The sequence below is a fragment of the Callorhinchus milii genome, unplaced genomic scaffold (genome assembly GCF_018977255.1).
Source record: "Callorhinchus milii isolate IMCB2004 unplaced genomic scaffold, IMCB_Cmil_1.0 Scaffold4, whole genome shotgun sequence".
Taxonomy (NCBI): domain Eukaryota; kingdom Metazoa; phylum Chordata; class Chondrichthyes; order Chimaeriformes; family Callorhinchidae; genus Callorhinchus; species Callorhinchus milii.
The window spans coordinates 68,906,494-68,978,582 of record NW_024704745.1 but is presented as its reverse complement, the minus strand read 5'-3'; the positions used below and the strand labels follow the sequence as shown (position 1 = coordinate 68,978,582).

The window sequence follows — 72,089 nt, the reverse complement described above, 5'->3', positions numbered from 1 at the left end:
TCACAACAAATTGGTTAAGGAACATTTTAGACTAATTATCAATTGGTTTCAAGTATAAATACTCCTTCCCCAGTCCCAGATTTAAGCACAATTGTTTAGTCTGAAATAGTCTCTGAAAAAATTCCATAGCCATTTTGGATTACATTTAGTTTGATCCAAAGCTGGGTGCTGGCATTTGACTGTTATTTCAAGGGATGCTTGCCTCTTGAAACCACAATGAACTCTGCTTTTTCCACTTTACTTGGCAGAGCATGCCACACGCGAACAACTTTGAAAAAAAATCCTAAACTTTCCTTTCAGTCTTGTAACTATTTTATATCTATATCACTAGCTCCCCTAAGAATGGAAATAGTTTCTTCCCATTTACCTTGTCAAAACACGTCATAATTTTGTACACCTCTATCAGGTCCTGTCTCAGGCAATATATAGAAAGTTTGCTCTTCACAGTCCTCTCCACCCTCGGCAGCCGTACTTTCAATCACTACATCCCAAGACCCTGGAACTCTCTGTCTCAATCCCTCCACTTTGCCCCCTCCTTAGCCATCTTCAAATCACATGAGAAAACCTTTCTCTTTGACCGTGCCTGGGGTCACCTCCCTTTTCTCCCAGCTTGGCGTCAAGCTTCACCGCTGTTAAGCGTTCTGAGACACTACCCCACGTGCAGGGAGCTGCGTGATTGTGGGAAATGGCTGCGCGCAATTGTGCTGCCGCATTTGCTTACAATACACAGTCACTCCATTCCATAGCGATTCCTGCTTTGAGATGCCCCTCTGAAGTGATAAAGCACTATACTAAATGAAGGATTATTATTATTATTGTTGTTACGACCAAGGTTTTATATACAATTCAACATTACTTTCCTATTTTTATACTCTATTCCCCTGGACATAAAGCCAAGAACTCTAATTGAATTGTTTATGTTTGTTCATCTTTGCTACAATTTTTAGAGTCCTGTAAATCTGCATCCATCTACCCCGCTCAGATTCCTACCATCCAGGGTATTTATTCTTCCTACCAAAGTGAATCATTTCACATTTCCCTATATTAAATTTCATCTGCCACATATCCACTCATTCTGCAAGCCAATTGATATCTATGGTGCATCCTTTTGCAATCCTCGTGATAAACCTTCGAAAATAAATAAATAAATAAATAAATAAATAAATTATATTAATTATATAAAACCCACAAACACAATAGGTTGGAAGCTCCACTTGGGGTAAGGAATGATAGTAACACTCATTTAGCTTGAAGGAAATATCAAAGTCTACAGTAACCCAGGACTGAATGCTGGATTCCTGACCCAGGGAGCAGTGCCACCTAGCGGCTGTTTACACTGGCATAATTGTAAACATAGAATACTACAGTACATTTGGCCCATTAAGTCTGTGCTGGTTTTGCTCCACATTAGTTATCTGATCTAATCCTACTTCTTGCTCACTCACCAATCCCTTTAACGTTCCTCTTTCAACAGTTTGTTGCAGAGAATTATCTACCAAGCAGGATCTCTACTGTGAAGCATGGACATTAGTTACCCAATGATTTACTGAGGTAAATGCATTGATATTGTTAAACCAGAAACTCACTGGTGACTTTGTAAAAAATCCCTGAGGCGCCAGTAAGATTAAGCAGATCATGTACTCCAGGGTTGAACTGCTCTGCTCCAGTTTGCTGTGGCATTGCGGTGGAATCAAATGCGCTGACTAATATTATAGGTGTGATATAATCCTTGCATCTGATACTGTACCTTATTATGTCGTCAAGATGTCTCAAAGTGCTTCACATATTTATAGGCAAATATAAGCCAATTTGCACACAAAGAATCATGAAGTGAATGACCAATTTCAAAACTGAGTTCCGACATTTGTAGTTCATATAGAACCTATAACATCAAAACATCTCAATCTGATTTATAGATAATTGCTGCCAAGTGAAGTTGTATTTTTGTAGGCAAACATGGCAGCCAATTTTTCCACAGTAAAATCTCACTACCAGCCATGAATAATAATCAACTTGCCTGGGTCAGAACTTCAGGAGAAACTTCATTTTCTAATAACACTAATATCATTGTGGGTCTTAACATTCACCTGTGGAACAAGCAGGTGGGAAAGCAGCTTGTTCTCTCATCTGAAGAACATCCATTATGTCAAATCCTGAAGAGGTGCTCAATTTCACATCCTTTTGACCCAGAGGCAAGAATTCTAAAACCAAGCCAGACTGACAAAGAAAGAGAGAGAATTCTGAAAGGACTCTGTTTTTACCCACAGTAAAAACTCAGTTCCCAGTGAGCGTTCCTCAATTTCTCCATTAGCAGTTTTAGAAACAGAACATAGTGTTCAGTTTGTCCTTTGGATTCAGGTTTAGTCTATTCCTATTCTTGAAATTGGAAGAGTGACCTTTTTATCGATCTTAACGTTTTAAAATGCGTGAACTGTTTTGATATGAGAAACTGCCTGTGTTAAAAGACAGCAGGTTTTGATTTACAGGGACAGAGTCCTAGCTCCACTTAGTCCTCTGCACTTCAATGCATACTGCATTTTCATCCACGTGTTTACTTATTTAAAAAAAGCACAGCTGTGACAACCCCAAAATAAATTCCCACAGAACAGCAAACCTCTAGGTGGGAACGGGCAACGATAATTAAACAGTTTGGATATCTGACATTCAGATAAGCTACTATGTGTGGAAGAGGATTGAGGCTACATGGCCTGATTTTGATGTACAGTTATCTCAATCGGTACGGAGGTATATTAACCAGCATTAAGCACTGTGCATAGGCTCCCTAGTCTACAATCAGTACACTTTCAGTAAAAACTACAACCTAAATCCTCCAACTCCCAGAGCAAGTGTTTAATCAAGCACGATAGTGACTGGATCTAATAATAGTTCGACTGGAGTCCCTTGGGGGATACTGACAGCTTCCATTACCTCTGAGCTGTTTATTTCTAATCTAACACTTGGGCAGCTTTGGAAATACACTCCAAGATACTGGCTTATCATAATATTTCTGGACCATATGTGTAAGATAACCTAATGGTGACCAAGTATTTCAGCAAGTTATAGTTTGTTTAACATAGTGGTGTAAATTACCATCAACCTGAGGCATGGCAATACATTCTTTGTGATACACGCTGAAGCCAAACATGCCCAATGCTATTATATCTCTTCCAGCTCAACTGTTTAGGTATGTTTGACTTTTGAAACCTTTTCAAATTCATGTGTCCAGCTAACAAACCGAAGACCAAACATTTATTTTTAGATCTTGCTTTTTAATCTCGATTCTGTACTGAGGTCATGTTTAAACAGAATAGACCCGAGGCTCAAGCACCAGTCTAAAGACTGCAATACTCAAAGTTCCAATTCCGGGTTGAACTGTTATTTGCGTGAGGGCTTCCACCTCGAGGGCACGTTTTGCAGTTTTTGCTGATTCATCTGGAGAAGGAAAGAAAGCTGTGCTATGGGAGCACAGGTCAGTTCATCCATCTGGAAAAATTAGAAGCGCATGGCAGACCAGCTGGTGATAAAATAAAAAAAATCTTGCATTTGATATAGCGCCTTATCACATCTTCAAGACGTCTCAAAACGCTTCACAGAATATACTGTAAAGTGAATTGACTGTATATTTTGTGGGCAAAATATGGCAGCCGATTGCGCACAGCAATGACCCACAAACAATCATGGATTGAACGACCAATTTTTTAAAATTATTATCTCTGGAAAAGCAATCTGCCAATCGATTAACAACTGGGTTCCTACTTACTGCTAGGTAAGCAGAGGTGTGTGGAGTAAGGAAACTTGCCCAATCTTTCGCCCTGCCGGGAATGAACTCAGGTCCTCTCGCTTGCGAGCCGCATAGGGCTTTAGTCTACTCGTCTTGCCTTGTATGACACTGCAGCAGGACAAGAGGGCAGTTTCAGGATTGCAAGGACGGACACCAGGAAGTGTTTCACAGCCCTCTTATCCAGAGAGGAGCGTGTTACCAGCTAAGCCAGACAGCTCTGAGATAACTAATATGCCACCCAACACAATGCTTACAGCAGCAATTCTATTTCCTTTTTCAAAGTCTCGTTATCTGCTTTTACTGCTGATATCAACAATTACATTTGTATAGCGCCTTTCATCTGGGGAAGATGTCCAGTGCCAACCACTTCATAAACTTATAATCCCTGCCCTCTCCCTTGCCGCCTTCAAGGCCCGTCTTCGACCAGGCATTCAGTCATCTTCCCACCCTCACCCCCCTTGCTCTCCATCCCTCTTGATTTCAACCCCCAGCTTGGTGCAAACCCTTTCACTGTGGAGCACCTTGGGATGTCCTCCCGATTTGAAAGCCGTTATATAAATGCAATTTGTTGTTGCTGTTTTTGAAAGTTTACTTTGTGACTAACTTTAATTTGCAGACTGCTTAACTGTTCAATAATAATCTTTGCATTTGGTATCGCACCTTATCAGGTTGTTGAAAAATCTCAAAGGGCTTCATAGGATATAAGGTAAAGTGGTATGACTGTATTATATGAGCAAAATGTGAAATGTAGGATAAAAATAAAATCAAGTGAAAAGTTTTATAGCAGAGCATAGTTATATGAGTCCATTATAACTCAGGGTCATTTATAACGTGGATGTTCATTGTGGACTGAAATGCACATCAAAAATGCTGACTTCCAAGCCATCAGTCTGCTGACAAGATTATTCCTTCTGTGGTGCACTAGAAGTCAGACAATTTTTAACCTGAAAAGTTAATCTTTCAGAATCTTGCAACTCTCATGTTTTCTGCTTTCATTTCATATTTCCAGCATTTGTATTTTCCCATTTTATCACCACAATATTAAATCTGTTCTGGCCATCAGCCCTTTATTACAACACTGAATTGACAGAGAGATCTGTGCAAGTCTCAGCTTGTAACATTGCATCTCCTCTCGTGAGGTTGGTGATCAGTGCACTCTGTACCTTCCAGTCTTTGCACACGTGCACACATCAACTCCAGATGTTATGCTTGCCCATCCCATTACTCCCCCAACTGTATTTCCCTCGTAAAATATAAAGAACAAATACAACAACATTGTTGCATTGATATAGCACCTTTATCCGGGGGTGGCGTCTCGGCTTGCTTAAATCTATACTGATAAAGACGGTGTTTCTGTGGGTTTGTCTCGTGTATCCGTCAATCATGGAATAACCAATTGACGTAGAGACATGATTTATACCTCATCAGAAAGGTCTTGCATCTGGTAGTGTCATGGGCATACTTTTTTTTTTCGTGGGGGGGAAATCATTTATCGTTGATGAGCTAAAGTGAAAAATAAGCCCCAAAATATAAAGCGTGCATCGTATTCTTCAACTACATAGCGACAGAGGAAAGCACACACCGTTCAGAGAGATACATCTGTATTCTGTATGGCTCTTTATTCTGGTTGTCATGGGAGCTAGAGTCCTCCCACGTGGGACAGACAGAGAGAGAGACTGAGAGAGAGAGAGACAGAGCGAGAGACTGTGCGAGAAAATATATTAAAGGAGTCCTCCCACTGAGTCCTTCCAAAAGGAATCCTCCCACAGGAGTCCTCCCAGCTGAGTATGGATAAAGACGAAATGTCTGCCTGTGTGTCTTCTGCGTGTCAGTTTATATTCCAAATTGGAGCCTTTGGTTGCAAGTGTAGCTGCAACGGGTACAGCAATACTACATAAAGCAGACCTTCACTTCAGAGGTAACAATCTAACCATTTAATATATAATGTACTGTATAAAATCAAACAAACACAATTTTACTGTCTGTACCTATGAACGCATAGAACAGCAAAATCAGGCTTTTTCTGGACTCAGTCCAAAATGACAGTGCTGGAAATATAATGTACCCTTCGCTCCCCATTTTTTTTCAAAGAATATAAACACCATAAAATATGGATATAATGTAGACACTGTATGAAACTGATAAGAGCTCTTCTGTTATGACAGATTGTCTGTGCTTCCCTCCCATATAAAGAAACCACCCTCTCTGCAACTCAGCCAAAATCACTGTACAATGCAATGCTCTTCATATGGTTTTCAAAGACTTTCTTAAAGACCCTTATGAATTTCAAATACTTTTGGAACAATTGTTTGACTGTCAGGCATTAAAGATATTTTTGAAATTCCTTGGCAATAAGTGAATATACTCACCATCCAAACTTAAGACTGATTTGTTGCATTTTCACTTACCACTGCTGATAAATGAATTGCATAAATTGAACACAACCGTTAAACACTTAGATGAGCAAGAAATTAAGTACTTGACTTGTAGAAGTCACCAGTGGGAATTATGCTGGTTGCATCAATTATTAGTAAATATTAGTAAATAGTCTCAATTCTCCCCAAACCACACACATGAGGAAAAATGGGTTGGAGGCTGAATGCAATCTCTGTGAGTAAAAGATTCTGACAGAAGGTCAAAAAATGTGCAGTTATGTAATAAAACCACCAAGGAGAAAATTGCTTTCAGCCCCCAAGCCGAGAGCAACTGGCGGAGACCCACAGCAGCTGAAAGATCTCCATGAGACAGCAAAGACAACACAGCTGGTGTGTTTAGAGGGGAGAGGAAAGTGGATGTGGGAATCTTCACCACTTACTGTGGTAAGATCTTCCCTACATTTTTTATGCCTTAGGGAACTTAGTCAGAATGTTAGGATCTATTAATAGAACGGAAAACAGTAATAAATAAAAATAATGATACTTGCGTTTGATTTAGCTCCTTATGTCAAAATGTTTCAAAGCACATCGAGTTTTTCTGCAATGTGTAGTAACTATTTGCAAGTGAACATGGCAGCCAATTTGCACACAGCAATATCCCACAAACAGGCAGTGATCCAATTGTATCTGGGAGATTGCTGGCCAGGGCACTGGGAGAAACTCCATCCTCTTTTCAAATAGTACCATGACATCTTTACTGTCCACCTGAACAGGCAGGCGGGACCTTGGTTTTACGTCTCATCCAAAGGACGGCACCTCCAACATAGTAGCACTCCTCTAACACTGCACTGATGCCAGCCTATAGACTATGAGCTACAAAGGTAACACTACTGATAATATGAGCTAGTCAGTAAAAATATGTTCAATTGTACCTATGTGGTAATAAACATACTGCAATTATGTTGTGCCCTAACACACACTCTGGGGGTCCCCAAGTCTTGGGTCCTGCCAACCTGCAGCTAATACTTTCCGGAATTAGGTGAGCAGGATAATCTTAAACATGGTGATAGGATTCAGCATGTGTCAGACAAAAAAAATACTGTAATGATACATAGCTAGTGTGCATCTTGCTTCGGTCCATGGATAATCCAAAACTGTCGGGAGTCCAAAACCATACATCACAATATCAACATACTGTCCCAACCCACATACCACATCACACTGCCCAATCCACACACCCCCACAACACACTGACCCAACCCACACACCAGACTAGCCAGGACACTACAGCCGTGTGCTTCCCTGCACCAAGATCCACAAGCCCAACATCTCCAACCTCGCTCAACTCCAGTGGCTCCCATCCCAGCAGATCAAATTCAACAGCATCCTTGCACCACCCACCCTACCTCTGCAACCTCCTGTCCACCATCTGATCAATCCTCCCCACCATCAGTAGGCAAGCTTTCAGCCATCTCCCCCTGCATCCCTGATACACCCGCCTCCTGCCAGGGGGTGTTGCTGTGCTATCAGCAACGGTTTCTGAGTCCAGGAAATGGCTCAATGCTGTAACGAGAAGACGACGAGGTGTGTATCCTGGAGGATGAGAACAAATGGGCTTAAAGGACCTTCCTTATCCAAACACCTCTTGAGATATTGCGTATAAAGCAGGCTTCTGACAATGATCCTAAAGCAATTTGAGCTGAAGATGTTTTGTCAACGTCATTTTGTGCAGATGGCTAACCAGCACCTCTCACAGTGCTGCAGTACAAATCAATTCAGCCTGTAATCAAAAGTTTTGGGCACTTCATCGGATGTCTCTTTCCTAAGAAAAATAGCCAGCATTCGCTGCTGGGTAGTGGAGCTGTATAAAATCCTACATAAAAACTGGGCATTAATTTGTTGCATCTAATAGCTGCAACAGTATGCAATCCAATACAAAATTACATTTGTATAGTGCCTTTCACGTCGGGAGGACGTCCCAAGTAAATAACAATTCCTGAATGCGTGGTGACTGATTCTTTTGAACTCCATTTGCACAATGACTTCACAGAAGTCACAAGGTCTGATCCAGAGGCTCTAGGATTCACAATTTTCTAAATTGTTTGCAAAGTTTACCTAAAAATAACTGTCATTTCTCCCACAAAATACACAGTTAATTCACTTTAAAGTATATTCTGTGAAGCGCTTTGAGATGTCTAGCAGACGTGATAAGGCACTATATTAAATGCAAGGATTATTATTATCAGAAGAACTTTAGAAGAATTTGTTTTGATTTTCTATTATCTATTTTCCCCAATGACTAAGATGTGCAATACAAAGTAGGTCATATTGTTGTGCTTTACAGCTGGCTTCATGCTCACGCTAAGTTATCCAGTGAGATCACATACCAATAAGAGGCTCCTGAAATAGAATTGGAGGTGAAATGGCATTTACTTCACCTCCTCAAGGTCCTGGAGGACTTTAAGAAATGAAAACTCACATTTTCATATACCTTGTGAAACCATGTGGAAAAGTAAACAGGAAAGCTTATTAAAGCTTTGTTTGAGGCCATTTGATTTGATGTTTGGGAATTATTACTTGTTAGTGGATTGGCGGATCACTTTCCAGGGGTAATAATCCCTTCAAATAATAATAATAATGTAGTCACTCAATCCATGCCAGTGTATGGGATACTGCTGTGCACAACTGGCTGCCTTATTTCACCTACAAAATACACAGTCACTACACTTTACAGTTTATTCTGTGAAGTGCTTTGAGACGTCTCGAAGACATGATAAGGCGCTATATCAAATGCAAGGATTATTGTTATTGTTTTATTACAAATTTAGCATTCTATCCATTTATTAACATTCAAAACATATGTGCCCCCAAAAAAACGTACTAATAATATTTTATACTAAATGAGGGCAGTATTGTACCATTCAATGAACTACCAAAGGGCAAGACCTTTGAATGTGGAGTTCGGGGAGTAGAGTTCCATGTAAGGAAGTTCCAACACCAGAAGGAAATGCACCAAATACAGAACTGGAGATCATAACAGCATTGAAGACAAACAGCAGAACAAAGTATAGCACCTTCTCCTGGTTCACTTTTGTAATGTGAGTCCTATATTTACCAAAGACTTATTTTTAAATCTAAAATTCGCTATTCCCCTTGAAACCCTTGCCATCGATGTAATCCTTTAACTCCTTGTGTTTTACTTATACCCTACCCCTCTCAAGTCTCTGAGTTTTCACTTACAAAGCACACCCCGCCAATGCAATTTCCAATATATCCTGTAAAGTGTTTTGGGATGTCCTACGGATGTGAAAGGCTCTATACCCTCCGCTCAGCAGGCTCTGGCCTGCTTCATGTCCCCTGCCTCGCTCGCCCCACTATTGGCTGGTGGGTCCTCTACCACTCTGCCCACACCATCTGGAACTCCATCCCACAGTCACTCCACCTCACCTCTTCCCTTGCCTTCTTCAAGACCCATCTCAAGACCCATCCTCTTCGACCGTGCTTTTGATCTCCCTGCTTCCCCCACTGCCTTCCACCATCCCTGAACCCAACCCCCAGCTTGGGTCCAAAACTCTGTCTGTCCAGCGCCTTGGGACATCCTCCTGCCATGAAAGGCGCTATACAAATGTAATTTTGTTGTTGTTGTAAACCAAATTTACAGATTATTTATTTTCCTTTTGCTGATCTGTTGCTTACTTTACAATAGTTTTTAACTTATCTCAGCTGCTTCCCTTTTTATCTCACGGATGTTAGTCTGTCTCCTCCCCCAACCATTTTGATCATATTACTTTAATTACATCCTCCATGCTATTAACTGGTAGCACTTCGTAATTTTAGATGCAGTTCATAGGGATGTATTAACCACCTTTTGGTACTGTCATTGAGAGGTGAGAATTCAAGGCATCTTGAATTCCTTTCCTGTTGATCTTTTCCTCCAACAAAAATAATTTATTGAATGTTTAATCTTTGACATTCATAATGTATATTGTTTTAGTTGACAAAATATACATAAATTCTTACAACACAAGAGGTTTGCATGAAGCGAGCCCTTCAGCCCATTTGATCTCATCATTCCAAATAACCTACCCTACCATCCCCCTATCACAGCATCAAGCTGTTTTTTTTAATTGTCTCTTGGATCTGGACAACTAGAACTAATGGATTAATTACTTCTACTTCCTGAATAGAGTTCAGATTCCTTAGTTGCCAAACATTACTGACATATTGCCTCACAATTTTGTTTTAAATGGATTAGAAATGTTGAAGTCTTAATCGAGTTGGGTTGTTTGCAGAATAATAATAATAAGGTTTCACTCTCCTTGGGAATCAAAATCAGCTTCTCTCGCTTGTGAGGTAAGTGCTGTATAACCACTCTGCTTTCAGAATTTCTTCTTGGTCAGACACATACAGAAACTTATCACCATGTTTAGGACTACCTAACGAGACACAGAGTTCCGCATACGTATACCACCTACACATGGAAGTTTCTCATGGCTGGAATGCAGGACACGCTCTTCCTGGAAGGACGTACCTTGCTTGTCTAATTACAAAGAGTATTAGGCGACCCCAAAGTGCTTATAATAATAATAATCCTTGCATTTAATGTAGCACCTTATCACATCTTCGAGACGTCACAAACGCATCACAGAATATACTGTAAAGTGAAATGAATGTATATTTTGTGGGTGAAATGGGGCAGCCAATTGTGCTTAGCAGAGTCCCACAAACAGTCGTGGATTCAGTGACCAATTTTTTTTTTTTTTTTGAAGGGATTATTATCCCTGGAAAAGCAATCTGCCAATCGACTAACAATCGGGTTCCTACTTACTGCTAGTTAAACAGAAGCATGTGGAGTAAGGAAACTTGGCCAAAGTTTTGCCCCTCCGGGAATCGAACCCAAGTCCTCTTGCTTGAGATGCGAGTGCTCTAACTCCAGAGCTACAGGACTCCGCAATACCCATTGGGTACTTCTGGAATTCAACAGGAGCTCAATGGGAAGAATCCCTTCTTCCTGTCTAGCCCTCCAAGTGCTGCCAATGAGCCAGGCTGGATGGTGTGTTATCAGCAGTGCCCTAGATTTCTCCACACCCGCCTGGCTCAGCTGAACAACGACAACAAAATTACATTTGTAAAGCACCTTTCACATCGGGAGGATGTCCCAAGGCGCTGAACAGTCAGGGATCAGGGCCCAAGTGTGGGGGCAAGGGTTGGAATGAGGGAGGGCAGAGAACTAAGAGGAAGGCTGAAGGTACGGTCAAAAAGGAGGATCTTGAGTCATGCCTTGAAGGAGGTAAGAAAGGGAGCAAGGCAAAGGGATTGTGGGATGGACTTCCAGAGGGTGGGGGCAGAGAGGCTGAAAGTCTGGCTGCCAATGGTAGGGAGGGTCGGATGGGAGACGTGGAACAGACCGGAGGCTGCTGAACAGAGGGAGTGGACTGGTTGATAGGGGGTCAGCAGATCAGAGATGTAGGAGGAGGCCATGGAGGGCCTTGAAAGTGAGGACGAGGATTTTGAATTCTATCCTCTGAGGGATGGGGAGACAATAGAGCCGGGCGAGGGTGGGAGTGATGGGGTCACGGAGCTTGGTGTGGGAGAGGACATGAGCTGCAGAGTTCTGATCTGTAGCTTGCGGAGGGAAGAGCTGGGGAGGAGGGAGATTCCGTAGTCGAGCCATGAGGTGATGAATGCCCAGAGTTTAGTTCACCTTAAATAAATAAATAAATAATTGCAAAACAGGACCTGAAAAATACTGAAACTTATTGCATTTGAACAGAAATTATAATAATATAATAATCCTTGCATTTGATATAGCGCCTTATCATGTCTTTGAGATTGTCTCAAAGCACTTCACAAAATATACTGTAAAGTAAATTGACTGTATATTTTGTGGGCAAGTATATTTTGCATATAAATTGTCAAGGTCATCCTATTGGAAACGCTAAGACTGGTTTGAGAAACATAGTGACTCACACATCATAAAGCACTGAAATGAATAGATCGGGGGATATTTTCTTCAAGTGAAAATGATTTTTTTTCACATTTTTCACAAAAAAGAAGTGATTGCATCAGAAACTTGAGAGACCTGTTCTAACCTTGGAATTTAATCAGATTCTCATCAAGTGTTGCTGTACAATTCTTTCATTGCAGAATGTTCAGACGTTGTGTAAGATTCACCTTCAGGTGCTAATTGAGCAGTTTATCATATACTATTATCATATACTTTATCATATACTAAATGCTGAGTGTTATTTTAGTTGCTTCTGGGTTTAACAACCAGCCAATGCATTCTTGTGATTGGGAAAACTAGAAATAGGACTAAATAATTTCCCCAGGACAGTATCTATTACAAGATAAAGTAAATTAAATTGTCCTCATTCGGATGCCGTTTTCAAAACTGGTTTGTAAGGAGGATGGTAACAATGCACTCATGCATTTTATGTGTGCTCACCTTGCAACTCACAAGGATATCTTAGTACCTGCTATTCATCTAGTGAGGGCTCAAACCTGCACTTGTTAGAATGAACAACTCATGCCTATCCTCCTCGGTGGGAGGCAAGTAGGATCGCTTTGGGGCTGAGTTGGCTCCAAGGTGACACACCTGTTGCCCACAAAATACAGTCAATTCACTTTACAATCTACTATGTGAAGCGCTTTGAGACGTTTCAACAAAGTGATAAGGCGCTATATCACCAACTCCTCCCTCCATAGGCTGCAGATCATCCAGAACTCTGCAGACCGCGTCTTCTCCCGCACCAGGTTGCGTGACCCTACCACCCCCATCCTCGCACGGCTCCACTGGCTTCCCGTCACACAGAGGATACAGTTCAAGATCCTGGTCCTCACCATCAAAGCCCTCCACGGACTTGCTCCTTCTTACCTCTGCGACCTCCTAACCACCTACCAACCTGTCTGCTTCGTCTGCTCAGTGGACTCCGACCTGCTTCACGTCCATCGCTTTGCACACCCCACCATTGGTGGGCGGGCCTTCAGCCTATCTGCCCCTACTCTCTGGAACTCCATTCCACAGTCCCTCCGCCTCTCCCCCTCCCTTGCCCTCCTTCAAGACCCTCCTCTTCGACTGTGAGTTCATCTGCATCTTCAAAGCAGCTATAACATGATGGTGGCTCAATACTGACTGTTGCTTGTGTTAACATTGTACCGCAGGGTGGGGAAATGTATTCTTGGATGAATTCAGCCACCGAGGCAGATAATATTCACCAATGTTCCTCCATTGAGATGTCTCGAAGATGTGACAAGGCACTATATCAAACGTAGGGTTATTATTATTATTGTGCTTCTGCTAGTGGCAGGTGGAGTTATTCGCTTCTATCCAATTTCACAGATTCAAATTGGGTAAGAGAACCATACTTTATCTTTGCACTCAGAATAGAAAGTTTAATAATACATATTTAAGTTCAGTTATCAGATTTCCCTGTATAAAATGTTTGTGGCATGTATTCAGGGTAAAATAAAACCCTTTCAATAGGAAACAGTAGTACCTATTTATTGGTTGTTAAACAATAGTACTGTATTCCATAAAGATTATTCAGAAACTATTTTTATCGTACTTCTCTGTCACCAGCCTGTTGAAATTTCAGTAAGGCACCGACCTTGGGCTGTTTGCCTGATATAGTAGAGAACCATTAATGTAAATCAGCTCCAGTGTTTTTCCAGGATCCTTTTAAACTGAACCAAGGTGACACCAAACATCAGTGAGGGACTGTACTCCCGGGATGTCATTTTACATAAGAATATATCAGAAACAGAAATCTAGATGCGTTTATGTTTTATGCACTTGATGTTGACAATGAAAATGGATTCGTAATAATAAGTTGCTCATTGATCCCTGCCACTTTTCCCGTAATGTTAAAAAAGAGATAAAGAAAACCAACATGCTGAAAATTAGAAATAAAACTAGAACATGCTGGAAATGTATGAGAGTTTGATCAGAAGCTGAAAGAGAAAGTTTGGTTAGTTTTTGTGTCTTCATCACCTGAGACTTGAAAAGTTGGGAATACTGTATTTTCTTTGGAGCAGGGAACATTAGGGGAAATGTACATCTCCCCCTAATGTTCCCCACTTGAGTCCAAATCCCTGACTGTCCAGCACCTTGGCACATTCTCCCGATGTGAAAGGCACCATACAAATTTTGTATTGTATTATAATAAATAATAATCCTTGCAATTGATATAGCGCTTGTCACATCTTCTAGATGTCTCAAAACGTTTCACAGAATATACTGTAAAGTGAATTGACTGTATATTTGGGGGCAAAACGCAGCAGCCAATTGCGCACAACAGCGTCCCACAAACAGTCGTAGATTGATTGACCAAATTATTATTTTTTTTCTTGAGGGATTATTATCAGGCATTTGGAGTAAGGAAATTTGCCCAAGGTTTCGCTCTGCCGGGAATCAAATTATTAATGGTTTTGATGGAGAAAATCAAGAAAGTCAGTGATTAAGCGTGTGGAAAGAAGCAAAGAGAATGGAAATATAACCTAAAATGCTGAAATTCTCAATGGAGTAAAGGATCAAAGGGTTATGCAGTACAAATACATTATTTGTTAAAGATGGGAAGAGAGGATCCTACTTTTCTTTATTGTCATCGATATGGATGCTGTTCTCTTTGCTTGATGACGTTACCTTCTATGGAGGAATTAACTTTGAAACTGATAATGCAAACAGCAATTGATCACACTGTGTATATATAGGCAGAATTGGACAGTGAGAAGATGAATGGTGTGCTACCATCATCATTCTGAAGATCAAGTCAATAATTGTTGAGTAAGATGGATCATAATGTTAGCTAACATCCCTACTGTACAAGGGATACCCTTTATAAAGGCGTAACCTTTCAGTTTAATTCCTTGACTTGGTAATTACATCCGATCTATTCTGGAGGAAAGAAGTGACAGTGATGGCTCCAAAACAATCTGATAAAAGAATCGGTATCCTCAACAAAGCCACTCCAGTGTTTGGACAAAACCCATAAGACAGAGCTGTAAATTTGGGAGATATGATAATTTGGAATAAACACAATTATCAACAATATGTTAAATAAATAGTAATTAATCGTTTCACATCAGGAGGACATCTCAAAGCACATCACAGAATTCACCTCATAGTACAGTGGCTGTATTTTACAGACACACACATCTAATTTGTGCACACTAATGTCGCACAAACACACTTTTATTTGGGGATTGTTGACAAAGACACCAAGAAAAACTCCCTTCACTTTTAGAATAGTACAATGGGATCTTTAACATTCACCTGAACAGGCAGACAGGACTTTAGTTTCATGTCTCATCCAAAGGATACAATACAACAATCCAAGTTTACATATATATATAGCACTTTTCTGTGGTTTCTTTTCAGGAAGATGTCCCAAGGAGCTTGGCAGTCCTGACTTGGCACCCAAGCTAAGAGCTGAGCGGTCGAGTGAGAGGAAAGATAATGAAAAGCATGATCAAAGAGGAAAGTCTGAAACAGACCTTGAAAGAGATGAGCGAAGGGCAAGTAGGAGGGACTCCAGGATGGAATTCCATAGGCTGAAAACCAGACTACCGATGGTGGGGTCTGTAAAGGGGGACATGAAGCAACAACAACAACTTATAAAGCACCCTCCACACAGGGTAGAAGCTCAGAGCGTTTAACTTAGCAATTGACATGGACCCAGAGCAAAGGGAGTATCCAGATTGGTATGACTAGAGTAGGTCATAGTGGTAGGCTGAGGCAAGCTGGGAAATAGGGAGTTAATAGAGCCAAGTGAGGTTGGAGGTGACAGGTACACAGAGCCTAGTGGGAGGAAAGGACATGGGCTGCAGGGTTCTGGATCCTCTGCAACCTGTTTAGGAAAGAGTCAGGTTGTCCAAGATAATCATCACATTGATTTTTCCACCCTCTAATTTAAGAAAATGATAATTCCAATCCTCCGAGACACAGTAAATGTAATCATTATTGTTGACCTTTAGGGATATCAGTCAATCAGGACTCGAGGTTGAAAATTGATGAAAGTTTAATGTGAAAAATAAAAGATAGAAACACTAACCTATATTTATTCAAGACGCTACACCTTTTCTCTTTTGGATGACTTCATGCAATTGTCACAGAAATACTTTCTGCTTAGGTTCTATAGAATATCAGGAATGACACCGTCTATCTAAATTTGCACCAAAACCCTTGCAGGGAAAGAAAATAAGAATTTACACAAATTTATCAAACCTTATCAAAGAAAAACATTACCATTAAATGATGATGAAAAATGTCCTCCTCGACAATCATCCTCATTTTGGAATTGATGTCTTTCAAGTGAAAGTACTTGATCTTAGGAGGAAGGTGACTGCTGAGGACACAGAAATTGCTCTTCAATCAAGGAGGTTTTTTTTGTTAGTCTGGAAGCTTTCAAATTTGCAGAAACAAATAAAACAGACAGATTAAATGTGATAATTATCGACTGAATTCATAACCGATTCAGCTGCAAACACTCCCGACACTTTGGGTCAATGTAGGTTTTTGTAAAATATTTTGGCATAATAATAAATAATAATAATAATCCTTGCATTTGATATAGCGCTTTTCGTGTCTTCTAGACGTCTCAAAGCACTTCACAGAATATACCGTAAAGTGAGTTGACTGTATATTTGTGGGCAAAACGCGGCAGCCAATTGTGCACAGCAGTGCCCCACAAACAGTCATGGATTGAGTGACCAAATTGTTATTTTATTTATTTCCTTGAGGGATTATTATCAGGTGTGTGGAGTAAGGAAACTTGCCCAAGGTTTCGCCCTGCTGGGAATCGAACCCAAGTCTCTCGCTTGCGAGGCAAGTGCTCTATTCATTGAGCTGCAGGACTCCAAAATCATCTATGTTTGGCGTGAGCTGCCCACATAGACTGCTTTTTAGTGACCTAGAACAAATTGCATTTATATAGCATCTTTCATGTCAGGAGGACATCGCAGGGCAAAGGATTTGCAGTGGGAGCATCATCTGAAGATGCTTTTTCAGGTCATTAGCCGAGTTAAGCTGCTATTGTTCTATTTTATTTTTAGCTTAGGAAATCTGTGATCCTCCGCAATTGACATCACCGAGATATAAACAAGGAGTATAGCCTATGTTTATATAGCCCCCTTCAGTGGGGTGGCATCTCAGAGCGTTGAGACCTTTGGGCCAGAGGCTTCGGTCTGATGCCAGAAACCTAAAGATCTCACCATTGTTGTCTGCCTCTCCTTTTCTCAATGTCCATCCCTGCCATCGTGAAACACTCCAAGACGTTATGCTACATGATGGACATTATATAAATGCTGGTTAAGTCTTTGTTAAATTAAGCTTGAAAGAATCCCATCATAATTCAATGGATTTGAGGCCATTTGAATGGAGACCATAAGGATCATATGGCCTCATCCTGAATGTGGGTAAAGAGACATATTGCAAATTTGATAGCAGGGCAATTCATCACACTGCTGCTTGCCAAATTAAGTTGCAACAAAGCTGCAATGGTTAGGTTACATTTTTCATTGTCTAAGTTTCTTTCTGGACAAAGATTTTCCCCAATTCATCCTGCTCTGTGATTGGAAGCACTTTGTAATTATGCATAAAATTAGACCATGTTTACAGGTCATTCAATGGCAGACATTGTATGCTAGGCTAGCATTGTTTCATGACATTATTTCAACTACTGGGGTCTAACCTATGGCTCATGATCATTGGAGTACAGGGAAGCTATATGCAGAAGTCTGGCAATTCTATTGTAGATAGACTATGAGGATAGAAAAAGCACAATATTTCATAGGGTGCATTGAAATCAGGTATCATAGCTGGGACATGTTCCTCTGGAGACTGAGACTGACTGAATAGTGTGAACTAATAGGGCCAAATCAGCAATTATTTTCCACCACGGCCACTACTCTAGTAGTGATTCCAGCATGAGAGAATTCACACTATACGTGAAGAGCGCTCTATACATGTAAGTTGTTGTTGTAGTTGTAACTATCAGGGTCAATTTCTACACATTGGATACCTTCTAGTCACCCACATGAAGTGTACCTCAGTCAGCCTCAAATATTAGTACTATACTTAAGTGACAATTTCTTTGTTCTGCACTGCATCCACATGACGCTGTCAAAATTACAGTTCAATATCCAAGGTCAACAGATGACTCATTAATCTCATGGTCATCAGCGGTTTCCAATTTACATACCAGGGAAGAAGGTGTGGACTCTTCGATGTTTAGTGATATCAGATATGCCTTGACCTCATGCCTCATTAAGTTATTTTATATTCCAAGAACAAGATCATAACCTCTCATAACCAGGCACATAGTTCACTGAAAATGATGTAGACCTGTAGCTTAGTAGTTAAAGCACTTGCCTTGCATGCGAGAGACTTGGGTTAGGATTCCACAATTCACTTTACAGTATATTATGTGAATATCTGTTTTAAAAGTATGCAGCAACCTGCTACAACTGTTGCACCAAACTAGCTAAATTGAAAGAGTGTGATAGCAGATTTTGTTTTGAATTCAGCAGCAAACTCTATCCCAGAGTCCCTCCGACCTTCTCCTTCCCTTACCTCGTACAAGGTCCATCTCAAGACTTACCTCTTTGACCGTGCTTTCGGTCATCTTTCCCCTCCCCACCCCACTTGGCCCCCACCGCCAGCTTGGTGCCAAGCCAGAATTGTTAAACACCTTGGAATATCCTCCCAAAGTGAAAGATGCTATATCAATATAGTCCTAAAGTGGAGTCCTGTTGCTCAACGGTTGGAGCACTATAATAATAATAATAATAATCCTTGCATTTGATATAGCGCTTTTCACGTCAGGAGGACGTCCCAAAGCGCTTCACAGAACACACTGTAAAGTGAATTGACTGTATATTTGTGGGCGAACGCGGCAGCCAATTGCACACAGCAATGTCCCACAAACAGTCGTAGATTGAAAATGACCAATTTATTATTGTTTTGGAGGGATTATTATTAGGCTCTGTGTGGAGTAAGGAAACTTGCCCAAGGTTTCGCCCTGTGCCTGGAATTGCACTCAGGTCTCTCACTTGCAAACCGAGTGCTCTAACCACTGAGCTACAGGACTCCACAAAGCTTCACAAGCGAGAGACCTGGTTCAATTCCCAGCAGGACAAAATATTGGGTAAGTTTCCTTACTCCACACGTTTCTGTTTACCTAGCAGTAAGTAGGAACCCGGTTCTTAGTTAATTGGCGGATCGCTTTTCCGGGGGTAATAATTCCTTCAAAAGAAATAATAAATTGGTCACTTCAATCCACGATTTTTTGTGGGTCACTGCTGTGCACAATTAGCTGCAATGTTTTGCCCACAAAATATAGTCATTTCATTTTACAGTGTATCTTGTGAAGCGCTTTGAGATGTCTCAAAGATGTGATAAGGTGTTATATCAAATGCAAGTAATATTATTGCATGCAAATTTATATTGTAATTTTCCCTGCATCCTGGACAGAAGTGTCTGATCTTCATTTAACACTATTTCTTAGAAGCACAGTGTGGAGCAGACCACAAGGTCCAATGTAGCTGCTGCCCTGCAAAAAGACAAATGCACATCGAAGAAGGGAAAAAACTGCTAAATTTATAAATCTTGTGTGCACGTGTTTAAAAATGTTATTTTATACATTATGAAACTCATTTCCCATGAGATTAAATATATGTATAGTTCTGTACCAATGCTTGCTTTGGCTAAGCAAATACTTCTGAGCACCTGTTTTTCTAGTTATGTTTGTTAAGTATAAATAGAAGACACACAAGAAAGAAACAGCTGACTCTAATTGGAGACGTTCTCTGTATTCATTGCTATTCTCTCTCACTCACCAACTTCCTTCCCTAACACACTCACAGGGCCGAGCATTATTAAGTATCTTTTCTTATGGCACATTACTCTTTCTCGGATAATAGAATTATGAAAACTCTACTCCAGATGCTGACGTCTTACAATTTTAAACTGCATTTATCACCAAGCCATTCTCTCCTGCGTTCCCCCAAGAATGTTTCCAGCTATCCCCGTGCCTACAAGATTTATATCCTGTTTCATACTGTTCCAACATGTTCACCATCCTTTTCATATCTCCAAGATTCCAACTTAAGCAGTTTCCTCACTATCAGTGTCTATTAAGATTCCCTTCAGCCTCCTCACTTCTCCAATATCTCTCCCCTTCATGTGTATAATCTCATTCCCGTTTCCAACCTTTCCGACAGCATTATGCAGGAATCCATCAAGGTAAATAATCTGGTGTAACAGGGATGTTTAGCACTTGAACTAGTGATAGATATCTTCCCATTGAGGGTTAAATTACACTTCTAAATATGCTACATGCTCCTTCTGAATAAATTGTATCTTTAAATACAAATTATATTAAATAATAATAATAATCCTTGCATTTGATATAGCGCTTTTCACGTCGAGAGGACGTCCCAAAGCGCTTCACAGAACACACTGTAAAGTGAATTGACTGTATATTTTGTGGGTGAACGCGGCAGCCAATTGCGCACAGCAATGTCCCACAAACAGTTGTAGATTGAAAATGACCAATTTATTATTATTTTGTTTTTTTGGAGGGATTATTATTAGGCGTGTGGAGTAAGGAAACTTGCCCAAGGTTTCGCCCTGTCTGGAATTGAACTCAGGTCTCTCGCTTGCAAAGCGAGTGCTCTAACCACTGAGCTACAATACTTATGCTAATAAACATAAAACTGTGTAACAAAATCTTTTTGGGAGCATAATCACCTCCCATGCTGTTAAACTGTTTTAAGTTCATTGAAAAAATACTAATACAGAATAAGAGTAAACATTTTGTGTTGGGGTTGGGCATCTTATTTGAATTGATTGTTATAATTTCCAGCATTATAGTTTTCACATTAGTATGAAGCTATAGGTAAGAGTAAAAAGACAAATTTATTTTTGTAAAAGAAATTCAGTACAAAACACACCATGGATAAAATGTGTTGTGGCTTCGCTGCATAATTTTAATTTACCAACTACTGATGGAATTTTAAAAAATCCAGGTACAAATAATATCAGACACAGGATTTATTTGTGTTAGTTACATTTATATGTCTAAGACAATGTATACAGAAAATAAAATAAAATAAATCTTGACCTATTGGCAATACATCTGTTGACTACTTCATTAAAATATTATACATCATCACCAGTATAGTATAACATTTCTATACAGCAAATGATTCCATTAATATGATTTTCCCTCAATTAATACTGTTTTCAGGGGTAATACTTTAATTTTTAGCCCAGATTTGAGAACAAATAATGTCTTATCTGTTTAGATTTTTACCGAGTTGCTTTGTTTGAAATTATGATCTTCAAATATTTTACTTAGTGCTCTTAAAAATAACGTTGTATAATCACAGAGGTTCAAAGATGACATATTGAATGGAGATGTTGTTTCACTCTGTATGTTTACTCAGTCAAAAAATGTCATTCAAAAAGTCAATGAAACATTCTCACCAATACTAAAAGTGTTAATAAAACATGTTTATGGGCACTATAAACTTTCTATTCAATTTGCCTCTACATCGTATGTTCTTTGTAGTTGAAAAGTAACAATTCTTGCATGTTATAAAGTATAACAGCAATTGGTAACTACAACTCTAATTGTATCATGGAAGAACACTGTAACGCACTTGGGAGATGCACTGAAACAACTGCTTTGTTTCTTTCACTTTAACTGTTAAAACATTCACAACACCATCATCTAAAATGTGGTTTCTCTTTCCCTAGAATCAATTTAAATAATTTGGTGTATTATTTCAGATCTAACCAATATTACTTCATTTGATATTATTAGAACTGATGGAGCACAGATGTTAATCTGACCATTCGTTCTCCTCAAATTCTGAATCGTCATCTGAATCACTGTATTCCACAGCAATACGTCTGGACAGGATCGTTGCCACATCATTTCCAACTGGCTCTCGTTTAGCTTCCTGCTCGCGTTGCTCTTGAACCTTTTTTAGTTGGATACCTGGAATAACAAAGGTTTATTGTAAACCTATTTAGTTTTGTTTCAATATTATTTTATTAATCAAGAATTAATTGATTAATGGGGTACGGGGACAATTTCTCCCTCTAGTGGAGGGATCCAAAACAAGGGGAAACAGTCTTCAAATTAGAGCTAAGATGGTGAGATCAGAGGATGTTTTGTCATACAAAGGGTTGTGAGAATGTGAAATAAATGCATTGCTGCAGAAGACTGTAGGATCAATTGGGCTGCTTAAAAAGGATAAATAAATATGGGTATTAACGGATATGGTGAAAAGGCAGAAATATAGCAGATAAAAATCTGACATGATCTAATAAATGGTGTGGACAGAAGGCCCTTCTACTAAACATGTGTTGGACCTCAGGAAATATAGGACTGACTGATCTTCTAAATAATATCTCAGCATTCTAAAATAATTTGCAGCTCATTCTATTTTCCATGTCTGCAATAGCAATATATTCCAGCTTGGTTAATTGCAATGTGCTCTCATAAACCTTAGAGGTTATTACCACTTTTGATCGAACTGTGCAATAAGAACTGTAACAAGGAATTGTTAGGTATATCACTCTATCCTAATTAAATACAGTATCAGCCTAATAGATGAATAATATGATTCTTTATAGGGAGGCAAATGTTTCTAGAGTTGAACAACAATATGAAATAGTTTGACTGAACTGAATCACACATCTTGAGAAACTCAGTCTATTCTGATAAAGAGATTATGCCATAGAGACACGTGCTTATCTTGAGAGGTTAATCTTAGATATTTTGATGCAATTCATTCGAGCCTGCGGCTAAAACTAGATTAGTGGTTATTATATGCATCAAAATGGGGAAGTAATCTGTCAAGTGGGCAGGACAATAATACTTGCTAATATACTTATAGAGGGAGGAAAATGATGGAAGGTTATGGTAGAAAATCTGCTGCCGACAGGAATGCCAACTAATGGAGATTATAATTAGAAAGCATTACGCCAAACAACCTCTTTATAAGGATTTGGGGATATTTATTTAAATGCCTTTATTCATATTAGGGAGATATCCAGAGGGATGATGGTTATCTTGAAACAATTTATCTCCAGCACACGTAGATCACAGGAAATTTTTTAGCAAATTCAGGGCAGGGTACATTCTTCTTGTGCTAATATACAATGGTTCAGAACAAAATGTCTCCTCCCAAATTATCTAAATACAGGGTGACCAAAAAGTCATGGTACCATTACAATGTCTAATAAGAAATTATGTTTTTTTTAGATAATAGGGTAGTTATTACGATTTTTTGGTCACCCTGTACAAACAGTACAAAAAGGGGAACTAAAGCATACCTGGAATGGCAGTGTAATGGTAGTACTTGATTACTACTCACCCATACGGATTGCAGCAAGGAGGTCACTTCTGGCATCATTGAGAGGAGTCTCTGCTGGCTCATGCCGTTTGGTGTCAAACGTAGGCTGGGGGTGCATTGGGGAGGAAGCGAGGGAGGAAGGTGGTGCTGGTGGTGGTGGAGGTGGGAGCGGAGGAGGTCCAGGAGGACCAGGTGGAGCAGCAACTCCAGGTGGGGGTGGAGGAGAAGCAAAGGGAACTGCTATCAGGGATCCGGGATGAGAAGCTAGAGCAGCAGGCACTTGGACAGGGCTGACAAAAGCTGTTTGAGCTGAAGGAATAACTGGGCCAGGAGGCAGAGGAGGAGGACCAGCTGATGTGTAATATTCCATCATCTGAGGAGGTTGTATGCTGTGATAAACAGAGAAGCTTTAGTCAATCTCTTGTCTTTTCCATCTTTTTTTTTAATCTAATCACATCACACAATTCAGTAAACATCCATCAATAAAAATAAATCAGTGTTTCAAGCCAGCACCATGATGAAGTGCTAGATTATGATACCTCTTCCATATCAATAAACATCCAATCTTCTTATTTCAAGCATCGGCAGAACACAAAAAATAATATGCTAATAGAAGAACATGTATTTTTTAGGACCAATAACGTCAAAATGTCTCAAAGAACTTCATAGGAAATTATTGTCAAATGAAGGAACTTTTTTTGTAGGCAAAAGTAAGTCATTTTGCGCAATGTCTCACAAGTAACCACAAAGTGAATGACCAGTTAATCTGGAGGATTGGTGGCCAGGACAACAGGAGAAACTCCCTTCTCTTTTTGAATAGTGTCATGGGATCTTTATTATCCACTAGAACATGCAGATAGGGTCTTAGCTTAAGGATAGTTTCTCTGACAATGACCACTACCTCAAGAATGTATTGCAGTCACAGGGCCGAGTTGAGACTGATAATATTCCACTATTTAAACATGAATAGATATTAATCAGAACAATGTTAGAAATGTTTTGAATAGATTGTGGCAAAATGTCTTATTCTACGTAAAATTATTACTGTTGGTTATATTTTTAAAAATGCAACTTCATGACTTAAAATGACATCTTCAAGTCCCATGAATGTCTCTATTTTTCACTGCTGAAAATCTATTTTAAGTTGTGTAATGTAGATCAGCTCTACAGCAGTTAATACAATTAGACCAAAATTTCACATCTGATAACATGTTAAGCATCTCAACATTACTTTTTTGACAATGGAAGGCAGAGAACCAATCCAAGGAAAACAATAGAAGGTTATGCTTGAAGGCTTAGTTGAGGAAGGGCAGGAAAAGGCTCATGTGGAGCATAAACACCGGCATAGACCAGTTGGGCCAATTAGCCTGTTTCTGTGCTGCATATTCTAATGTATTCTAATGGAACAGAGTGAAACTGCAAAGAATACTCAAAGATGAGTCCCATGGTATATAGGCATCACAATTTTTCAACCTGTCACAAAGACTTCCCAACAGAGCCAATCATAGCATATTTTACTGAATTTCTTTGCTCACAAAACATGATGGATTTTCATCTGTGTTTAACCAAGTCATATAATTTAATATAACAATTTAGCAGAAACATGTAAATAGTCTTTAAAGACAACTGGTGTCTAAATCTTCAAAGGCTAATAATAAAAGTATCTGACACCAGATGTTATAGAACTAAACTATTGTTTAGTTATCACAGAAGAATTGACTTAATGTTCAACATTCCTTACTTATTGAGAAGTGGCATGATTGAGCCATTTATTTACCTGTAATCAATTGGTTGCGGTGGTGGAACACCATTTACAGTACTATCTGTGGATGGTGGTGGAGGTGGTGGAGGTTGCTGAGGTCTGTTCAGAGTACCCTGTCTGAACCCTGCTCCAGAAGATCTGTAATCATGTTCATGGACCTGATTAGCAGCTAACAAGTGCTGCTGGTTATCGCCAGATGTATAAGAGGCTGGCATTTGCTGGTGTTGGTGACCATGGCTTGGGGTAGCAGGGTGTGAGTAATCTGTGAGATCTGATCCATGAGATCTGGTGTCAAAATAGGGAAACACAATTAAAAGTGGAATATTGTGTCCTGTGGAAAGAGCCTTGTGTACATAACAGAGCTAGGTTTGAAAGCACAGTATTCAAACTGAAAACAGACAAAATATGTTTAAAGAGCTTCCTACAGTCAAGTGGCTGTTATAGTATTTATTTGGTTGATTTCCAAATGAAATACTGTAGAGTTCAAGAATCAGTTTCATGTAGTTAGTCCGAATAGAATCGCCACAACAATAGTTTGCTCAGCACATTTTCATTAAAATCATTGATCAGACTTTAAAAGTTATAATGCAATACAACAGTCATGAATTGAAAATATAGAATTGAAAATCACTTTTTGAAAAGCACTTTTATCTGCAAGGTGGCAAGAAATAAAAGAAAAAATCCTGAAAAAGAAAGATAGAGTTTGCAACATGAAGCCAGTGGACACAAGTGGATTTTGATTTGTGAACCTATCAGTTCGAATTTTCTCCACTACTGCCATAACTTATACAAAATATACAATTTAAAATTCATGGACCTATAAAGGTAAATGTAATTACTATTAGGCATGCAACATGGGTTTTAAAAGTTTTAATTATGTAAGGTGACAATTTAGGTTTCTTCCTATGTTACATATTTTCCCAAATATAGTATCATAATCCTATAAAATAACCAGAAGAAAATCTTTTTTTTTAAAAAATTGCAAATCCAAATAAAGTTAGGCTTCTATTTCTGAGTTATTTGAGTGGTGAATGCAATGTCCATTGACAGCATCCACAGATAACTCGACCTCTGTTTCTAATCTACATCAGTGACCTGGATATCACTAATAAATAAATGTAAGATTGCCAAATTTTGTTGACAAATTTTGACACTGATATATGTAAAGCAGTGAAATGTCTAAAGAGCTTATTTTATTTTTATTGCAAAAAAAATTGGGCAGTTGTGACCACAATTTAAAATTTATAATGGCTGAAATAACACAAAATATTGTTAGTGCACTTAAACATTAAATGAAGTTATTAATAATAACCATAATATTATGATTAAGTGTGTAATCAGGTCAAAAAGTTTCAAAGCACTTTACAGATTTTCTATGGTGACTGTTTATTATTTGGCAAATTTGGAACAATTTTCTATATAGGAAATTCGGTTCTACCTAGATGAGATTTATTTTCATGTAATAATAGTAAAGTATTGATAATATTAAGTTAAAAAAGCAATAAGCATATTTCAACTTCAATTTGAAAATCCTTCTCATCCACTGACTTTCCTTATCTTGTAATTGACATCAAATGCTCTGAGACGCTACCCTGCATAAGGGGCAATATATAAATACAAGTTGTTGTTGTAAAGAAGAATCCCTTTAAAATGCGAATTTTAAATAAGATACAACAAAGCTTCAAAAATAATGAAACCCAAATACTTCATACACAGGTTGAGGGATTACCAAGGCTCACACTGGGCATGTGAAAGTTTAGTCAACAATTAGTAATGAAAATTGACAGAAACATGCTAGCAGTTTTTATTGATTTGGAGTCTGGACTGATTCATCAACTGCTGTGAAAAGGCTTCATGGTACTTATAAAGAAGTTATAGGAAGAGAATTTAGAATAAAGACATTTGTCATTTTTAATTAGTTGAGCAGAGAGTTCATAAAATGGAAAGCATCAGAAGACCTAGAAAAGTTTTTGTTTGTCACATGAAAATGCTTCATTAGTATGTAGAGTCATGCAGTCAACAGCATGTTGCTGACCTGAGCGTTAAGCTCAATTAAAAGGCAATTAGGACACTGCTGCTCTCACGCAGCAAAAGCCATTGAGATGAGACCTGAAGCAGGATTGGCACCCAGGCAGTCAAGGCTTTGATAAAAAAAACTAACAAACCCTTCAAGCATTTTCTCCTCTTTCATGCCTTCGGCCTGCTCCAGTTTCTTTGCTTCTGTAATGAACTCTTTGCCCATTTTCATTCTCTCCCATTCTTCTTTTCTTGTTCTGACTTTCCTCACATTAACTTGATGGTTTCTGTTTGCATTCAATTTATGTTTCTCTCTCTGGAGGGGAAACCATACCAGTATAGGAAATAAACATAACAAAATGAGCAGTGGTTCCTTTCAGAAAGTCCTTTTGGAAAAGCCTCTTAGCTCAGTTTAGAAGGTCAGGTCAAAATAATGTGCGGGCAACAAATCTAGAAAAATGAAGGTTCCCATTATTTGTTCACAAAACTAATTAAGAAAGATTTTAACAGTGGTATAGCTGAAATTCAGAGATAAAGTGACTGTATAATAATATGACAAAGAGAAAAAATATTTAATCCTAGAAATTACTTTTTGAAAATGTTCCTAATCCTGCATGATAATAAATGATGTCTTCCAGTTGTGAACAAAACTCCATCAAATGTTGGGAATCTAAGCGGTTAATCTAAAATTATTTACTAGTTTCAATTAACATTGTTATGGGGGAAATAACACAAAATATTAATTTTAATGATCTGACTCCAGGCAGCATAAAACTCGCCTAAGAGTTTGGCATACTTCCAAACCCATTCTAACTATCCAGATATTTGGCAGCAATGAAGAGCACAAAAGAGAATACCCATATTATCAGGGGATACGAAAAACTTGACACTTGATCTCAGCCAATGTTGAACATTTTTGTTGCATTTTCTTGTATTCTTTGCTCAATGCAACTTCACAGTATTTTGCACGCAATTCTTGTACAATATCCTTTGAACAAATATCTACTAGAAGGCACAGCAGCAATTTTCCATTTCACAACTCACATTCTTATCCGATTTTATTTTCCTGTGTAAAGGACATAAATGATAATATACTTCTATGCAAATATAACATGCAACTTGAGTCTCACATGAACATTTCAACCAGTGTTTCGACAGGATCCTTTGCACAATGAAATCAAATGACACTGAAAGTATATTTAACAATTTTCACTCTACTGTATATTGGTGGACCGAATCCATATGAACAGCATTTTATTCCCATTAATAAAATGTTTACTCCCTGATGATTGAGTTTATTATACTATGCTTACATATTGAAATCTTTTGAGATGTTTTTCCATATTTACATCTCATGAGTTGACCTGTTGTCAATACAGTAGAACGCCGGATATCTACATGTTAATTACCTGTATGCCTTATTTATGTTTATTCGCATCGGGCTTTGAGATGTGGCTGTGCGATGTTACCAAAAATACTGTTATGCGCATGTGTGAATATTTCAACCAGTGATTAAATGTTTGCTAGGAACACTCTGACTCCAGCTAAATTGTGATCCAAGCAACTTCCTGTACATGTATGCACCTGTGCGTACCATCAAAATTGTTTTTGCTAGTAGAGAAGATAGGTTTTATATTGTTAGAGGACATTTAAGAGTTAGATAGAAAGTTAAGAAAGACTCAGAGAGAGAGAAAGACTCAGAAAGAAAAGGCAGGATGTGAGAAAGAACAAACTTGAGACATGAGAGACAAAGTGACAGAATGAAAGAGAAGGGCCGACTGCAGAGTGATATTGCAGTGACAATATAAATCCTGAATTAAAACGTTAAACACTTTAGCCAATTTGTATTTTGTGTGATGTCCAATTATCTGCACTGTTGCTTAATCACAACGGGTCTGGTCTCAATTATTGTGGATAATCGGCTCTTTACTGTACCACATTATAGTTACTCATTACAATTCTAATGAGCAAACACACACATTCTGTGTAAATGTCAATTTTATAGGAAATAACAAAGAGTTCTGGAAACATGGTTATCTTGCTCATGATTACAGACCAGGCAGCTTTGACATGCACAGACCTATTGTCTGGGGAAACTGATCCCTCTGAAGATGCTCCATGGTAAAGATTTTGAGATAACCTGTTGTCAGGTCTAAGTTCTTTGTCATACGCCATCATATTCCACTCCTGCCGCCTGTTCTTGGCCTTTCTAACCTTTTTCACCTCACGGGTTGTGCCTTCTACACGCTTCTGCTCCTGAGGTGTGAAGAAAGCATGCCAAGAGATAGGAATGACGAGAAATACAGGAGGAAAATTTTGTTAGCATCAAAAGATAGAAAGTGCGATGCTTCAAAGAAGGAATCTTGCATATTACACTGAAAGTAGTATTGATTTCAAATATGAATATGGATTTCAACTTTTATTAAAAAAAATCAGAATTACTATATTAAGAATTCAGAGGCCGCTTCAGGCAGCAAGTTCCACAACCTCAATGCCCTCTGTGTGAAGTTGGGAGGCAATTGAATAATAAACATACATACTGGAATGTCTGAGTTAGAACGTTTTTAGTTAAAGTAGAAATCTGATCAATGAAAAGTGGTATTAGAGATTATGAAATACATTCAAAAATGTCAAAAATTAGAAGAAAGTGCTGTACACACATAAGTGGAAGTATTAATGTTAAAAGATACAAGGACCCTGTTTAAAAAAAAACATACTACGACTACACTGTTGCTACATATGCCTTTGATTCATGTCGTACATAACTGGAAACTCACACATGAGTTTCATGTTGTAGCAGAGAAGCACACACGCAAACACGTTTGCAGACTCCAAATTATTTTTGCTGTTGGCCGGTCATGAACTCTCATGTGAGGGAAAAGGCCGATTCTGGCCATGATGTTTTTGACACGCACTTTACAAAACTAGGGATTATAATCTTTACACATTTATAATCCTTACAAGAGCATTGTTGCTTAACGTGCTAGAAAAGATGGAGATGTTGACAGAACTCGCGATAATTCAAAAGAAACTGCAGCTGCTTCTGCAGAAACTGTTGAACCAAGAGAGGAACCTCCTGCAAAGAAGCAGAATTGGTCAAAAACTGACAAATTGTGTCGTTTTCAAGTGTTTTGGAAGAATCAGTTTCCTGTCACATTTAAATTTGATACTTTGGGAATTTGATAAATTTTCGTTGAATTCCGCTAAACTTTGCAAAGAAATTTCAAGAGCGGAAAATAAAGAGTGTGATTCACGGCAATAAGTTTCTGTCTATGTTTCTGTCTACGTCAGAACTCATAACTCTAACCAGCTGCAAAGTTTCTTGGATCCTGGTTCGACTGATGTGGCTCACACTGTTGTGAGTCATGAGCCAGTACAAATCTGGGTTCGACAACATTGGTATAAACCACTAGTCTGTCTAATCCTGTCTAAACCTTTACTAGGAGAACTAGTCTGACATATCTTGCCTGTTCCAGCCTGTACTGTAGATAGGTTTACATGTTTCAGATAAATTAATATTTAAATATATGGGCTTTGGATATGCAGAAGTCCAGTGTTTGGATGAGAAGTTATTCACAGAGAAAGAGTGTAATGGAGGAACAGGAAGCAGTACATTATCGATGTCCAGTTCTTGAGTGGGGGGGATGGCACATATACTTCTTTTCAGTTAATACAAGTATTATTTAGTACTCCGTTACATAGGAAGGACAACTGAAAACATAGTGGAAAATAATATCTTATCTTCGTTAAATTGGAAAATATGAGGAATCAAAGTAGATGTCTTTAAACCAATTTCATCAATATTCTTATTTTTGCTCCTTCTTATTCAGTCAAAAATGCCCTGAGGAAAAGTGTGTGAGGACTCTCTTTCTCCACTTAAATAATGTAAAATATGTGTTAAAAATTCTATCGGGTTCAGCATATTTATATTTTCCTTTCCCCTCTCTAAAGTAAAGGTCTCTTTTCATAGCTGATTGCTGCCAACACTGCTTTCAACCATTATATCCAGTCAGCAAGTGGCTCCACTGAAAATTCCATAGATCAGCATCAGAGCTGGCATGCTGATCAGGTGGTGTCCAGGCTGGAAACATTCAGTCCCACTCCAGTGCTCAGCTGATAATGAACTTTTCTATAATTACCTATTCCTTTTAATCATTGGCAATCCTGCTCTGAAAATAAGTACAGTACCTATCTATTTAAGTTCTATTTTATGCATCAAAAAACCCTGAAACCTATAACCAAAAATAGCACATTTCGTCATACTAAATTGACTTGTAATTTAATATTGATGCAAAAACAGGTCTTAAAAAAAATGCATGGGAAATAAGGCTAAGATCATTGCCTATATTTCTTTTATTAATCCGCTTATGAAAAACCCAGAAAAAATACTGTGTTAATTTGACAGCAGTAACAGCATTTTGGCATTATGGCCTCAAATGCAATGTCTGTGAGCCTATCACCCCGATCCTTGCCCAGCTCCATTGATCTCCCATCCCTCTGTGGATCCAGGTCAAGATCCTCATGCTCACCTTCAACACCCTCCATGGTCTTGACTTTTCTCTTTCCCCCACACCTCTGTGATCTCCTCAAATCATATCAACTTGGCCACTCCCTTCGCTCAGGAGGTATCGGCTTACTTCATGCCTCTGTCTACCTGCTTACAATTCCAAAGTCCCTCTGACTTGCTCCCTCTCTTTCAAGGCTTCCTTATTGACTGTATCTTTGGTCATCCTCCGCTCCCTGACTCCCACCCCTAGCTCAGGTGCTAGCAGGACTATCAAGCACCTCAGGACATCCTCCCAACATGAAAGAAACTATATAAATATAATTTGTATTGTATTGCAATTAGGGGGAGTGAAAATAACAAGCAAAACATGTGAACGATTCTGTTGCATTTTTAAGAGAAATGTCAGTGATCAAAAGAAGAGCTCAGTAAATATGACTACAGGAAGAGGGTAGCAATGGCAATTGAGGGAGATCATTCTGCAACGGCTCATATATCAGCCATGCCCCTTTTTAGTGAATGCAGAAGATATCATGTAAACTCTGGACCTAACCTGTATCCAAGGAAAAACCAGAGCTCTTTGATCAAATGGCCTCAAACAAATCTGAATTTCTAATCTCTATTTAGATATTTCATCTCAGAACTAGTGGAAAGCTTTGAATTAGCATTTTCTCTTTAACTGCTAGCAATGTGTGAAAGATGGACTACTAAGGACAAAAACATCTATACATCCCTGCTGTTAACATTAGAAGGCATCAAATGTCACACATTTACTGTATTGTTATTAATTATTTTTTCCTTCCTTCTTTCAATATTCCTCTCTGTCACGCACCATACACTAGGCTGACAAGCTACTTCCAGGCCTTTGTTTAAACCATTTTGTAACCAATTTATAGAAGTACACAGTACACGATCCCACACTTTGTCCCTCACTATAAGGGGGGAAAGCCCTCTTTGAATGGCACAGCTGAAATAAAAAAAATCACAATGTGGTGAATGACACGATTGTGTGAAGATAAATGTGTTATTGTGCGAATGATAAATTCAAAAATAAGGTTATTACAAAATTAGTGCAATTCTACATACAATCAGCAACAACATGGTTAAATGTAAGCTATTTGTGAAGCATATTTTACTTTCAAGTCTCCTTCTTTGAAAGTCAGGCTGAATTTAATCATATATTCACATGCATTTAACATTTAAACTAAGGACTAATAATTATGCCGTGACATTTCAGTTTTACAGCAATTCTTTTGAAAGTTGCTTAGTTTTAACAATTTGAGTTATTTTGAGCTGAAGCAAGTCCATTTTAACACTAAAGCGAATTGCCTCATCAATATTTTTAAAGAGTTTAGTTAAATTATTTTGCTACCCAGAAATCCATATTAAATATACATTTACTGTACATATTAATGGTAATTTACAGCAGTTATTTATTGGTGAACATTAGAATTTTATAAATACTAAAATTACTTTTATGAACCCAAGCACAGAACCAGTCATTTTCATCTTCAACATTTCTTACCTTTTGTCTTCTCTTCTCTTTTCTCTTATCCTCAGTATCTTGTAGCATCTTCTCTTTCCACAAGTCAAAGAAATAAGATGGATCTGTATAAAATTTAAGTCCATCTTTTTTGTCATCTCTGCAATAAGAAAATAAATTTGACATTATTTCGGTGCATCATAAATACTATCACAATATAATTAACTGGTATAAAATAATGTATCGGCAGTAACCATTGAACATTGTTGCCCAAAACAAGTGGGCAATTTACTTGTTTAATTGGACTGCTGTACTACCATTTACACATTTTCATGGCAAACTAATTCAAACTCTGAAACACAACAGTTTTACAAAGGCAATATTCAAATTCGACCAGCAGTTAGGAGCACTAAATATTTCCATTCAAATACATCATGTTTTTTCTACCTTTTGAATAATCCTTGCACTTGATAATAGTGCCTTATCACATTGTTGAGACATCTCAAAGTGATTCACAGGATATACTGTAAAGTGGTGTGATTATTTTGTGGGCGAACACACAGCCAATTTTGCCCACAGTAATCTCCCACATACAGCCATAGAACAGGTGATGAATTTTATTTGGGGGATTGTTGTCCAGGATAAACTTCCTTCTCTTTTCAAACAGATGATATGGGATCTTTAATGTCCACCAATTAGGTAGACAGGACCTTGGTTTAACATCTCATTCTAAAGGATGGCACCTACAAAAATGCAGCACGCCACCAGCACTGCATTAACGTTTCAGCATAATGGGTTCCAAGTCCTGATGTGGCTCCTGAAACCCCTTCTGTTTCAGAGAATTCTACTAACTGAGCCAGGCTGACCCTTATAATATCTAGCAGAAATAGCAAACATTGTCAATTTCCATTGCAAAATGTTACAAGTCATCTATACCATGAATAAATTAGAAAAAGTAATGGAACACAAATGCTATCTAAGTTTACAATTTTACCATTTTGTTGAGTTATTGCCTGGTGTAGTAGATAATTCCAAATGTACAATATTTTCCTAATATCAATTCAAGATTAATTTGACAATAATGTCCATCTGTATCCTCTGGTCCTACTTTATTTGCTTACTTAAAGTAAGTTTGGGTTTATCCTGTCTGCACTGCAAAATAATTCATGTGCTTCTTTCTACAAGGCCCCCTCCCAAACATGCCTCTTCTGAGACTGTATAGCTCTTCACGTTACTCTTCATAGTTCACCGCTTTTACATACCTGTATGGTGAGAGGATATCCAGAGGAGGCGGTTTGTCACTCTTGTTATACATCTCTAATACTGGGTTTGGAGTTGAATTCTTTGAAACAACCTGCTGGTCCTGAATTGTGGAACTCTTGAAAGCTTTCCTCATGTTAATGTCCTGCAAAGAAACTACATAACAACAATCCATATTATTGTCATCAGTACCATTAATTATGGACAGTGTAATTTTCTTTTGGTCATCCAGGTGTCTGACACATGTAGAAATAGAGCATTGCCACGATCCGCCTACCCAAAGCTCAGACACACATTCCAACCCGCTGATTGATGGTTCAACCAGTTGAAAGTATGCAGTTTCAGTAGCTACTTACTCTCTGCATATCAATTCAGTTGTGTGTTCATGAACCTGGACCTTCCAGCAGCTGTTGTCCAGCAGTGCATAGTGCAAATAGTATCTTGCTATTTTAATGTATAATCCCATTAAATACTTTTATCAGCATGCCTTATTCATGCATGCTTGATGGCAAAAGCAGCAATGATAATAACTCACATTTATATAGCACCTTTTTATATGAAAGAACCATATAATAAAATCCTTGATTTGATATAGCACCTTATCACACCAACGAAACATCTTAAAGCACCTCTGTGAAACTCTTTGAGATGTTCGCCCACATAATACAGTCCACCACTTTCCGTATATCTTGTGAAGCACTTTGAGACATTTCAACAACAAGATACGTCGCTATATCAAAAACAAGAATTATTTATTATTAAAATCTTATTAAGTAAAAATGAAGGCAACGTTGTTATGCAAACAGGACAGCAACTTTACGCCAATGATCCTACAAACAAAAATAATTTTGTAAACTTATTTTCTATTTCCAAGACTTACTAAGGAAACCCTTATATTTTCCATTGAAGTTAAAGATTTAGTCTTTAATAAATACTTTGCTCCACAGGGACACCCTAGATTCTTTTTAGTGACAATAAAACACCAAGGCTAAGAAAAATAAATATCAACCAATGTAGACAACAGGAAAACAAAACTCTTTAATTATTCTGATAACATGATAATTACTTCTGCCTCATCACTTCTACATAATGACTTACCCTCCTCCACTGTAGAGTCCAGCTGAGTTACTTTGACAGCCAAACGATCAATTCTATCTTGAAGAGAATTTGCTCGGATGTAAAAGTTGTTAGCTTCATTAAACAGCTCGCCGAATATATCCTCTGCATGTTTGCCTAAATAGAAATAATATGCAGAATATAGTCAAAGGGTGAAGGCAATCTGGAAGAGCAGCAGGAGAAAAAATGAAATTATTCACAATGTCACAATGAGAATGTAGTGATGAGAGATTTAAAGAGTAAGTAGATGTCCTCAATATCTTACTGTTTGGAACTCTAAGCAGAAAATTGATACTGTGGAAAATGAAGATAGCTAGATGAATAATTAGTGTTCTGACCAACGTGGACAGGAATAAAAATAGCAACTAGCAACAACAACTTGCATTTACATAGTGCCCTTCATGCCGGATAGTCTAGTGGATGCTTAACAATAGTGGAGCTTGATGCCAAACCAGGGGGAAGAGGGGAGGTGACCATAGGCATGGTCAAAGATGAAGGTCTTCAGGTGCGATCTGAAGACAGGCAAGGAGAGGGCAAGGCAGAGGGAGGTCCAGAGTGTCAGGGCATAGTAGCTGAGAACACGACCGCCTTATCGTAAAGCTGAGAAGATGACTGACGTGTAGAAGGCAGGATTCGGCTGAGTGAAGAAAGTGGTAGAGGACGTGGGTGTGAGTATGTCAGAGGTAGGGAGGTGCTAGGGCATGAAGTGAGTGAGTGTGAGGATCTTGAAATTGATCTGTTTTGCAATAGGGAGCCAGTGAAGTCTGGCAAGGACTGAGATGATGGGGATGTGGAGTTTTGTCAGCGGAGTTTTGAATCAACTGAATTATATGAATGATGGAGCTGGGGAGACCAGCAAGCAGGGCATTGGAGAAATTGTGGAGGAGGTGACAAACAGAAGGAATAAAAACAGAAAACATATACAGTAGCAGGAATTAAAATTAAATGAATAAAAGTACTGCAAGTAATAACAACAACAACAAATTACATTTGTATAGCATCTTTCACGTCAAGAGGACATCCTGATGTGGACGCAAGTAATATATTGAAAGCAAGTATAGACTAACTTGTGGGTATATTCCATTTCAAAGACAGGCTGCAATTGAATATGCACAAATGTGTTTTATAACACATTAAAACTTGCTCCAGCAAATTTCTGTAACATGCTGGAAATACAACATATTCATTGCAAGCTCAGGCAAAGAATATAAAATAATGATAAAATCTGTACATCTAATAATCTTTTAGGCACCTCATTCCGCAATTTGACCCAAGAATATAAATGATCCACAGAATTTCTGTGGCAGAATGTTCACATGATGACCGAACCTTTGTGTAGTAAGTCATATTTCTGTCAAATTAAATTTTTATATAGTGATATTCCACCAAATGTATATCCATGCCTCTCTAATCTTATTTTAAACATGTGGTGGAATTAGTGATTCTAAATACATTATTTTAGAAAGAGCTGAAAGATTCCAAATGTCAGTCTGAATCAATGTAAATTAATCATTACCATTTATGAAACCATCTAGGTCGTGAGTCACAGGCCTATTTACATGTGCAGGTAGTGAGAAAAGACAGTTCTCAATTTCACTGATTAATATTTTCAGTACTGCTGACTAAGAAATCTGTGTCCTATTCAGACAATAATCGACAAAGACAGTAAGACTGATGTTACCTAAAAAAATTCAAAAGGTTATAAATATATACTGAAAACAAAAACAGACATCGCTGGGAACACTCAGCAGATCAGCCAGCATCTATGGAGAAAGGAAAGTGAGTCAACATTTCTGGTCCACGACCCTTCGTCAGAACAGACAAAGAGTCTGACGAAAGGGTCGTGGACCCAAAACGTTGACTCACTTTCCTTTCTCCATAGATGCTGCCTGACCTACTGAGTGTTCCCAACGACTTCTGTTTCTGTTTTCAGATTTCCAGGATCTGCAGTATTTTGCGTTTTATAAATATTGATGATCAAAGTTAGGATGATCTATCATTCGCTATTAAAACAGTCAGATTATCGTATGCTGTTGCCAAGATACACTAACTTATCCATGAGAGTAACAGAAATGAGCAAGGGATACAGAAGCACTTCCTTTCTCTAATGAGCTTGTAGTTAGTTCTTTCAAGCCCACAGGTCAAACAAAGGATTTTATTAAATGATAAATTAACTTTCAATTTACAAAAGAGAAAAGAACATTACAACAACAAAAACAACAATTTGCAGTTATATAGTGCCCTCCATGTGGCATAGCTAATTATCACCACATTTAGGTCAAACTATAGTTTACCACTTCTTACAATAAAAAAACAGAATGTTATTGCGGCAGAGAAATAATAATAATAAATATTATTTTAAAGCATGCAGGTCAATGCATTTGGTCAAAAATACTATTCTTCATAGCTTCTGGAAGACTAGACTACAATTCTGCTGTACTTTGGTCTATTGAGCACCGTCTGAACGCTTAATAGTTTACGGTTAACAAAAAATAATTATCTGTGGAACTAGTCAGATTCATTGCTTTAACCAGGTGCCTGTAACTGCAATGGTCTCTCCTTATGCAATAATATCTTTAAAAAGACTGACAACTTTCTATTAAATGCTTATATTACCACAGCAACATATTTGCAATGAATTATATGCTGTATTTTACACCACATTAATTTAATTAACTGTTCACCGGTGTATCTTTACAAGTACAGTATGACAGACAAACTTTTGTCTGAATGGCATGCTTGTATTACAATTTCACAGCTGACATAGGAAGGTATTATACAGTTTCATGGCTGCAATTCTCTATATTTGAGATCATGATTTCAGCTGTGCTGTCACAATAAAGTACTGAGCAGAAGCTGGGAAGTGACTGATGGAGGAACAATTAAACATGAGCTGTTCTCTGAGGGAAATACTTAGATTGTGTGCTCTCCATGCTAGCCAGACCAAGTAGGTGTGTCTTCTCAGAGTCAGTTCAATCCAAGGGAGACCTACTTCTCTAACTCCCATGAGCCTATTTATACATTGATAAATAAGAACCAAAATGAATATGAAATCCAATTTTACATTTAGAATCCATTTAATAAAATCCATTCATAGTATTAATAAAAGCAGAACCAAATTACCTTCATATGGCTTCTATTACTGAATTGTAAAATATGGAAAGTGGCAGTATTGGAGCACAAGAATGTTTGTGGCACTGGGTCAAATAGAAAATTTGCTAAACTGCCTGCAATATAATTTGTTTATATAGAACCGTAGAACTCCACAGGACAAGAGGCCATTCAGCCCACCGAGTCCGCACCAGCTCACAGAGCAAAAATAATTTAAACCCACCATCCCAGTTATGTCCATATACTCCTTCAACTCCCTCTCTTTCATGCCTGTTTACTTTCTTTCCTCTTGAAAGCTACAACAGATTCCAACTCCACCATCCTACTCAGCAGGGCATTCTACACCCCAACAACTCTCTGGGTGAAAAACATCTTCCTAAATTCTCTTTTCTTATAACTATGTATCATTGTCAATGACTTCCATATTGATGGAAATAACTTCTCCCTATTTACCTTGTCAAAATCCTCACAATTCTTTACACCTCCATCAGGTTCCCACTCAACCTTTTCTGCCTCAAAAAAAACAGACCCAGTTTCCAATCTCTCCTCATAACTATAGCCCTTCAGCCCCTGGCCATCCTCGACAACCTCCTCTGCATCCTCTCTAAGGCCTTAACATCTTTCCTGAAGTTACTCAAAACTGCATACAGTACTCCAGCTACGATACCTAACAGCAATTTATACAATTTAGCATTATTGCTTTACTTTAGTCCTCAATGCCTCTGTGCACAAAATCCAGCATTATAGGCTTTCTTTTCAGCCTTTGCGATGCCACGTTCAATGACTTATGTACCTGCATTCCCAAATCCCTTTGCTCCTCATCTTCTTGCAAAATCCTGCCTTTCAGAATATACTCCCTTCCCTCATTTTTTCTCCAAAATAAATCACCTCACACTTTCATTAAACTTAATTTGCCACTGATTAGCCCAGTGCACTAATCTGTTTAAATCCTACTGAAGTCTTTGTCCATCCTCATCACACTTTACTGTACCTCCCAGCTTGGACCCCTACAGTCCAGTTTTCGCCCCTGCTCACAGCATAGACACAACGCTCACCCTCAATCCCTCTGCCTTACCCCNTCCCCATCTTCAAATCCCGCCTAAAGACCTTCCTTTTTGATTGTGCTTATGGTCACCTCCCTCCTCCCTCCCTTTGGCTCAGCGTCAACCTTGACGCCACTATCAAACACTCCGGGACGCTACCCTGCGTGAAGGGCGCTATATAAATGCAAGTTGTTGTAGCTTGGCATCATCTGCAAACCTTGATACTGTACCCCTATATCCAGGTCAAGGTCATTGATATATACGGAAAAAAGGAGAGGCCTGAGCACAGACCCCTTGACATGCACTAACTATCTTCCTCCAACTGGAAAAAACAACCTTTTATCCCTATTCTCTGCTCTTCGTCCTTCCATCACCCTTCTATCCAAACTGCCACGTTTTCCCCCATTCCAATTGCCCTGAGTTTCTCTACCAGTCTTTCGTGTTACTTGTTATTACCTCAGCAACAAACAACTATTTACATTTATGTAATGTCTTTCATATTGGGAGGATGTTTCAAACCATTTCACACAACTTAGTGGGTCCCCAAACTGGAGGGGTGGGGGTGAGGTAGAGGGAGAGGATAAGGCGCCTAAAATACAAACAAAGATGTAGGTCTTAAGTCAGATTTTGAACGCGAGAAGGGAGGGGGCAAGGCGGAGAGACACCGCGATGGAATTTCAGAGGGTGGATGAAAGTTCACTCACCGAAAGTGAGGTAGATTGGGTGGGGGCATGAAGCAGGCTGGTGTTTTCTGAATGGGTAGTAGACTGCCTAAGGTCGCAGAGGTGAGGTAGAGTGTGGTGTGAGGGCCAGGATCTTGAATTCAATCTGCAAAGCGACGGGGAACCGGTGGAGCTGAGCGATGATGGGCTCTTAGAGCCTGGTGCGGGAGAGGTTATAGCCTGAAGAGTGTTGGATGGTTTGAACCTCATGTAGGAAGAAGATGGGGAATCTAGCGAGCAGGGTGTTGTTGTTAATCGGGCCAAAAATAGTCATCGTGAATGGTTTCATTTTCAAGCACGGAACAGTCTCTTCTGACAAATTGAAATGGCAAATGGAAAATATTGATTTGTTACTGTATTAATATATTAAAAATTAATATGTATTGGGAAATAGAGGCCCGGTATGACCTCCGCTTAAGACTACTTAGCAAGGTTAAACTTGATTTCTCAGGAGTAATTTTCAACCAATTATGGATTTATATTGTTCCACCTCAATCTTGAGAGATGTCTCAGAGGGGACCTTAGAGATATATAAAATTTTAAATGTGATTGAAAAAGTAAACCGAGAACAATACTTTAGGATGTGCTAAGACAATAGAACATGAGATTTAGTCAGAACTTTAAAGTTAAAAATGTATTTTCCTCCTCCCTTTCATCTTTTTGTGTTTCCAATTTATCTTTTAAGTTAATACTTTTCTTTTAATTTCAATGTTAGTCTGGTTAAGCTGATAGGATTTTTGCTTTTGAGTCAGAATTGTGGGCTTAAACCCGGTAGCAAGACTTTGAGCTTAAAGGCTGGGCTGACACATTAATATAGTGAGTGTATGTGGGGGGGGGGGGGAAGGGCCTACATTGTTGGAGGTACCGTCCGTCAGATAAGTTGTTAAACCAAGATCTAATCTGCTTGTTCAGGTGGACATTAAACATAGCCTAAGTAGAAAGACAAATCCAAGCAAGCCCAACTCATCCAGACGAGAATCAAAAGTCCAAGAATATCTTTTGGAATCTTCCTCTGAAAATAATATCTACCCATACTGTACATGTTATGTACAAGATATCTGCAGCTTCATATCTGAAACTTAAAATGTTATATTTCGTTAAAAACAAGACAGCTGTGAATTGGTACAAGTGATAGAGAGGTTTGGCGCCCCCTTATGTCAAACAGTAAACAGTGCACAAGTGGATTTTCTTAAAAAAACAAAAATCAGTGCTGTCACCAGGATATGCTTTGAAATTTAAGATTGTGTGAAATGCTCTTAAATTGAATCCTAATTTGTACCCCAAAAGACCTGTGGAAAGTTAGTTTCAAAATTAAGAATGAATTTAAAGCTTTTCCAAAATTATTAATAATCTTGAATTTTAAGACCATAGTCTCAAGTGTAAAAACATTGAGGAATTTGGGATCCCAGTTGTTGAGCCTTGTGGAAAAGCAACTTTAGTATATACTGGGGAGGGGTGAGGAAAGTGGAAGACACTCAAGTATTTGTTTTTTGTGAGTCTCGCTCATTACCTCCCAATATAAAAATTCAAAAGGAAAGAACCACACAAACACAAGAAAAGGCCATTCAACCTATTATGTCCGTGGTGTCTTTTTGAAAGAGCCCATTTCTCTCAGCCTCATTTACTTGTCTTTTCACCATATCTCTGCAAATCCCCCATATCCCTCCCCCTTGAAAGATTATATGGATTCTGCTCTGATTACCACCCCCCTATACTCCTTCGACCCTATCTCTCCCTCCTCCCTCACCACGATTGTCCGCAAACTCAAACCCACCAGCTGCTCCCTCGATCCCATCCCCACCTCTCTCCTCGTCTCCCAGCTCCACCTTCTGGCTCCCCTCCTGTCCGATGTCATCAACCTCTCCGTGTCCACTGGATCAGTTCCCACACCCCTAAAAACAGCCGTCATCACCACCATCCTGAAAAAACCTTCCCTGGATCCATCCTTCCTCTCCAGCTACCGTCCCATCTCTAATTTTCCATTCCTCTCCAAGGTCCTGGAACAAGTCTTCGCGTCCCAGCTCCGCTTTCTCTCTCGCCATTCCCTCTTTGAAAACCTCCAATCCGGCTTCCACACTGTTCACAGGACGGAAACAGCCCTGGTCAAAGTCACTAATGACATTCTGAACATCTGTGATCAGAACTCCCTCTGCCTCCTTGTCCTCCTGGACCTTTCTGCCGCCTTCGACACTGTCGACCACTGCATCCTCATACACCGCCTCTCTGCTTTACTCAATCTTCACGGATCTGCCCTTGCCTGGTTCGATTCCTATCTCTCTCACCGTCTCCACTTCGTTGCCTCTAACAGTTTCTCCTCCAGCCCTCGCACTGTCACATCTGGCTTCCCCCAGGGCTCTGTCCTTGGTCCTCTCCTCTTTAATATCTGCATGCTCCCCCTTGGTGACATCATCCGCAGACATGGGGTCAACTTCCACATGTATGCGGATGACACCCAACTCTATCTTTCAGCCTCCACCCTCAACTCCAGGACCACTGCTGTCCTGACAGACTGCCTGTCGGACATCAAGTCCTGGATGAGGGCAAATTTCCTACAGGCTCTGGCAACATTAACCTCCATGGTTGCACACTACAACTCACCAAGCCAGTCATGAACCTAGGCGTCTTGTTCGACCCTCAACTGTCTTTCCTCCCCCACATTCAAGCCATGACACGCTCTGCCCTCCCTCACCTCCCTAACATCACCCGACTCTGCCACTGCCTCACACCTCAGGTCGCTGAAACTCTTGTTCATACCTTCATCACCTCGAGGCTCGACTATGCAAACGCTCTGCTTGTCGGCCTTCCCAACCCCTCTCTCCACAGGCTGCAGATAATCCAGAACTCTGCAGCTCGTGTCCTCTCCTGCACCAAACTCCGTGACCCCATCTCCCCCACTCGCCCGACTCCACTGGCTCTCTATCCTTCAGAGGATCCAGTTCAAGATCCTGGTCCTCACCTACAAAGCCCTCCATGGCCTCGCCACACCCTACCTCTGCGACCTCCTAAACCCTACAACCCGCCCGCTCCCTCCGCTCAGCTGGCTCTGGCCTGCTCCACGTCCCCCGACCCACCCGCCCCACCATTGGCAGGAGAGCCTTCAGCCACTCTGCCCCCAACCTCTGGAATTCCATCCCCCAGTCACTCCAACTCGCCCCTTCCTTAGCCTCCTTCAAGTCCCGCCTCAAGATCCTCCTCTTCGACCATTCCATCGGCCACCACCCTTCACCTCCCCTCCCTTACCCCCCCCCCAACCCCGACCCCAGCTCGGGTCTGAAATGCTGTACTCTGTACAGCACCTTGGGATGTCCTCCCGACGTGAAAGGCGCTATACAAATGTAATCTTGTTGTTGTACCTCACATTGCAGTGATGAGGCAGAATCTATATTAGCTTTCCACGCCCCGACAACTCTGTGTAAAAAACAGTCCTTCTAATCTGCCCCTTTACACCTTTAGTAATTATTTTAAAACACAGCAAACGTCCACAGCCATGAAGTGAATGGAGTAGGAAATGGGATAGTTTCAGTAAGTGAGCCAACACAAGCAAAGACTAGATGGGGAAAGAGCCGGGGAATGGGTGGGAATAGGTGTTCCAGCTACAGAGATAAAGTAATATCAAATGCTAGGAAGGATTTCTATTACAGTAGGGAAGCTAGCACCAGTGTGAACATAACGGGGAAAGATCAGAGAAATGAGATTGGAAGACATAACTCCAGGGGTGGAGCAGCATGAGCATATACACAAAAGAAAGAGCGAGAATGGGATTACTGTAGATAGCTCCAGCAGAGGGAGCATCATGATCAAACGTTTAACAGTGTAACGGAAATGTTGTGAAGAGAAGCTTGAATATTTTTATTATAAAATAATATTTCTCAGAACATTAAACACAAGCATATCCTAACCACCTCATATTTGTATATATTTATAATTTATAATCTAGAACAAATATTGTTTGGAGGTTGTCATACTGAATTTGTTCATGGTTGATTCCGAAGTCACCTCAATGTTTCTGTTTCCATGTACAATAATCAAGAACAATTTTAAAAAGCATTTTCCACAAGGCAAAATCTTTGTTGAATAGTGCCATGTGGTCTTTAACTTTCACTGAATACTTAAACGGGACCTTGGATTAAAGTCTCATCCGAAAGATGGCACCTCCAACGATGCAATCCCCAGCACTGCATTAGAGTATCATTTTAGACTATGCGAGTTCCAGTCCCAAAGTTGAATGTCAGATGTGAACAATACCAAATTGTCTGAAATTTCAGTCATTTCTTTTACAGGACCTCCATCATCTATCTACACTAATAAAGACGAAATGTCTGTCTGTCTGTATGCCAAGAACACAACAACTGATTGATGTGGAGACATGATTTATACCTCATCGGAAAGGTCTTGCATAGACGAGCATCATACACATATTTTTTGGGGGATCTGCTTTTGTTGATGAGCTATATTAAACAATATATTAAAAAATGCTTTAATTATGCTTTAAAAATGCTGATCACCTTCAAAGACCTCCTTGCTTCCACTATCTCTGCGACCTCCTAAGCCCTTACCATCCTGTTTGCTCTCTCCGTTCAGCAGGCTCCGGCCTGCTTCACGTTCACCATCTCGCTCGTCCCACTATTGGCAGGGGGGCATTCTGCCATTCTGTCCCCACCTTCTGGAACTCCATCCCGTAGTTCCTCCGCCTCCCACCCTCCCTTGCCTCCTTCAACAGCCATCTGAAGACCCTTCTCTTTGACCGTGTTTTCGATCACCCTGCTTCCGGCCCTGCCCTCTACCCTCCCCGATGCCAACCCCTAACTCGGGTCTGAAAGTCTGACTGTCCAGCGCCTTGGGACGTCCTCCCAACATGAAAGGCGCTATACAAATATAATTTTGTTGTTGTTGTTGTTGTTAACTAAACCCCCAAAACATATGCATGGTATTCTGCAATAAAGTAGTGACAGAGGTCACACAGCCTTCTAGAAAGGTACATCTTCTATACTAAACAAAATATCTGTCTGGTTGTCTGTCTAACTGATAGACGTAGAGACATGATTTATACCTTATCGGAAAGGTCTTGCCTGGGAGAGTGTCATTGGCATATTCTTTTGAGCAGGATCTCCTAACATGACCCAGACAAGTTCATCACATTTGTATAAACTCCAACAAGAAGTCCTGCCAACAGGAGTTCTCCCACAGGAGTCCTCCCAAAAGGATATGTGTGCAAATATGTGAACAAGGGATGCCTAAGAAGCGAAGATCAAGCCTTTCAAGGACAAATAAAAATCACAGACGAAAGAGAGAACGATTAAATGAAACTGGTTGCAAGAGTGTACAGCTAGTTATTTTGTAAAGATAACAGGACTTATCCCTTCAAAATTTCGGCCACAAAATACCCAGATAATAAATTCACACTTTACAATATATTCTGTGAAGTGCTTTGAGACGGCTCAAGGACGTGATAAGGCACTATATGAAATGCAAGGATTATTATTATTATGATATAAAATAACATTTTTTGGTAAATTAATAGACTCCTCTGTCTATCCATAGTCGTAAAAGTTTCGAACCTACTAATGCGGGAGGTGAAAAACTATTTTTTATATAAAAAGAATTTTGATGCAAGAACAAGCATTTGCTCTACCAAAAGAAATCTAAAATAGTTAAACCCAATATCTCAGAAACACAAAAAAAAGTATTTGGACTTACTGAGACTGCTGAGTTGACGTATAATGGCTGCTAGAGTATTGTTAGTGACACATTCCAGTTCACTGCTGATAGCTTCAGGCAAAGCCCCATGACAGAGATGCCGAGGTTCAATGTTCCTTTTTACTATTGGCATGATTTCTTCTGTAAACTGGAAAACTACCTCCTAAAAAAAACACATTCAATAATTAGCATGGAGAAATAGGCTACAATGCGATTTTAATTTAATTTGGTTACTAAACCTTGTAGATATGTGTAATCATTTACACTGCTGTAAAACAAACTGCAGAGCAGTACAGTGCACAGTCTACATAAATATTCACGTTACCTTTTGAGATCATGGGTACTCCATTACTGGACAGTGAAAAAATGATTTGCCAATAAAAATGACATGCAAAGAAGAAAATAATTGTTTGTTATCGTACTACTGTTCTGCTGTCAAAACAAATAGCTACCAGATTAAAGTATTAAGAAAAAATAGAAAGAGATGCTGACCTGCTAATCCTGTTCTTACAGTAATGGCTGTTCATACCTAGTCGGCAGTACCTTTCAGACGACTCAACAAGTGGTGGTTGCCTAGAATTTAACATTTATATCTGTAATCAGCACCATTAAATAATTAGGATTCACCCTACAAAGATAAAACAGCATTCCTTAAGAAAATATTGAATCAACTAAATTAAACGAATAAACCTCTTTCCTAAGGTCACAAAAGGGCAAACCGGCTTTCAATACAAATTAGCGAAATCCGCTCCCCACGAACATAAATCCTGTGTTCAACAGCATCTTGATCTTCAGATTATCAACAGTATGCTCTGCTATGACGGGATAGGCTTTCAAATTGTAAATCCTATAATTTTTTAAAAATAGTGAATAATATTCAGAAGGTTATATATTCAGTGCAAAAGTGCCTAACATCTTTATTGGACAGATATTAGAACTATAAGGTACGTTAAACGATTTTCCAGCAGTTGATCAACATATTTATCCCCTAGTCATTAGCAGAATTCATTGTATCTTAATTCACTGCTGGACACCCGACACAACAGATGGATTTAAATAACTTGACCAATGCCAAACTAAATATATCACTTTACACAATGTATGCCCCTGCAGACATCATCCTTTTCGTCAGTTATATGCTTCTTACCGTAAGTTTAATACACTCATATATTGTATATAATTAGTGACTATTAACTGCTGACGTGCCCATATATCCAGGGTTTGGAATCCACCTTAATTAGTGTGCAAAGAGGTAAGCAGCTGCTGAAGCTCTGCACTTCCATCTACCATCCCTCAAAGGTTAACAATGTGCGCCTGAGCTGTGAGCAGAAAGATGGTAGCAATGCTCTCATGCCTTTCATGCTGCGTTGTGCTGCTTACCAAGAAGCTTGCTGCGTACCTACCATCCACCTACTGAGTGCTCAAATCTGTGCTGGTCAAATAACCAGATAGTGATTATTCTCCTTAGAACAAAGTTAAGCGAGATCGCCTTGTCTGATATTGTCAATATGTGATAAGCAGTTAAGTGCAATACGTTTTTTGGAAAGTATTTATATTGTATTGAATTAACGCCAGTTAAAAATTGAGGTAGACTTCCTGTTATTCTGATACTTTGACATTGGTGCTGAGCAGCAGATAACATTTATCTACTAAAAATTTTCAGGCGACATAAAGTCTCATCCTGTTTGTGTGAAATAACTTCCCTGCTATTTCAAGATTTGAGTTTGAGAAAATAGGGATTAGTTTTAAGGGAGTAATGATTTCAGCTTTGAATATTGAATTTCAGTATTTCTAACCAGACTCAGACTTCTTGTGCTTTCTCATTTGAAGAAAAGATAATATATTTAAACAATTTCTGAGAGTGATTTCATAAGCATTTGAATAACCGTGTTTAAAGTCTCCTCTGAGTCTGTTCCTTTCAATATTGCAAAAGATACTCCAAATACCCTGTACCCAGGAATACAAGGTATTTGGAGTGGAGTCTGACAAGGATGGGGGTGATAGGGTCACAGAGCCTGGTGTGAGAGAGGACAAGGGTTGCAGAGGTCTGGATAATCTGCAGCCTATAGAGGGAAGAGTTGGGGAGGCCAACAAGCAGTTTATAAATGCTATGTTCTAAATGTGTGTATGAGGGTCTCGGCGGTCTGCGGTGTGACACAGTGGTGGAGTCAGGCGACGTTGCAGAGTTGGGGGAAGGTAGAGCAGATCATGGGACGGATGTGGGGTAGAAAGGATAGTTGAGGGTCAAACAAGAAGCCAAGGTTCAGACTGGCTAAGTAAGGTGGAGTATGCATCCTTGGATGGTGATGCTGTCGGTGCCTAAGGTGTGAAGGCGCTGACGGTAGTCAATCAGGAGGGTCTCGGTCTTGTTCAACTGTAGAAAGTTAGCCCTCATCCAGGACTTGACAACAACAACAACAACAACAACAAGATTCCATTTATAGAGCGCCTTTCACGTCAGGAGGACGTCCCAAGGCGCTGCACAGTTGGGTCATGACCCGAGCAGGGGGGAAATGGTCAGGGTGAGGGGAGGGAAGGGAGGGAGAGAGGAGGGGGGAAATGGTCAGGGTGAGGGGAGGGAAGGGAGGGAGCGAGGAGGAGGAAGAGAGTCGAGAGGGGAGCTGAAGGCACGGTCAAAGAGAAAGGTTTTGAGACCGGCCTTGAAGGAGGAAAGGGAGGAAGCAAGGCGAAGGCACTGGGGGATGGAGTTCCAGAGCCTCGGGGCTGAGAGGCTGAAGGCCCGACCACCGATAGTAGGGCGGTTGGGGCGGGGGACGTGGAGCAGACCGGAGCCAGAGGAACGGAGGGTACGGGCAGGTAGGTAGGGGGATAGTAGGTTGGAGAGGTAGGAGGGAGCAAGGCCGTGAATGGCCTTGTAGGTGAGGATGAGGATCTTGAAATCAATCCTCTGGGGGATGGGGAGCCAGTGGAGGCGAGCGAGGGTGGGAGTGATGTGGTCCCGAAGCCTGGTGCGGGACAGTACACGAGCTGCAGAGTTCTGAATGACCTGCAGCTTGTGGAGGGAGGTGGCGGGAAGGCCGGCGAGGAGAGAGTTCCCATAGTCCAGCCTTGAGGTGACAAAGGCGTGAACCAGGGTTTCAGCAGCGTGAGGGGTGAGGTAGTGCCGTAGTCTGGCGATATTCCGGAGGTGATGGAAGGCGGTGCCAGTTGTGGTGCGGATGTGAGGGAGAAAGGACAGCTCAGGGTCGAACAAAACGCCGAGGTTCCTGACTGGCTTTGAGAGGTGGAGAGTGCAGCCTTGGATGCTGATGGTGTCAGCGCCTGAGGTGCGGAGGCGCTGACGTGAGCCAATCAGGAGGGCCTCGGTTTTTCGCACGTTGAGCTGAAGAAAGTTGTCTCTCGTCCAGGACTCGATGTCGGACAGGCAGGCTGTCAGGACATCGGTGGTCGTGGAGTTGAGAGTAGAGGAGGAAAGGTAGAGTTGGGTGTCATCCGCATACATGTGGAAGTTAACCCCATGTTTGCGGATGATGTCACCGAGGGGGAGCATATAGAGGGTGAAGAGGAGGGGACCGAGGACAGAGCCCTGAGGGACACCACATGAGACAGTACGGGGGGTGGAGGAGAAGCCATTCGTTGAGACGAAGTGAAGACGGTGGGAAAGGTAAGAGCTAAACCATTCAAGGACAGTGCCTTGAAGGTTGAGGTGGGAGGACAAGCGGTGGAGTAGGATAGCGTGGTCGACCGTATCGAATGCTGCCGATAGGTCGAGGAGGACGAGGAGACAGAGGGAGCCCTGGTCACAGATAGTCAGGATATCATTGGTGACCTTGACCAGGGCAGTTTCTGTGCTATGAGCAGCACGGAAACCTGACTGAAGGGGTTCAAAAAGAGAATGGGTGGAGAGGAAAGAGCGCAGTTGGGAGGCGACAACTCTTTCCAAGACCTTGGAGAGAAAGGGGAGGTTGGAGATGGGCCGGTAGCTTGATAGCTGCGACGCATCAAGGGAGGGTTTTTTCAGGGTGGGCGTGATGATGGCAGTTTTTAATGGAATGGGGACAGAGCCAGAGGAGAGGGACAGGTTTATGATGTCAGTGATGTGTGGGGCAAGAAAATGGAGCTGGGAGATAAGGAGTGGAGTGGGGATGGGGTCAAGGGAGCAGGTGGTTGGTTTTAGGGATAGGATGAGTTCAGTGACAGAGGGTGGGGAAACGGGTACGAAGGTGTGTAGGGGAGGATGGGTAGGAGTCGGAGTGTGGGAGGGAAGGGGTGGGTGGTGGGTGGAAGTTGGAGGGGAAGTGACCGCGGAGCGGATTCCCTTGATCTTGGATTCAAGGAAATCCAGCATCTCCTCGCAGTGAAGGTTGGAGGAGATGACCTGCGCGGGGTGGCGGGGGGGACGGAGGAGTCGGGATGTGGTGGAAAACAGTAGCCTGGGGTTGTTCTTCGCCTCCAGGATTATCCTGGAGTAGAAGGACGACTTGGCCGAGGCTAGAGTGGAGCGGTAAATTTTGAGGAGGTCCAGCCAGATTTGTCGGTGGACCGTTAAGCCGGATTTGACAAAGGTGCGCTCAGCAGCCCGCACCTGGCATTTCAGTGAGCGGAGGTGGGTGGTGTACCAGGGGGAGGAGCGGGAGTAGGAGACAGTGCGGGAAGTGATGGGGGCAAGAGTATCGAGTGTGGAGGAGAGGATATTGTGGAGGAGGGAGAGAGGAGAAGAGGGGTCGGTGAGGGTTGAAGGCCAGAGGGAGAGGAGTTCAGAGGACTCCAAGGCATCGGTTAGGGATTGTGGGGGTAACTTCTTCCAAGGGCGGTAGAAGATGGTGGTGGGTCTGGTGGAGGTGGGGAGGGGGTGGAGGTGGTGAAGGAGATGAAGTAGTGGTCGGAGATGGCCTTGTCGGTAATAGTGACATCCGAGACACTGAGGCCCCGGGTGATCACCAAATCGAGTGGGTGGCCGTGACTGTGAGTGGGGGAGTTTATGTGTAGGGAAAGGTTGAGTGAGGAGAGCAGGGAAGAGAAGTCTGTGGAGATGGAGCAGGAGGGGGTGAAGTGTAGGTTAAAGTCGCCCAGGATGATGAGGCGATCAGAGGAGAGGCAAAGAGATGTGAGGAGTGTTGAAATGTCAGAGATGAAGGTGGGAGAGGTTTTAGGGGGCCGGTAGAGGAGGAGGATTTTAAGGGAGAGGAATGAGGGGTGGGAGAGGGTGAGGTGCTCGAAGGAGGGGAAAGAGCCAGAGGAGTAGGGGGATAGGGCAAGTGGTGTCCTTGAGATAAGGGCAACACCACCGCCACGGCGGTTGGGGCGGGGGATGTGGTGGGAGGTGTAGCCGGGTGGCGTGGCCTCCGTGAGGGGGAAGGTGTCGCCTGGGGTGAGCCACGTTTCTGACAGACATTCTGATAGGACAGCAGCCATTCTTATAGCCTCAATGAAGCTCGGCTTCTGTTACCAGCCTGATTTCACAGTCTGCTTCTATTCCATCTCATTACACAGAATCTCAAGGGTTGGCCTATTACACAGTATTCATCAATGGGCAAATCTAACTTCTGTAATGGGCCGATGTGTTTTTACATTCGTAGATTCTCAATTTGGAAATTCATTTGTTACTTCATTAACTAAGATAATAAGTCTACATGGTGGCAATATTTTATATCCTTTTTAATCAGTTATTCTAGAAATAATTGTTCAGTAAGAGTCTTGTACTATGAGCTCAAATCCACCAGCAACACTATTAAAACTGCATCAATCCATTTCAGTTTTCAACTTTAGTGCCTACCAGACAGAACATTTTAATTTTGTTTGACTTGGTTTTGGTCCCAGTCCTCTGAAAAGAAAGCACAGAATTCCAGCCCACTATTTAACCCTTTCCTTTGCCTATTGCTTTTTTTTATTAAAATAGCTTATTTTTCAGTATTTTGAAACGTTTTAACATAGAAAAATACTTGGCAGTCTAGTCTGCTCCATGATCATTATTACGGTTTGAATATGGACAGGACACATCTGAACAAGTTACTATCTTAAGGTTTTCCGTCATTTCTGGTTATGACTGTCTAATATCCTCTAAAATAGTTCTGTGCTGGTTCATCCTGTGCCTTTTTTTCCTGAGACTCAGAGGTTCCCTGGGGCTCTATTTGTTTCACACTCTTCCTTCACCACATGAATGGTATTCTCCAACCTTATTAACACCTTTGCTGATGATTCCACTCGATATCGAAACCTTAGGGTGCAAACGAGCCAGCGGAATAAGAGGGCTTAGTTTCAGAGTTGGAAAGGGGCAATTTCAGGACAGATACCATTAAGTTTTTCTTTGCTCAGAGGGTAATCAACGACTGGAACAGGTTGTCAGGAGAGATAGTTGAGGCCAGGATACTGGACTCATTTAAAAAGCAGCTTGATGCTGTGATCGGGTGACCAATATTGTGATTTTGTGTCTTGTGACTGCCTTCAATTCAATCTTCATCAGACACCAAGCTTTCCTTCCTCTTACAGAATAATGTCTGAATCATTAAACTTTGATACTCTCCATGCCCTTCAATGAATATCATTGTTCTTTCAATTTTTCAAAGGCATAATTCTCTCAAAGGCATATCTCTGGTAAGTCAAACCAACACCTATTACATGATGGCATGAATTTTAAAACCAAAGCTTGCCACCACCTAAACTACTACGTCATTTATTTTTCTCTCTCCTACTTTATTCAACCATGATGGTAGAATATACTGTGCTCTCCAGCCCTTCACCTAGGTTTCTAAAGCAAAAAAAGGTTTAGTTATTTGGAAAAATAAACAGCGCTTCCAATGCAGCAGGTTAACAAAATTAGATTACATAATCTAAGATTTATGTAGGGCTTAATACTGTAATGGCATTATCTAGCATTTAACTTGAAGAGTAGATGTAAGCATACTTCCAATTTAATTCACAAACTTGTTACAAACAAAATATTAAAAATTTTGTAATGAATCTGTGCAGCTGGACCTCAGAAGGGGAAGTGTGAGCAACTGCTGAGATTCTAAATATAAATTGTGAGCTAAACTTGTCAAATTAGTTAGGCCACATATGGAGTATTGAGTATAGTTTTTGAAACGCCCATTATTGGAGGGGAAAAGAAGGAGTAGAAAGAAGTAGATTGTATAGAATGTAACCAACAGGGAAGGATTTTCATTATTTAGAAAGATTTGCAAAGTTAGGATATTTTTCCACTGGAAGGTTGAGAAGATTAACAATTTGCATTTATATAGCGCCCCTCATGCAGGGTAATGTCCCAGAGTGCTTGACAGTGGCAGAGCATGATGCCAAGCCAGGGGGAGGTGAAGTCAAAGAGGAATGTCTTCACCTGTGATCTGAAGAAGAGGAAGGAGTAAGGTGGAGGGATAGAGAAAAAGTGTTTCAGAGTTTCTGGGTGTAGTGGCTGAAAGCGCGACTACCGATGGTGGAACGGAGGGCGCAAGGGACGCACAGGAGGCCGGAGCCAGTCAAACAGAGGCAGTCTGTTGGAGAGGTAAGGAGGTGCCAAGGAATGAAGGAATTTGAAAACGAGGGTGAGGATCTTGAAATCGATCCATTCGGTGATAGGGAGCCAGTGGAGCCTGGTTAACACTGGCGTTTAGTACCAGTGAGTATGCAGGCGGCGGAGTTTTGGATCACCTGGATTTTGTGGATGGTAGAGCTGGGGAGGCTGGCAAAGAAGGCATTTGAAAAGTCAAACTAATAGAAATATTCAAGATTATGAAGGATTATAATATGGTAAATAGTGATATTTCAACTACACAGCAAGATAGTATTAAGGATACAAATGTAAAAGGAATTAATGGGGTTAGTAATTATTTTCTTTTACATAAGGCGGTTGGAAAATGCATTTCTATGCCAGAAATCATGGTTGAAGCAGAGTCCATAGATTATTTTAAAGGAAAATTAAAAACTTGCATATTAAACAAAATGGAGAGTGAGCAGAAGACTGAGAATAGATTAGATGGTTCATGTGGAGAAAACCAGCAACACAAATTTGCCTTGAATAGCTGTTTTTTGTCATTCTGTTCTATTGGGTCCAATTTTCATTGTAACACTGAAAGAGTAATACATTTTAAATTGGATAGCTATTCAAGTTTGCTTCGTAATTTAGATGGGTTGCATTTAGGTTCAAAAGAAATTCTTGCTGCTATCACAGAAAGGCTTAATTGAAGATCAAGGGCAGTTTTGGGGCACATGGCTGCGTATGCATCACATTCCATGCATCAGACATCCTATGTGCGAGATGTATAATTACGGTAGCCGCAGGAGCCATAATAATTGGCATTGCTTAGACAGTACACATTGAGGTGGTGAGACAAATCACAAATCAAGATAAAACTGCAGTTTTTTAAGAGCCCTTTCTAAACAGAAGCACCTAATCACTCACCCTCCTCCAAAATCTTTAAAGCAATTGCAAAGCGGAAGGTCAAGCTGTCCAGATAAAGTATACCAGCTGTAAGAGGAACTGAATCTTTATCTCCCCTATGCAATTCTTCCTTCTTACCAAAGGCTAAGTTGTGGAGGAAACAGATAATGAAGAGAATTTCATTCAGTAAGTCCCTATCTTGAGGACTTTATTTCTCAAACGCCCAAATCCACAAGCTCCAGATCAGCCAAATAAAATACTACTTGCATTTAATATAGTGCCTTTTCGTCAAAATGATGTCTCAAAGCCCATCACATAATTTACTGTAAAGCATAAGAAATGTGTATTTTGTTGGCAAATCTCTGCCACGCACATTTGCTTGCCCAAACCCCCATTTTCAGGAGCCTACACTGTTTCCCTGCCTTTCCATTGAATCAACTTCAAAAGCATCATCCTCACCAACAAACTCCTTTATGCCCTCATACCTCCCTACTTCTGTGATCTTCTCTAGTCTCATTCTTCAGCTTGCCCCCTATGCTTGGCAAACACAGGCCTGCCCCATCATCAGCGAGCAATCCTTAAACCACCTCTGGAATGCTATGTTCAGTAAACTATGGAGTCCACGGAATAGGACTCTACTTCACCTCCAGAACAAGAAACAAACAAGCAGGCTCAGCTACTGGAACGTTGACCTCAAGCTCATCCTATAAATTCAGTTAGAATTTACTGCATTCTTTAATTCAGCAAAATATTTGAGCACATCAACTGTACCAGGGGACTAATGACAGCCTGGCCAATTGAAGGGGAAGACTGCAGATTGAATCTATCAATCAAGCAGCCTAATTTTTAATTTTCTGCTCCACTACACATGAAAGTTATTGCTACTCAATCACACATTTACAGTATTGAAGAGAATTACTGCTTTCATGAAGAAAGTAATTATATTTTTGTGTTCAAAACTGGCAAGTTTGGGATGTTGGGAGGGTGAGGTTAAGCTCATCTCCCTCCCAACATCCCCCAGTTCTGACGAAGGGTCATAACCACGACACGTTGACCCACTTTCCTTTCTCCATAAATGCTGCCTGACCTGCTGAGTGCTCCCAGCGATCTCTGTTTTTGTTTCAGATTTCCAGCATTTTACATTTTATTCATGTAACAGGGGTATTAGCGTTGTAGGTGAGTTTAAGTTTTTACATGGAGTTTTAACTCACAAATTTCTGACCCAGATGCAAGAGCGCTACCCAACTGTAGATTGAATCTGAGGCTCTAAGTTGCTTGCGATCCTAGCCTTAAGACTAGTGCAGTAAATTTTAAGATTGTGCAGAATTTTGAAAATGTATCAAATTTAGCATTAATTTGGAAGTTGGTCATTTGCAATGTTTTAAAAAAAATTAGGGCATTTCAGAAACCTCCCAAAATGTAAGAATTTTCCAAAATCTGCATTTATCAGAAAGGCTAAGACCATGAGGCATTTTGGTCCTCAAAATTCTACAAGTATCAAGTATAACCCACTGCCTTTTCTTTTCCAAAATGACCAGTCAAATGGTTTTGTATACAAAGAGAAAACTGGGACAGGTAAATTTCAGTCTTTAACAAATCGCCCATACTTTCTTCTCACAATTTATTTTGCAAAATAGGAATTTCCTGGTCATAGTTATAGACTACACGTAACAATTATTTTCAGTGTGAATTCTACACACAATTGTGTTTTTCTCTCTGTGTATTGTCCTCCTCTGTACCAATACAGTTCATTTCTTGCAAACTTGTAATCATGTTTTAATGCCAAGAGATAAAAACCTGCAATCATGCATTTTCTTTTCTTCCAACTGAAAATCTGAGGCTCGAAATACTTCATAGTTTTATCCTGAAGAGCTATAGAGAGTTGAGGAGGTGGGAGGAAAGATAACTAAAGGCACAGTCAAAGAGTGATCGTGAAACAAGCTTTGAAAAGGGGTAAGTCAGAGAGTTTTTCAGTATTGATTTTCTAAATTGCAAAATTATGCATAATCTTAAATTGTAAGAATAAGCAGTGAATGTGTATTTTGTAGCAGCCAATTTGCACTTGGCAATGCCTCACAAACAGCTACAAAGTGAATGACCAATTTTATCTGGATGATTGATAATTTACGAGAATGAGCGTGCGGGGTGAGTGCGCTAACCACTACATTACAGGAATCCTTTGAGCACACTATGTGAGTTCCAAGTCCCAACTGGAGCTTGAACCCACAACCTTCTGACTCAGAGGCGAAAGTGCTACCAACTGGGCCAGGCTGACACATGAACTGTGGAGTCCTGCAGCGTAGTGGTGAGAGCACTCCAAGCAAGAGGACCTGGGCAGAGCAAAACATCAGGCAAGTTTCCTTACTCAACACACCTTTATTTAACTAACAGTAAGTAGATACTCAGTTGTTAGTCGACTGGCGGATTGCTTTTCTGGGGATAATAATCCCTTCAAAAAAAATGAATCGATAATAATTTGGCCACTCAATCCACGACTGTTTGTGGGACACTACTGTGCACAATTAACTGTCGTATTTCTGCCACAGTCAATTCACTTTACAGTATATGCTGTGAAGCGCTTTGAGACATTGCGAAGACATGATAAGGTGCTATATCAAATGCAAGGATTATGATAATTATTCGTATGAATGTAGTAGAATCATGAGGGAGGCTGGACCAAATTAGGGTAGCAAGGTCAAAATGAGGGAAGGTATTAAGCAGGTTCACTCAGGGGTCTGGGCTGGGATCCCTTCTTTTCTTTGTATACATCAATGATGTTTTTTCAGACCCAGTGCAAGGCAGTAACATTTGCAAATATACCACGTTTGAAGGGGTGGGGTGAGGGGGAGGGACCATGGAATCAAAGGAAGTTGGAAAGGACTTACAAAGAGAACTTAATAGGGTCTGCACATGGGCTGATGACTGGCAAACTAAATTCATTGAAGAGTATTGAAAGGTACTACATCCAGGTAGTAAGAATAGGAAACACATGAACTCCATGCATGGGATACAATTTGCAAGGGGAAGCTGAAAGATACCTAGGGGTCAGCTTATCACTCACCATGTCGAAACAGTCTGTGACAGCAATAAACATGACAAACAGGATGCTAAGCTATATTATCAAATCAGTTGAGTTCAGTCATACTCAAATACTCTTGTCTAGAGTATTGCATGCAGTTAAACGTCACTGTGACAGAAGGGAGCTATTCAGGCCTTAGTGATAATGCCAATGAGAACAATTAAGATAATCCAGAGGAATGTGCTATGTGCAACAATTAAATAGTAATAAATAATCACTGCAATTGATTTCTTTCAAGTCAGGAGGAAGTTTCGAAGCACTTCACAGGATGTACCGTAAAGTATAATGATTGTCTTTGGTATTAATACAGAAAAATCACATCCCCAATTTATCCCTTTATGTTTATTCTGTAATTTGATGCTATCCATCAACAGTAGAGTAAACCGTGCATAGTGAAGTTCGCTTAATTGAATAGTTTGGTTTATTGAATAGAATTTAGAAATCCCAAACCATTTGCATGTCTAATCTAATAATATAGATCGGTTAATTGAATACCGTATATATGAATAATTTGATTTATTGAATAATTTTCCCCGTGACCATTCGTTTAAAAAACAGTTAACCTGAGTCCGGATAAACTCATTGTCCCAAACCACTACCTTCTACAGAGGAGTGTCATTGACGTCCTCTCCCCCTCCCCTTGCCTCACTCCCCAGAGAGGTGCCTGGCAATTGGTTGGTTGGCCACGTCCAATTAATGGAGGAGAGCATTCCCGGTTTGAGTGCAGTTGGAGGCTGCACGGTTTGAGCTCCAAGAGATGAGTTTCCTTTTACGTTTAGTCTAGTTATATGAATAGTTCGGTTTATTCAATAATTTTCACTGTCAAATTGAGTATGCAATTAGCAGAATTTCACTGTATAATTACCATTATTAATAAGCATTGATATGTGGATTTAGCTCAGGTTCTCCTCTGTACAACTATAATAATAATAATCCTTGCATTTGATATAGCGCTTTTCACGTCTTCTAGACGTCCCAAAGCGCTTCACAGAATATACTGTAAAGTGAATTGACTGTATAATTGTGGGCGAACGCGGCAGCCAATTGCGCACAGCAGTGTCCCACAAACAGTCATGGATTGAAAATGACCAATTTATGATTGTTTTGTTTTTTGGAGGGATTATTATTAGGCTCTGTGTGGAGTAAGGAAACTTGCCCAAGGTTTCACCCTGCCTGGAATTGAACTCAGGTCTCTCACTTCAAAGCGAGTGCTCTAACCACTGAGCTACAGGACTCTAGAAACTAAAAAAGACATATGCAGCGCAGAATAAAGTGTAATATTGATTTTGCTGACACAAAATATTCTGTGGCATCCTAAAAGAGGCTGCCTCGTTCACATATGAAGCTCACTTTTTATCCTGACAATTGAAAAACTAAAATCACTGTGCACAAGCAAAATAGTTGTTCTGCTGTCAGTTGACATCAGCCAATTTACAGAACCGCAAATCTGCACACCAGCGCTTTGAGATTGTCCAACGTGCAAAAAGAGATTATCATTTTTGCTTGCCTTTTTTATTGTGAAATCCATCTTTGGAAAGTTCATTGAAAATCCATTCTGCTAACGGATGATGGAAACTAGTCCAAACAATTGTGCTGTAGTTTGTACCGTTTGTATAATTCGAGATTTGTTAAAGTCTGTGCAGTAACTTGCAAGATTTACTTAAGCATGTGGTATTGAAAAAATAAACATTATCTTCAGTTCACTTCAGACTTTAAACTCATGGGAGAACGTGGCATTAATTTAGTACAACAGCCACTTTCAGGGGCTTCTTTTTGATTCTCCTAATGTGTAGAGGACAAGTAGGTGACTTACTCTGATGTCTCTGCCAAGACTACTCTCAAGCCAGCCAAAGATTAGAAATGGCAGAACACAGACCGTCGCCTTACCGGGAGTATCATCACCATTCGGTGCAAAATGAGAGCAGTGTCAAGAGTGGAGTGGATCTGAAACAAAGTCGTGAATAAAGTTGATCACAGAGTCAGGAGAGCAAAGATTTTAAAATTGCAGAGATTAACAAATACTGTATTGCTGAAGGTCTCTGTAAGAAAAGCAATGTGAAGAAAAGCATTAGGCATGTAAAGTCACTCCAACAGTCATTCCAATTATTTCTAATTTATATTAACGTTTGTTGATTATTGTAACACACATAGGATTATAATAAACATAGAGTTTGCTAGATCTATTAAAGTTAATCTGAAAAATGTCTAAAAACTGAAATAAAAGTTAAGTGAACAATGGAGTTTATTATGCGTCATGTATAAGTATTCGTGTACAGAGAGAACCACAGGGACCTTTAATTATGTCATTAACAACCATTTTTTATTGTTAATTAAATTGTTAACTAATTATGTAATTGCCTCAGTAGACATGGTTTACATGTCACGCAGAACTATTTACACATAGCACATAATAGTCCTGTAGCTCAGTGGTGAGAGCACGTGCCTCACAAGCGCGAGAAATGGCTTCGATTCCCAGCAGGACGAAACTTTGGGCAAGTTTTCTTACTCCGCACACTTCTGTTTGCCTAGCAATAAGTAGGAACCCGGTTGTTAGTTGATTGGCGGATTGCTTTTCTGGGGGTAATAATTCCATCAAAAAGAAAATGTGGTCACTCAATCCACGTCTGTTTGTGGGATACTGCTGTGTGCAATTGGCTGCCGCGTTTCAACCACAAAATATACAGTCACTACGTTACAGTATATTCTGTGAAACGATTTGAAGACGTGATAAGGCGTTACATCAAATGCAAGGATTATTATTATTACTATACAGTGAATTTATGTTAATTGGTATTTCGACTCCATAAAATTGAAACCCGGTTTACAATGAGACTATGTCAGCCAGGTCCAATGTGCTTTCGCGTAGCTGGCGAGCTCCCACACTAAAACAAAAGGCTGACTTCCAGGTCATCAGGTTGTCATCAACATAACTTCCTGCAAGCTGCACATATGCATTGCACAGGAAATGACGAAAGCCATCTAAAAACAAGGAATTGGAGACACTTTTTGCACGAGAGCCAGCTGGCATGTGGGAAGTAGATCGGAACGGACAGCTGCATTTATCCACAGTGAAATGAGTCCACATCCCATTTGCGTTATAAATAAATCAGCTCTATAACAAAACATGTTACAATGGGGCTGCACTGTAGTTGAGAAATACTATCCTAGGATGTATAGGAAAGCAATGTGAAGTGATCCTCTATATGCTCTTTTTTTTAAATCCTACCCCATTATTCAGCTGAAATCAGTAACTCAGCACGTGCAGCATCATAAACGTAATTCATACCTTATTCCAGTTCAGGATCCTAACCTTCAAAGCCCTCCATGGTCTTGCTCACCCTTACTTCTGCGACCTCCTAACCCCCTACTTCTTGCCTGCCCCCTCCGCTCAGCAGACTCCAGCCGGCTTCATGTCCCCCTCCCTCGCTCCCCCCACCATTGGCAGGTGGGCCTTCTCCCACTCTGCCCCCACACTCTGGAACTCCATCCCGCAGTTCCTCCATCTCAGCCCCTCCCTTGCCTCCTTCAACACCCATCTCAAGACCCTCCTCTTCGACTGTGCTTTCGATCACCCTGCTTCCTCCCATGCCCTCCACCCTCCCCAATCCCGAACCCCAGCTCGGGTCCGAAACTCTGACTGTCCAGCGCCTTGGGACGTCCTCCCGACATGAAAGGTGCTATACAAATATAACGTTTGTTGTACAATGTGATGCAAAATACACCTGCCTGTCAAAGATCAAGTTCTTGACAATCCTCAACATCTTTCAGTCTATTGTTGACACTGCAGAAGCCATCCTATTTGACTCCCGCCAATGCTACTTTGCCTCTGACTCCATTTACTTCAACTGTCTCAGTTGCTAACTTGACCTCACCCTGCCAATGCACAATGGTTGTTGTTTTATATGACTTTCAGCTAGGTTTATTCCTTACACCCTGTCTCTGACCAACAATGCTTTTCTTCATCTTTACTGGATCACCCATTTTTCCAAAAGGTATACATTCACTCCACTTCCCAGTACATCATGTGAAGTGCTTTGAGATGTGCTCCCAGTGTGAAAAATACAACTGTACATCAAATGTAAGAATATTATTATCATCACAATAACACCCGCTTCCATTTCGTGCCCACTGCAGCCAAAATACATATCCATGCGTTTCTTACCTCCAGACTTGACTTTTCCAGTGCCTTCTTCATCAGCCGCTTCAGTTCTATAATCCACAAGCATCAGCTCATCCAAAATTGCATCCTTACCTGTGCTAAGCTTCGCATGCAACTCACTTACATCCTCACCAGACTCTGTGTCTCCCGGATCCTCAATCTCACCTACAAATCCCTGAACAGCCTTGCACTTCCCTATCTCTGTGACCTCCTTGCCCTCTCTGTTCAGCAAAATTGGGCCTGCTCCATGCACATTTCTTGCACCCTCTGCCTCACCAATGGCCTCCAGAAACTATACACCTACCCTCTGAAACTCCTTGCATAAATTCTTCCACCTTGCCCCCTCTCCATCTGTCTTTAAAATCCTTCTGAAATCCTATTTTGTGTGCCTACAGTAACCACCTTTGTTTGCCATTGCGTGATGTTCAGCATTGACTATGCAAAGTGCTTCAAGACATTACTCAACATGACAGGTGTAAATGTGAATGCAAGATTCTGTTGTAAAGCAAAACTCATATATTTTTTCACAAGTAAGCAGGATTTTGCAACAATCAGATTACAGTCAATTCAGATAAAGGAAACAAAGGACTTGACCAAATGCAGTTGAACATTTTTCCAAATCAGAATAATAGACTACATATTGCTGCTCGCAAAAAAAAAGAACTTATGCACAATTGCTTATAAATCCAAATGACAAATTGATATTTATCGATAGGTAGAACATGGCAGATCAATAAAATCTTACTGTTGACAGCCAATATAAACAATGGAATCTCAACTTGTAAAATATGTCTTATTTGTTATAATGTTGATTATCTACATTTCAACTAATCATTAAAGTTGGTTCTGTGTGTAGCAATCTGTAGTTGCCGCATTTGACAATGGACATTTTGATTCATTTCTTTATTTATTGTGCTCGAGTTTTACATGAATGCTAAAGACATGTGGAATAATTTAGCTGGGAAAGCCAACGTAGTCAATGTTACAACATGGATTTGATAATTTTTTAATAAATTGTTCTTTAAAATATCTTAAATATGGAATACTTAGTTTCTCTCAGAATGGAACATGTCCTGTAGAACACAGCCTGTTCATCTCACACACATATTTAGAAGATGGATGTGAGATCAACCAAAATGAGGCCTCCTGAGCCAAAAACCCTTTTCTATTCCTACAAAATAGAAAAATAGGAACAAAAGACCATTGAGCAGTTTATTAGAACATGGCAGATCAACAAAATCTTACTGCTGAACAGCCAATGTAAACACACCAAAATATAAATGCACCATGACCCGCTCCGCTTTTTCCCACCTCTACAACGTTGCCCGGCTACTTCAATGTCTCTCACCACAGGCCGCTGAGACCCTCATCCACGCGTTCATCACATCCAGGCTCGATTATGCAAACTCCCTGCTTGTCGGCCTCCCCAACTCCTCCCTCCACAAGCTGTATAACATCCAGAACACTGCAGCCAGTATCCTCTCCCACACCAGGATCTGCGACCCTATCCCCCCATCCTCCCCTGGCTCCACTGGCTCCCTGTCACTCAGGGGTTACAGTTCAAGATCCTGGTCCTGACCTTCAAATCCCTCCATGGCCTTGCTCCTCCCTACCTCTGTGATCTCTTAACGCCCTACCAACCCGTCCGTTCTCTCCGCTCAGAGAGCTCTGGCCTGCTTCACGTCCCCCGCCTGGCCTGCCTCACCATTGGCGGGCGGGCATCCAGCCTCTCTGCCCGCACCCTCTGGGACTGCATCCCATAGTCCCTTCGCCTCACCCCCTCCCTTGCCTCCTTCAAGACCCGTCACAAGACCTTTCTCTTTTGACTGTGCCTTCGATCACCCCTCTAACCCTATCCTCCTTGTGCTCCTGATCCCAACTACGAGTGCGGATCCTAGACTGTCCAGTGCCTTGGGATGTCCTCCTGACCTTAAAACACTATCCAAATGTAATTTGTTGTTGTATATTAGTATATTGCAGGTAAATTCCTTTATCTGCTATTATTATTATTATAATAATATTTGCTGCATCTTTTCACTTTTGCATACACAATGTCATCCAGTTTCAGGCTGACTTAAAGTGGCCCATGTAAATGAGTTTTTTGGTGCACAAGTACAGCGACACAACATCAACTTTACAGCAGCTCCGTTTGCACTTAAATGAAGTAACATGTTTCAGACAAACAAAAAATATAAGGAAAACAAAACTCATCTTAAATCAGATTTTGCAAGAAGCATTTAGGACTTAAAACATCAGGGCATCTGGTTGAGATACAGCTACTGTTACCACTAGCTTGACTGGTTGAAAACCTAACCTGTACATAAAGTGATTTGATAATAAAACTATGTGCAGCAGAATAGGTACAAATCAGCATCATCATTGTGGTGTTAAAGCTTCTACTGATCTCAGCCGAATTAATATTAACAACAATAATAATTATTGCTGAGTTTAAATTGCTGAATTATTGTGGATAAACTGTGTTCCAAGTCTCTAGTTATGCCATTTTACATGATTTGAAAAGAATAATTTTCTTCTTGCCTTTATTTGGTGTTTCCCATAGAAACATAAGGAAAAAATATTTGTCTTACCCTTCCACAAACTTTCTTCAGGAGGTTTAAGCTATTAAAACGCTTGCGAGACGTTCTACACAACTAGCTCTACATAAATGCTTCCTAATCTCCAAAGATAATTAAGGTATCTATTCCTTTTGTCAGCCAATTTTCTTGGCACTTGTGGAAACTCATTACTGTGCTTATTACTCTCCAAAGCAAACTACCGAGAGTTTCATATATGTATGCTTCCATTGCCTTGTGTAGAGTACAAGCTCTCTCCCCAGAGGGATATACCCTGTTTACCAAATCTCACAGAGTAAGACGACACTGATAAGTTTCCCTGAGTGTCCAGCCAGTTAGGGCTTTTTCTTGCAAACTTAACAGGAGTTGAGTGGGAAGAATCCCAGCTACCAATACTTCTCTCCTCATCCAGGTCTAGTTAACAAGCCAGGCTGGCTAGTCAGTCATCAATTGTGCCTTGAAATACTATAGACCTACCTGACCTAGAAACAAGTCTACCGAGACCCTCACAGTGATCAGAGTTGTTTCTGATAGTCCATAACCAGGATATTACCCTGATACGAGTACCAAAGGGATCCCAATTACCAATTCTTCTCCCCCCCCAGAAAATAGTTGTCAACTATTCAATTTGTGCTATACATACACAGCAGCACAGGAACTATTTACACGATACAATACCTGTTATCCAATCCTCAACCAGAAATATGAATGGTTCTTTTTGAAAAGGTACTAAAAATACATCATTAGTATCACTCAGTATTTTAAATGGGTACTGACCCTCTTAAATCTTTTCCCCTATGAATAACAAGCTCACTTTTCAAGTACTTATTTATGCTTAGAATCTAAGTGCTAGAATCAAAATTGCATACTCCAAGCTAAATGGAGTCTCAGCAGTGAACTACACTAAGGTAAAAATAATTTATTTTGCTTTAAGTCAAATGTCCTTGAATTGCATTCTAATATTTCATAAGCTTTATCCATAATAGCTTCACATTGGTTGAAACGTCCAGTCAATGATCAATAATTACATACAAATCCTTTTTCAATCTTTGCTATTGGATACCTCTTTATCACAAATATGTTTCCTGTTCCATTATGTATTAATTTAAACTTATCTACATTAAAATCTATACCTCATTCCTAAGACTATCTGATTATTTGCTCCCGATTTCACTGAAAACCCTGACTCTCTTACTATTCTCCAACACAAATGACAAAGAATCAGAAATAAACTCCATACTCCTTTACAACAACATTGTTTTCATTGCCTGAAAGGGTAGTGGAAGCCGATTCGATAACAAATTTTAAGAAAGAAGTAGATAATTATTTGGGGAGGACAAGTTTGCTGGGGATAGAGCGGGGATGTGGAATTGAATTGGAAGCCCTTTTCAAAGAGTTGGCACAGACACGATGGGCTGAACGGCCTCCTTCTGTGCTGTATAATTCTATGATTCTATGAACAACATGCATTTATATCGCATCCTTCAAGTGGGGGAGCGTCTCAGTAGCCTTAACCGTGGCCAAGATGGGGATAGGTGGGAGATGACTGTGGGCACAGTTGAAGAGGAAGGTCATCAGGTGTGATCTGAAGACAGGCAAGGAGGAGGCAAGGCAAACGGATTGAGACATTTAGTTGCATAGTTTTGGGGTACAGTGACTGAAAGCACAGCTGTTAACGGTGAAGTGGGGGGGAGGACAAAGGACTTGCAGGAGAGAAGAGCCAACTGAGCAAAGGCGGCACTTAGTGGAGTGAAGCATAAGCAGGTCGGAGAAGTAGGGAAGTATCAGAGCATGAAGTGATTTGTATGTGAGTGTGAGGGTCTTGATATCAATCTGTTCTCAATAAGGTACCAGTGGAATCCTGGCAAGTACTGGAGTGATGGGGGTACGGAGTTTGGTGCAAGTGAGGATACAGGCGGTGGAGTTTTGAATTAATTGGATTTTATGAATGGTGGAATTGGGGAGACTGGCGAGGAGGGCATTGGAATAATCAACAACAACAACACATTTGTATAGCGCCTTTCATGTTGGGAGGACTTCCCAAGGTGCTGGACAGTGTACAGTATTTCAAATCCGAGCTGGGGTCAGGGGGAGGAAGGGAGAGGAGGGGAAGCGGGGTGACCGATGGCATGGTCGAAGAAGAGGGTCTTGAGGCAGGACTTGAAGGAGGCTAAGGAGGGGATGAGGCGGAGTGATTGGGGGATGGAATTTCAGAGGTTGGGGGGAGAGTGGCTGAAGGCTCTCCCGCCATTGGTGGGGTGGATGGGTCGGGGGACGTGGAGCAGGCTGAGCGGAGGGAACGGGCGGGTTGGTAGGGGGTTAGGAGGTCGCAGAGGTAGGGTGGGGTGAGGCCATGGAGGGCTTTGATGGTGAGGACCAGGATCTTGAACTGGATCCTCTGAAGGATAGGGAGCCAATGGAGTCGGGCGAGAGTGGGGGAGATGGGGTCACGTAGTTTGATGCGGGAGAGGACACGGGCTGCAGAGTTCTGGATTATCTGCAGCCTGTGAAGGGAGTAGTTGGGAAGGTCGACAAGCAGAGCGTTTGCATAGTCGAGCCTGGAGTCTGGTTGCCTCCGTTCCTCTGGGTCTGGCCTCCTCCTCGTCCCGAGTCCTCCGCTTCACCCTCGGCGGCCGTGCCTTCAGCCACTATGCCCCGAGGCTCTGGAACTGCCTTCCTCACTCCCTTCGTCTCACTCCCTCCTTTCCTATTTTCAGGTCTCTGCTGAAAAACTTTCTTTTTGACCGTGCCTTTCGTCACCTTCCTCCCCCTTCCCCTGGCTCGGTCCCGAGATCCGTTACTGTAAAGCACTCTGAGACGCCTTCCGGCATGGAGGGCGCCATATAAATCCAAGTTGTTGTTGTTGTTGAAGGCATGAACAAGAGTTCAAGGCAGGAGGTGGTGAAAATGTGGATATGGGTTTTGGTTGCGTTGGGTGTGAGGTACGGTCGCAGGCGGGCAATGTGATGGATGTGGAGGACAGCAGTCCTGGTGAGGGACTGGATGTGGAATAGGAAGGACACCTGGGGAATCGAACCCGATGCCTAGGTTTCAAACAGGTTCAGTAAGTCTGAGGGTAGGCCGGGGAGGGAGTCACAAGTAAAAAGACATTGACAGGAACCCAGGAGTATGGCTAAGATCTTGTTAACGTTCAGCTGCAGAAAGTTGGCGCTCATCAAGGCCTTGAGGTCTGACAAGTAAGAGGATAGAACATCGGTAGACCTGGGGTTGCAGCTGGAGAAGGCGAAGTAGATTTAGGTGAGATCCGCATACATGTGGATGTCTGTGGATGACATTACCAAAAGGGAGCATGTAAATGAGGAGAACAAGGGGGCCAAAGATGGAGCCTCGGGGACCCGGTGGGGACAGAAGGAAAAAAACAATTGCAGAGACGTAGTGATGGTGATTGGTCAAGTGGGACTCGAACGATATAGCACTAAGGTCACAGTCAAAGAGGTAGGCTTTAAAGGTGGAATTTAAAGATAGAGAGGGAGAAAGGCAGAGATAGAGGCAGGGTGTTTCAGAGGTTGGGGACGTAAAAACTGAAGGACACTGATGGTGGTGCGAAGAGTGCGGGAGATGTGCAACAGGCCTGTCTTAGCTGAGGACAGGCGAAAGAGCAGAGTACATATATATGAGAGTGAGGACAATAAGGTCAATCGTTCGGAGCCAGGGAACCAGGCATGCCACAAATGATCAACAGTTACAAATGATGAAGAAGAATGCAAATGTGAAATAATTGTTGTCAGCACTTTGCTAAACGTACTAGCGACAGTTGTCAAAGTAAATAAATCAGATAACTAAACACACTGGTTACTGTGAAAAGTCTACAGCACAAACGAATACCCAAAGGTACATATATTGATTATTGTGAGTACACGGCTTGAATGATTCAACAAAACCTCAGTAGGACTGTAATCCAAATAATTTTCTGCTGAAACATGAAACGTACTACACACTCCAATGAGGATTTTGAATATTTAAAAAGAGGTTTGAACATTCCAGCTACAGTATGCTTAGAATTTGCACCTGTCATTGGGCATACCATTAAACCTAAGACATCACATTTGTTTTATATCATTTTTAAACGACTACATAATACAATAATCATGACTGAACAGCATCGATATTTCAAATAATTTAAATAAATATACAGAAGAACACTGAAAGGGTAAGGAAAACGCCTAATTTGGCTGAATTATTAATCTACTTGTACTGAGGTATAAATAACGAAACATGTTGCCCTTTTGTTGTACTCTTTTACTGATATTTAATTTTAAAACCTCTTACAATGCACGTCTACGTGATTATTATTATTAGTATTTTTGAAGCACAGTCTGAAATTATATCCCACAGTCTATAAATACTTAAGATTCCATCCAAACTCGTGTCTGCAATTACCTGAAAACTTCTCTGCAAACAAACTCTGAGGTCACATTTAATATACTTATCAAGACGTGGATTTAAACGGGAAAAAAATCTGCAATTAAATAACAACGGGGAGGGGAAACCTTCAAACAGCCTGGATTCTCCTTCTGACAGATCCACTTGGGCTTTTGATGCCTTAATAATAATAATAATAATAATAATAATAATAATAATACTAATCCTTGCATTTGATATAGCGCTTTTCACGTCGGGAGGACGTCCCAAAGCGCTTCACAGAACACACTGTGAAGTGAATTGACTGCATATTCGTGGGCGAACGCCTTCGATCCCGTGTTACCTTTATGCGCTTAAAGACTGAAACGATGTGTCAATGCATCGTGGAGAAACGAAAGGTTTGCCAACGCCTGTGGACGAGAAAAGGTGCAGAGAAAGATCCGAGAGGAGGTGGTCTGACCAGGGCCGCGCACACAGAGAGAGGGAGAGAGGGAGAGGGAGGGAGAGGGCACCTTTCATCCATCGCCTGTCTGTCTGCCTCTCCCTCAGTCGCTGCGAGATAACAATGACCACGAGCACCGCAACTGCCGGTCAAAGCAAACCGAGGAGAAGCTGTCACCGCAACCGCCAACTTAACGGGTTTTCGGGGCATTAATCCCCCCCCCCCTCACCCCACCACCCGTTTAAGACCCCCCCCCCAAAAAAAAAAAGAAATATACCGTTTGATATCAGTCGAGCTCTGCCGCGCGGGCGGTGGAAGTTATTGAGCGAATAAACCCGAGCCGACACATCGCGGCCGCCCGACTGCCGCGAGGCACCGGTCCCGTGAGCACCGCACGTCGGCTACTGAACTTAAAACAAAAGGTTCGCCCTCCTTCCCCCGAGAGCCACAACGCCGTCCTGACATGTCACCAACTGCTGCTCAAAAAAAAATACTCCCAGCGCTCTTACCTCAGGCGAACTATCCGCGCCCGATCAGAAATCGTTGTGCGTGGTCACACACGACGGCGGCGGCGACAAACCCCCTCTCTCTCTCTCTCTCCTTCTTCCACTCACCGTGAAGACGCCTCACATCCCCATCGCAAGCTGACGAGCCGGGAGTAAACCAAACCTGGTGGGTTGATTGACGTGCCCGCTGGCCATACAGAGCCCGGAGTTGAAATTCCACAGCGGCTACGGCCTCGCGGCGTCGAATCGCAGTCGGGCTGTGAGGCGGGCGGGCGGACGGGGCAGGGGCGGGGCCAATCCGCCAGCACGTTAGGGTGGCGCGCAGCAGCGGCGGTTAAAAAGGTGGTAAATGTGATCGCGGCGTCAATCGAGGGACCCCCCCTCCCCCGCACCCCTCCCCCTCCCCCCGCGCGCGCGTTGAGACCAACCGCCGCCGAGCCTGCGCGTGAGGGTCCCGCTGCGCGCGCCGAGATCAACGGTCGCGAGCCGCACGTGGGGGGGGGGGGGTCCCGCGCTGAGCTCCGACGTCAACCGCCGAAGCTGCGCGGCTCTGTCTCTCCGCTGTTTCTTCCTCAGACGTCCACTTTTTTTTTATTATTATGAGGAAGGTTTACATCTGGACCAGTGAGCGTCCCCGGTCTCCCGGACAACAACCCCCCAAATACTAAACGAAAAAAAAAGTAATGCGTGTCATTGGGTGCCCCGGGGGCCGCTGCTCTCGCCACACGCACTCGAGGCTGTTTTGTGAGCCACGTGAAAATCTTTCATTGGGGGGTGGGGGGTCGCACATGTCTGGAGTCACCGACTGCTGGGAAGACCGAAAGTGACTTCAGCAGCAATAATAAATATTAAGCCTCTGGCATTTGATGTGGTGCCACCTTATCACGTCGTCCATGTGCCCCGCTGTGCCCGCTGTCCAAATCCAATGCCGCCCACCCCAAGGGGCTCCCTCAGCACCAGCTGCTTAACAACAGGTCTTCGAGGCGTTGTACTCACAATCTACACCGACACCACTGTACGGTCACTTCACTTTACGGCACTATCCTGTGAAGCTCTTCGAGACGTGCGGAAGACACGAAAAACGCCGCATCAAATGCAAGGATTATTATTGCTGTGATTGGATGTTAGAGATCTCGTGGCACTATTCAAAAAAAAAAGAAGGGAGATTCTCCCAGTGTCCGGGCCAACCATCCCCCAAATAAAATTAGACCCTCACTCCATGACGTTTTGTGGGACATTGCCGTGTGCAAATTGGGCTGCCACCTTTCGGTTCAAAATGCACAGTTGCTTTACTTTACAATATGTCCTGTGAAGGCCTTGGAGATATCCACCCGACAGGAAAGGAAGCATATCCATTATATTATGAGGAGCTTTGGCAAATAGACAGGACTGCCGTGAAGCCAACTCCGCTCTCAAGCTACTCAGCAATAGGTTGGTGAAGGTGAAAACTGCCACCTCTCCACCTCACCCAATTAAGACTGAATTGAAGATATTTCCACAATTCTGCCAAAGTTAAAATTTTCAGATGAAATATTCTTAAAAGCTAGGCGAAAATTTGGACATTTAGGATTAATATACACATAATTTTATGGTGAGAGGGCAAATTGTGACAACTTGGGTACCATCGTATAGTACAATGTATAAAGGCTGCAGAAGAGATTCACCAGGATAATACTGGGAACGAGAGATTTTACTTATGAAAAATGACTGAAGAAACAGGCTGTTTTCCCCTGAACAGAGATAGTTGAGCAACAACACATTACATTTGTATAGCGCCCTTCACGCCGGGTGGACATCCCAGGGCACTGGATAGTCAGGGAATTGGACCCGAGCAAGTAGTTGGGATCAGGAGGTGGAGAGCAGGAAGGGAGGGGTTGGAGGGTGCCCGAAGGCATGGTTGGAGGGTCTTGAGACGTGCCTTCAAGGAGGCAAGGGAGGGAGCAAAGCAAAGGGACTGGGATGGAGTTCCAGAGGGTGGGTGCAGAGAGCCTAAAGGTCCGACCACTGATGGTGGGACGGGCAGGGGATGTGGAACAGGCTGGAGCCTGCTGAGCAGAGGAGTGCACAGGTTAGAAGGTCACAGAGGTAGAAGGAGCAAGGCTGTAAAAAGCTTTGAAGGCAAGGATGAGGATGTTTAACTGCCCTGTGAGGGATGGGGAGCCAGTGGACCCGGGCATGGGTGGGGTGATAGGGTCAAGCAGCACAACCTGCAGAATTGGGAGAGGACACAAGCTGCAGAGTTCTGGATGATCTGCAGTTTGTGGAGGGAAGAGTTGGGAAGGCTGACAACCAGAGAGTTGGTGTAGATGTCTCAAAGCGCTTCACAAATATATTGTAAGGTGAATTGACCATATTTTGTGGGTGAAACACCAAAT

The 72,089-nt window shown here is 41.1% G+C and overlaps 1 protein-coding gene across 4 annotated transcripts; it reads right to left on the bottom strand.

The window, feature by feature from the left end:
* Window positions 1-21,135: 21,135 nt before the first annotated feature.
* LOC103183261 (WASP family member 3) lies at window positions 21,136-69,875 on the bottom strand. Of its 4 annotated transcripts, none has more exons than XM_007900620.2 (10): window positions 69,718-69,875; window positions 46,730-46,810; window positions 46,238-46,400; window positions 35,647-35,781; window positions 34,551-34,704; window positions 33,331-33,448; window positions 29,382-29,557; window positions 25,301-25,570; window positions 23,545-23,912; window positions 21,136-22,160 (listed from the first exon to the last, which is right to left on the bottom strand). In XM_007900620.2, the coding sequence occupies exons 3-10, from the start codon at window positions 46,368-46,370 to the stop codon at window positions 22,003-22,005; spliced, it is 1,512 nt and encodes a 503-aa protein (XP_007898811.1). In that variant the 5' UTR covers window positions 46,371-46,400; window positions 46,730-46,810; window positions 69,718-69,875; the 3' UTR covers window positions 21,136-22,002. The 4 variants fall into 4 exon arrangements, with proteins under 4 accessions (XP_007898811.1, XP_007898815.1, XP_007898812.1 ...); XM_007900624.2 differs by lacking the exon at window positions 29,382-29,557 and adding an exon at window positions 27,451-27,617; XM_007900621.2 differs by having other exon boundaries at window positions 69,823-69,863.
* Between the last annotated feature and the right edge of the window lie 2,214 nt (window positions 69,876-72,089).

Bases quoted from the DNA above. Each gene is read 5' to 3' on its own strand.
- LOC103183261 (XM_007900620.2), bottom strand. From the start codon at position 46,370: ATGCCAATAGTAAAAAGGAACATTGAACCTCGGCATCTCTGTCATGGG. The intron at 23,913-25,300 runs GTAAATAAATGG...TGTTTATCACAG, and splicing joins CCGCAACCAATTGATTACAG to CATACAACCTCCTCAGATGA. The intron at 22,161-23,544 runs GTGAGTAGTAAT...TTGTTATTCCAG, and splicing joins CCTTGCTGCAATCCGTATGG to GTATCCAACTAAAAAAGGTT.